The 72089-nt window shown below is 41.2% G+C and overlaps 1 protein-coding gene across 7 annotated transcripts; it reads right to left on the reverse strand.

The window, feature by feature from the left end:
* Nucleotides 1–560: 560 nt before the first annotated feature.
* NDUFAF6 (NADH:ubiquinone oxidoreductase complex assembly factor 6) lies at nt 561–31700 on the reverse strand. Of its 7 annotated transcripts, none has more exons than XM_053929878.1 (10): nt 30359–30565; nt 25022–25121; nt 22897–23019; nt 18958–19014; nt 9391–9493; nt 8248–8381; nt 7508–7609; nt 5393–5449; nt 1828–1975; nt 561–819 (listed from the first exon to the last, which is right to left on the reverse strand). In XM_053929878.1, the coding sequence occupies exons 1-9, from the start codon at nt 30553–30555 to the stop codon at nt 1847–1849; spliced, it is 1002 nt and encodes a 333-aa protein (XP_053785853.1). In that variant the 5' UTR covers nt 30556–30565; the 3' UTR covers nt 561–819; nt 1828–1846. The 7 variants fall into 7 exon arrangements, with proteins under 7 accessions (XP_053785853.1, XP_053785857.1, XP_045037408.1 ...); XM_053929882.1 differs by lacking the exon at nt 30359–30565 and adding exons at nt 22097–22215; nt 24268–24466 and having other exon boundaries at nt 561–1975; nt 25018–25121; XM_045181473.2 differs by lacking the exon at nt 30359–30565 and adding an exon at nt 31642–31700 and having other exon boundaries at nt 561–1975.
* Nucleotides 31701–72089: the final 40389 nt, after the last annotated feature.

Genomic DNA, 72089 nt, shown 5'->3' on the forward strand with positions numbered 1-72089 from the left:
ACTCCTTTAAAAATGCTCTAATAAAAAACCCCAGAGATGTGAAAAGTGAAAAAGAATGTTGGCACCATCTAAGGGAGTATCTTTCATGCCAGGAAGCGAACAGTACAGTAAGTGTCTCTGAGTAAGATCCCATCTTAATCTCTAGGAGACTGGAAACTTTAGTCCATTCAAATCTCTAAACATCAAATTTAAAATGGCTTAGAAAGTATTTTGCAGTTATTTACTTAATAGTAAACTGGCTTCAGAGCCAGCAAAGAATCCAGTAATCCAACAGAGAGTTTAAACCCTTCTTTTTAAGGTCCTTAGTCAAGAACCAAGATGATTAGCAGCTCATTGCTGCCAAATTTAACCTAGAAGACCCACAGACAATGCTAACAAAGGATACCTCTAATGAACTCTTCAACCCTGGACCATTCAGAATCCCAAGAGGAAATGTGTCCCATTTCCTTGTACTTGCCTGTTCAGATAAGCTACAAGGCTTTCTAAAGCCACAGAATTAAACAAGAGGCTATTCTTTCAGCATCAGTATAACCAAGAATATACTAACATATATAAACACATTCCAGTCATTCAATTATACATTTATTAATCTCTTGTTCTAAACCAGAGCCATTCTAGGTATTGGGGGATTCTTAACCACAAGCAGCTCTCAGTTTATTTTATTTGCAAAAAACAAACAAACACGTAGTATTTTAAGCTATCACTAACTCACAATTGTAGTACTCACTAATTCATAGCTGAAACCAAAGGCTTGAGAGAGGCAGGCTTAGGAGAGAGTGGAACAGTATCCCAGAGGTGTGAGTGCAGGAGCCAGGAGCACTGAAAAGGCGGGAACAGGAAAACTGTGGCACGATCCCGGCCTTGGGAGTCAGAGACTCATTCAGAGCCCAGATTTGCCATTACCAGTATGCAGACAATTCTGTTTTTGCAATTGGTGTGTATTTTATAATTTAAAATTTTTAATTACCAAAAATTCTTTATTTCATAGTTTTAAAGATCAAATGAGAACATTTATGGAAGTGTATGTATAGCCTAAAGCTTATCCGTGGGAAGCTCAAATAGTATACTAGTTTTTAAAAATGCAGTATCCCTTAATGAATGTTCGATACAACTTTGTTGTACATTAACACAAACTTTGTGAACGCGACCTTGTTCATGACCACGATAACGTGCAACGACAGGAGTGAAGCGGTGGCATTAGCAGAAAGTAAAAGCTCCAAATCAGCCAGACACAAACTCAAATTAGGGTTCCAGCTCTTGACAGCCAACTGTCTTACCTTAAAGAAGTTATTTTATCATGTATAAGTTTTCACAGGGTTGTAAAGATGAAATGGTAGGGATATAAAACCCTCAACGTAGTAACCGCCACTCCTCAGGTATTAACTTCACCCTCCAGGACCCCTAAACAAACTCATTTCGAAGCTGCACTGGACTCGTGAGTTCTGACTCTCCACCCGCGCAGCCAGCACTACTTGAGCCCCTCCCCGCTCCTTCTCCAGGGGTGAGGAAGGGAGGGGACATTTCTCCTCTCTGCCCCCTGCTGGTGAACAAGGCCGGCAGCCTACGCCCCAAAGCGATGCTCCCTCCTGGGGCAGCAGCTTTACAGGGATGGTACAGCAGTGTCTGGGTGGTGGTGACAATGGCTGCGTCTGTGGAAGAATCTCACCAGTGTTCTGGCACCCAAGCCCCACAGTAATTTCTTACCAGTTCTGTGAGCTACTCACACCCACCCAATAAATCAGTTTTCTCCTTAAGTACAGAGTATCTGCTGTTTGCAAACAAGAACCCTAACACATTTTTATAAAACTAATAAAAGTAAATTAATACCAGTGCCATGAAATTATTTTTAATATCTTCTTCTCCATGACCGAATATACAAAGATAATGGAAGTAATGTATCCTTCTGTTGTAAAGAAGGGTGGAATATATCAAAATCCACTTGTTGAATTTTCTTTAAATAGTCCTCCAGAGCAACCTGGAAAAAAGAGAAAAATGGTCACCAGACCATCAAATGATAAAGCCTTCAAAAGAAGCTAAAGAAAAATTACAAGTATTAAGGCTATTTTACTTTCACTGAGATGGTCTTCTACAAACTATGAATTTAAATGAGAATTTTAGAATGGATGGAGAAAATAAAAGACATGTTCTAAGAAGTTTCCAATAGGCCAGTAGGACAGGATCACAGAGCTGGTCCTAGAAATATCAGGCCAATCCTAATCATCACTTTTACTGCTCTGGCCAATTGTGAAAGATCGGAGAAACTGCCGTTTTGCAGGTTGCATTACTAGACTCTGTGGAACAAAAAGGGATGTTTCAATCAGGGAGAACGAACACCACCACAAAGTACACTGTGCCATGAGGAGGGGCTCAAGCTGTGTGTTTAAAAAATTGCACTGTGAAAAAGTTTAATGGGTCTCCATGCTCTTGCTAGAAAATGATTTGCACCCAGAGAGAAGAATCACAGGTCCCTACAAACATGACCCATGCTTCCCCCATCACATAAAACTTAAAGCTTTCACTGTGATGGGGGAGCGAGGTTGGAAAACACTGACAATGACAGGGTTCTTTATTTTAGAGTTTTCATTTTCTTTTACTAATTTATAAACTATTTTATTTCAATAACTTTCTTATTACACAGAGAAGCCACTTAGTTTTGCCCTGCACAATTCTAAAGGTGCCCCTCCCTCCTCAGTCTGTGTGCACAGCGCCCCCTAGAGCTCTGAGGTACAAACTATGTCATTCATTCTCCAGAGTATTTGGAAGAGCAAAAAGAAAACAAAGAGGATTGGATTTTCTCCCAGATGAGTGTACATACAAATTCAGTATCTACTTTTTAAACCCTAAACTTATATATATGTATAACAGGAGATGTGTGCATGAATGTGCACAGCTGCCTTGTGCTACATTAGCAAAAAATCCACAAGTTCTTTGACCAAAAAAAATAAATAAATAAACTTCACACAATGAAATATTATGCTGCAGTAAAATAAATGCACTATAGCTATAAGCAGTATGAATAAATCTTAGGAATATGCGTGTGTGTGAGAGACCTAGAAGACATAAACGGAAAATGACCCATTTTTATAAAACTCAAAAACAAAATTAAGCAACAAATTGTTTAGGAATACATAAAATGGGGAAAGTTTTTTTGAAAGAAAAACAAAGGAATAATAAATACAAAATTAAGGACAGCTATTTGGAGGAAGAAGGCAGAGGCAATGTAATTCAATGGTAACATTCTAGTTCCTGGATTGAGTGGTGAATTCATGAGAGTTCAATATGAGTGTATATTATGCTTTATAATGCATGCATGCATACACAGATATATCATATTCATGTGTAGATATCAAATATGAAACATTTCAAACGAGAATAAAAGAAACAATGAAATTTTAGTGCACTTTCTTTACATTTTGAAAACAACGCTTGTACTATTCATAATGTTCTGTAATCTGCTTTTTTATTGTCATTTAATATATTGAGATTAACTTTCCATCTCTAAGAATTCCATTATGATCATTTTAATAGTTTCATAATATCTAATCATAAGGAATAGTTAATGAAATTAAGGTACAGGCACATAATAGGATGTTATACAGCCATTAAATATTGTACTTATATTTTTAATGATGTGGTTAAATGCTTGATAAATAGGATATTGAGATATAAAGTGTGATTTCAACTATACACAAAAATTCATTAAAAAACAATGAACAGAATAAATAAGTGGTTTTTGTCTCTGCATCCCGGAATTACAGGTGGTAGTTATTTTCTTCTAATATTCTTTTTATGTTGTCCAAATCTCTATCATAAGAATGTACGCCTTTTACAACTAGAAAATTCCATTAAAATACAGATGAAATGTGACCTCAAATTAGAGCTCAACTGGACATTCGCAAATTAGGATTTGGTTCCAAGGAAAGTTTGGCTAAGGGTCAATACACTGTTCAATGTAACAAATTCATTGAAACCTCTCAAAGACATTACAATTTCTGAATATGGCATCTTAAAGCTTTATCTATGAAGAGCATACCATACCCCAGACTAGTCATTTTCACAGGGTTTTTAATAGTTTTTAAACAGCAAACCTTTTCTTTGAACAAAATAATGAATAGATGCCCCATATATAAAACAAATAAGAAGAGATGTGCCCCAGCTGGAATGAAGCCGTGGACAGTAGCGGTCTTTCGGGCATTGCTGTGTAGTCCCTCCAGTTTCCCCTGGCACAAGGCGAAAACTGAGAGCTGGGCTCCAGCCTGAGGCCTCATTGGGGCCCCAGGTCTGCATTTCTTTCTTTCTTTCTTTCTTTCTTTTTTTTTTTTTTAATTTTATTTATTTACTTTTAGAGAGAGGAGAAGGGAAGGAGAAAGAAAGGGAGAGAAACATCAATGTGTGGTTGCCTCTCACACGCCCCCTACTGGGGAACCTGGCCCACAAACCAGACATGTGCCCTGACTGGGAATCCCTTTGGTTCGCAGGCCAGCACTCAGTCCACTGAGCCACACCAGCCAGGGCCAAGGTCATTTCTAACAAGTTTCCAGGTAAGACCCATATTGCTGGTTCAGGGACCACACTGTGAGAACCACTAGTCTAAGACAGTGGTTCTCAGACCCAGCTGCACTTTACAATTACTGGTGGAGTTTTTAAAAAGTATCAATCTTTGGATCCAACCTTTTAGATTGTGATTTAATTGATTTGGGGAGGGGCCCAAATTGCTTTGGTTGGTTGGTTGGTTGGTTGTTTTTTTAAAGCTTCCCAAGTGATTCTAATGGGCAACCAGAATTAAGAACAACCCTTTGCACAGAAGTGAACAAAACAGACAAAAAGTCCTTGACCTTCATAGTTTAACTTAAAAAGTAAGTTAACAACAGGTTCTGCTCTGGCTTGTGTAGTTCAGTGGATTGAGTGCCAGCCTGGGAACCAAAGGGTCGCCGGTTTGATTGCCAGTCAGGGCACATGCTTGGGTTGCAGGCCAGGTCACCAATAGGGGGCAGGAGAGAGGCAACCACACATTGATGTTTTTTTCCCTCTCTTTAATAATAATCCTACAAGATAGTTTCTCATATGGTCCCCACTTTTCCTATGAGTATACTGAGAAACATGGCATTTAAGGACCTTAAACTCTCATGGCCAGTAAGTGGCAAAGCAGATCCAACCTGATGCAACCTGGCTGCCGTCACTACTACTGCCTCCTCCACTCACTTGCCTCTGGGAAATACAGGCATGACTATCACCAAAATGGAATGCAACTAACAAAACCCACCATAAGGAAGAGAAAAAAAAAACAAAGCCTCTCAACTAAAGAATTGCATTGGGAACCTCATAAAATAGAAAAAGAGATCAAATACATCTGCTTCATTAATTAAATGGCTTTCTCTGTTAATCTACTTACCGTCTGAAGAAAAGCAGGAAATGCTTTCACAGGAACACTTTTGTGGAAAGACCTAGCCTAAAAAGGAAGACAAAGGGAAACTGGTTTGAAATATAAATTATTTCTGGAAATAAACAGGCTCCCTCAGAAAGCGAACACAGAGCAACACCAGCAGTTGAACAACATGGCTAGGGCGTCTCCAAAAGCAAGAAAATAGCTCCCATCTCCTGAACATTACGATTAATTTCTTAAGCCTAAAGGACTCAGGAAATAGTACTGTATTAAGAATTGCATTCTTTGTTACAAATTGGCTTTGCATTTTCCAGCTGCCTTTTAACATCTTGTAACTTTGACCCTCCAGCTCTGTGGTTAGGGGTGAATGAAGAAATACTTGGGTTAACAAGTCCCAGCACCTTCCTAGCTCAGGTCATCATTACCGCCTGTTTAATGATCCTCCTAGCTGGTCTTTCTGCTGCTGTGTTCCCCAACCTCTAATTCATTCCACACGGCCAGCCAAATGAATGTTCTCAAGTCACTCTTAAGAACATTCTTATGTTTTACTCTTATTTTCTCTGACTTATGTCCCTGACAACTAAAGTCTCAACTATTTATTCATCTTGTATTTCAGAGGCCTCCACACCTTGACTCTGACCTCAGCTATCTAACACCTCCCTGCCACTCTGGATATGAAGCCCTGATGCCCCCACGCTGAAGCCATCATCCTAGACTCACCAAGTCCACTCCTATTTCCAGTCTTCGTTTCTATTGTCATATACCACCTCTGCGTCCTGACTCACTTCTTAACACTACCCTCTGTTTTACCCTCATCTACTAAAATTACTCTCTTCCAAATCATCCATGACTACTACTCATCCTGCCTCTCTTCTCTTCATCTCCCTGGAGCATGCACAATTTTACTACTCCCCCTTCATGGAATTTGCTCCTCTCTTGGTTTCGAGCACACTGACTCTTAGCTTTTCTACTTCTTTGATCATGCTTTCCTTCTTCTTCCTAACTAATGGCCTTTTCTCTTTCTACCTGGGGCACGGATTTGGGCCTCAAGATTCTGCCCCTGGTACTCTTATCCAGATGTACATTCTCCTTGGGAACACCACCTAATATTAGAGCTTTAACCACAGACTTTACGTGGATGACTCCCAAATCTCTCTCTCCATTTCCGACCTCCCATCGAAGTCACCATCCTGCATTCTTCAACAGCCCATCTCCCTACATTCTTCTAATCCTCTGGTATTCGATGATGTCCAGCAGCTAGTCTCAAATCCACTGAGCAGCTCCTAGTGCACCATTGCTTTTTTCTTACAGTCTCTGAATGGTACCATCACCATCTCTACTTGAACTCTGTGCAGCCTTCAAACTTCCCTCTTCCTGATCCTGCCGCAGTCCAAAATCAGTTATCAAACCTAGCTGATTCTACCTCTGTTGTATGTGTATGTTGTGTGTGCCTACACACACCCACATATACAAACATCTACTCTCTCCTACATCAGACACTCTTTAAATGTGGCAGAAGGAGACTGTTTACTAGTGATTATTATTAGAGTAGGCAGGATGGAAGCCAAATTACAGCATGATAAACAGTGTCAGGGCGGTGAGGACCTCGAGGTAACAACAAATACACACCACTTACTTATTCAAAAAAGCTTAATTGTGAGGGAAAAATAAACTGAAGGGTCCACAGGCTGCCTGTAACTTCAGAAGGCAGCGTCAACAAACCAGAAGCTAAAAGAAGCAAGTTATCAGAGAGGCCGACCAAAAACACCAGCTAGGATTGCTGGGGATGCAAGGTCCTGGGAAGGTAGGAGAGGCCTCGGCCTTGTGAGGGAGAAAGACACTGTCCCCCGAGAAAGAGATGGGGAGTGGTTGGATTAGGGAGGAGCCTAACTGAGCAAGCTCAGGCGTGGCTGACTCACTGACGGGTGAATACATCTGCTGAGAGGGAGAAAGGGGGATTTTTTAGAAGTAGAGAAAGGGTACAACAGTCCCTGGGGTAAATCCACTGTGATTTCAATGAGAGATGGAATTTGGACTGCCAAGTAGGTAACAGTATAACCACGCTATGTTCTACTGGGCAGAAATGATAGCTTCCTAAATGATTTGGCAAAATAGCCTACTTACATGCTTTAGGTGCAAGTGTGCCTGGCTGGCAATGTCATATATCACATCTCTTACGTTCTTATCTTGCTTCTTCCGTAGAAAATCCTCTTGTGAAACACCATGCTGTGTTGAAAAATACACATTATATAGCAATCAAAAAGCATACTTAAAACTACCTTAGCTCAGGAAAACAGATGAGAGAACAGTATGTACAGTATAATGCCTGGTTTGTTTTAAAAAATATATGCATGTGTACATGCATGTGCATGTAGGTCTGTGTCTGTGCACAGAGACACACGTACATACACACACTCTCTCCCAAAATAATATGCAACAAGGCGGTAATTAACAACCATTGTAGGTAAAAAAAAAAAATACACAAGCAACAAAACAAACATGTAAGAAGTTTAAAAGTACAGACACTAATGAATCTCATACAGAAAATAAAAGTTCTCATAAACAATGTTCTTAAGGATTACTTCCTCCTTTAAAATAAAGAACAGGCTAACCTGAACATTAGGAACAATTACTGTAATTGCTTGGACAGAAAGAAGGCATCAACATAAACCTACACCAAGTAAGGTTCTCCGGACTTTCTTATTCATAGCTCCACCAGACACCTAAAATGCCATACTGATAAAAATCCTCTCTTGATGACCAAGGAGCAAAAAGCAGTATGCATTCATTTCAAAAGAGTTACTTGAACAGGCTAAGCAAGAACCAAGAGATAGTCTTTCCCATATTCCTGAGGCAAATCTTACCAGCATACAAATGTCCATGGGAAGGAACACCCTCCTTCTGCTGCCGTGATACGGCGTGGCTCTCAAGCAAGTGACAATGCCCTGTGCTTTTCCAATGTGGCTCGCAGCATGGTCTGCGTGAAGATCCTTTATACCTAGGGTTTTAGAAATTAAACAACAGGGCTGCTCTTTTCTCTTTCAGTGCCTAACAAGTCAACAGAAGTAGAAAAGATAAACCGCCTAAACATGTAAAATTAGTTTCCATGTCTGAAAAAACAGGATCTACGGGCATCACTGGGCACAAAAACAAGCTGGCCATTTACACCAGCAGGTTTCTGAACTCCAACTTTTAGGCACAAGACTTAGTGCGGACTTCAGCACACTAAGGACACATTGGGAATTTTAATCAGCTATCATGGAAAAACATTACAAGTCTCTCATTTCTTCTCCTCAGTGCAATTTCCATACGACCTCATTTTAAGTAGATGTTAGCAAACATTCTGCTCTTTGCTCCCTCCTTTCATTGTGTTGGCAAACTTGCACCAAATGTGCAGGAAGAAACAGGCCTGGGAAATTCAGTAGGGACTTGTGCTAGTTATTCTTTGAGGGTGACATAAGATATATTACCTTCTTCAAATGGATGGCATTGTCCTTGTCCCAAATGATTTCCTCATTACAATAAGACCTCACCAACTTAGAATAAAGTCAGAGGAGAAAAAGGACCATCTACACTAGTTTGCTTTTGTTTTTAAAAGAGAAGTTTCATAAAAACTTAGAAATGCAGGTTTGTTTCTTCTATTTTTTATAACGTGGGGAAGTAGCATTGACAGGGAAGGAAGAGTACAGCTACAGGCCTTCCAAATAGTTGGGGATGCTTAAAAATGCAAAATCACAGCAATTACCAGATTATTAACTACAGTATTCCGTGAGGTAGCCAAAGTACTTTTATTCGAGCCTAAGTATTTTGATTAGTCTGCATTCCAAAGAAAGACATATATTCACCTTGTTGCTCAAAAAAATAAAAATAAGAAAAAATAAAATCCAAAACCTATTTCTTTACAAATGATGAAAAGAAAAACTTCAATGTTAAACTGGTTAGTCTGTCAAATTATGAACGAATGAAGTCTGAAAGCTGTTTTATTCATGAAAGAGAAAAAACCTTACCCAGTATTTCCAGTGTTAAATAAAGAAGAGAACTCTGTGTGTTTTCAGCATAATTTTCCAGTTCCTGGATATTACGATATGCTTTGTCATCCAAATTTTTTTCCTACAGTCAAACAAAAGGCAAAAAACCTGCTCAGTTATCAAAATCTATAAAGACAAGATTTTCTGCCCAAAGGGGCTAAATAAAAATAAAAATATTAAGTATATTATTTAGTACACAGTAAGGTTAAAATAAAATTAAGATATTAAAGGTGTACACATTCAGTCTCACAGGTCACCCCTCACAGTAACACCTCGGGATGAATCTCAGTGCACAGATCACATGGCCTCTCGGCCTTTTGGCTAAGGTCAAGTGTAGTGCACAGATCACATGAACATGGGCTGGCTTAAGGTTTCACTCCTTCGAAAGCCTGAGTTTTCGTGAACAGCTGGCTTTACTGAGCTCTGGCTTTTAAGCACTTTAGACATTATCTTCTTAACACTAGCATCCCCCAAAAGATAACAAAATAAGACATTTTTCCTTTTGCAGGTGAAGAAACTCAGTCACAGACACATTAAGTAATATGCCTAAAGTTAAGCCCATGCTCTCAATAAGGAAAAGGTGCCCAGAAAAACAAAGGAGGCTCATAACCAGCCCCCCACCCCGCAAAATGAACCACGCTCAGTAAAGTAACAGGACTGATGGACTGAACAAACTCTAGTCACTCTATTCTAGAAACAGAAAAATGTGAATCCTAGTAAAGTCTAGCCACTTTTACAATAATACATTAACACAGACTCTATCGTCAAGGTAATGCACTCCCTCCTCTCCTATCGGGAGAAACTGACACCAGCAATGATCCCAGGAGGATTGGGGGGGGGGGAATATGATTCACATACCATAAAATTTCCCCCTTTAAAATATATACAGTTCAGTGGTTTTTAGTATATTCACCAAATTGTACAACTATCACCATTATCTAATTCCAGAAGGCTCTCATCATCTCAGAGAAATCCTATATCCATGAAGCAGTCACTTCCCATTTCCCTCCCCCTCATCTCCTGACAAGGTGATTTGTTAACTACTCTGTTACCGTGGATTTGTCTGTTTTGGACATTTTATAAAAATGCAATGATATAATATATGGGTTTTTTTGTTTCTGGCATCTCTCTTTTTTTTTTTTTTTAGTTTTTTTATCCTCACCCAAGGACATGCTTATTGACTTGAGAGAGAGAGGGAGGGAGGGAGGGAGAATCATCAATGTGAGAAACACAGATCCATTGCCTCTCACATGTGTTGTGACCGGGGACTGAACCTGCAACCCAGGCATGTGTCCTGACAGGGACTCGAACCCGCTAGCCTTCAGTTTATGGGTCAATGCTCCCACCAACTGAGTCACACAAGCCAGGGCTGTCTGTTTTTTTTTCAATCAGCAAGTTATCAAGGTTCATCCATGTTGGAACTTCCGTCAGTACTTAATTCTTCTTTTTTGAAATGAATTTATTGGGGTTACATTGGTTAATAAAATTATGCAGGTTTAAAGTGTACAATTTCATAATACATCATCTGTATATTGTATTGTGTTTTCACCACCTCAAGTCACATCTCTGCCTATCGCCACTTACCTCCCCCCCTTTACCCTGGTAGTGACTACACTGTTGTCTATCAGGTTGGGTTTGTTTGTTTTTTCTTAATCCCTTCACCTTTTTCAGCCAGCCCCACTACCCCATCCCCTCTGACACCTATGAGTCCGCTTCTTTTTTGTTAGTTTATTTTGCTCATTAGACTCCACATGTAAGTGAAATTATATGTGATCTTCTTTCTGACTGGCTTATTTCCCTTAGCGTAATACTCTCAAAGTCTACCCATGCTGTTGCAAAAAGGAAGGTTTCCTTCTTTTTTACGCCTGAGTAGTGTTCTATTCTGTACATGTACTACTGCTTTGTGATCCACCATCTACTAATGGGCACTTAGTACTTCCAGTGCTATATTGACTAAGAGGTGAAAGCAGTTCCTTGTCTTGTTCCTTATCTTAAGGGAACCGCTTTTAGTTTTTGCCCATTGAATATGATGCTGGCTGTGGGTTTGTTGTCTAAGGCCTTTATTATGTAGAGGTATGTTCCCTCTTTCCTGAGAGACTTTATCATAAATGGGTGCTTGATTTTATCAAATGCTTTTTCTGCATCTATTGCTATTATCATGTGATTTTTATCCTTCATTTTGTGTGGTATATCACATTTATTAATTTACAGATATTGTACCAACCTTGCATCCCCAGAACAAATCCCACCTAATCATGGTGCATGATCTTTTTAATGTATTGCTGGATCCAATTTACTAATATTTTGTTGAGAATTCTAGCATCTGTGTTCACCAGGAATATAGGCCTATAATTTTCTTTCTTTGTAGTGTCTTTAGCTGGTTTTGAAATTAGGATAATGCTGGCCTCGTAAAATGAGCTTGGTAGTCTTCTCTCCTCTTGAATTACTGGTATGAGAAAGCTAGGTGCCAGTTCTCTGAACATTTAGTAAAACTCTCCTGTGAAGCCATCGGTCAAGGACTTTTATTTGTTGGGAGTCTTTTGATCACTGCTTCAATTTCACCAGTTACTCAGATTCTCTGATTCTTCCTGATTCAGTTTTGGAAGATGTTACGTTTTTAGGAATTTACCCATTTCATCCAGGTTACCCAATTTGTTAGCATATAGTTGTTAGCATATAGCATAGCATTTCCTTACAATCCTTTGTATTTCTTTGGTGTCAGTTGTTATTCTTCCTCTTTCGTTTCTGATTTTATTTGGGTCCTCTCTTTTTTTCCTGATGAGTCTGGTTAAAGGTTTGTCAATCTTGTTTATCTTTTCAAAGAACCAGCTCTTGGTTTCACTGACCTTTTATATTGTTTTTTTTAGGCTCTATATCGTTTATCTCTGCTTTGATCTTTATTTCCTTCCTTCTACTCACTTTGGGCTTTGTTAGTTGCTCTTTTTCTGGTTCCTTTAAGTGAAAAGTTAGGTTGTTTATTTGAGATTTTTCTTGTTTCTTGAGGTAGGCTTGTCATGCTGTAAATTTCCCTCTTAGTACTGCTTTCGCTGTGCCCCACAGATTTTGGGTTGTTGTGTTCTCACTTTCATTTTCAAGGTATCTTTTGATGTCTTCCTTGATCTCATTGTTGACTCATTCACTGTTTAGTAACATGTTATTTTGCCTCCATGTCTTTTTGTAGTTTTCACATTTTTTTTCTTGTGACTGATTTCTAGTTTCACACCATTATGGTTGGAGAATATGCTTGATATAATTTCAATCTTCTTAAATTTATTGAGACTTGTTTTGATTCCTAACATGTGGTCTATCCTAGAAAATATTCCATGTGCACTTGAAAAGAATGTATATTCTGCTGCTTTGGGATGAAATGTTCTGAAAACATTAATTAAATACATCTGACCTAGTATGTCATTTAAGGCTGCTGTTTCCTTGTTGATTTTGTCTGAAAGATCTATCCATTGATATCAAGGGGTGTTAAGAGTCCCCTGCTATGATTGTCCCATCTCTCCCTTTATGTCCACCAATATTTGCTTTAGATATTTAGGTGCTCCTATGTTGGGTACACCAATGTTACAAGGGTTATATCTTCTTGTTGGATTGCTCCCTTTATCATTATGTAGTGTCCTTCTTTGTCTCTTACTATGTAGCTTTTGTTTTAAAGTCTATTTTGTCTGATATAAACATTGCTACTCAAATTTTTTTTCATTTCCATTTGCATGAAATACCTTTTTCCATCCCTTTACTTTTAGTCTCTGTGTACCTTCCCTTCTGAGGTGGGTCCCTTGTAGACAGCATCTGTATGGGTTTTGTTTTCTTATCCACTCAGCTACTCTATGCCTCTTGATTGAAGCATTTAAACCATTTACATTTAAAGCGATTATTGATAGGTATGTATTTAGTGCCATTTTATTCTTTATAACTATGTTCCTCTTCTCCTGCTCATTCTTCTTCAAGAAGACCCTTTAACATTTCTTGTAATACTGATTTGGTGGTGATAAACGCCTTTAGCTTTTCCTTGTCTGGGAAGCTCTTTATTTCTCCTTCAAATTTAAGATAGACTTGCTGGGTAAGGCAGTCTTGTTTTTAAGTCCTTGCTTTTCATCACTTTGAATATTTCATGCCAGTCCCTTCTGGCCTGCAATATTTCTGTTGAGAAATTAGCTGACGATCTAATGGGAGCTCTCTTGTAGGTAACTATCTTTCTCTTGCTGCTTTTTAAGATTCTCTCTTTCACCTTTACCATTTTAATTATGATGTGTCTTGCTGTGGACCTCTTCGGGTTCACTTTGTTTGGGACTCTATGCTTCCTGGCATTGTGTATCTTCTATCAAGTTAGTTAATTTTTCAGTCATCATTTCTTCAAATAGGTTATCGATCCTTTGTTCTCTCTCTTCTCCTCTGGCACCCATATGATACAGAGGTTGTTATGCATCCTAAAGGTCCCTGAAACTACTGGGTTGGCCAAAAAGTCCGTATGTTTTTTTCTGAAATAAAAGGCAAATTTTTCATTTTCACCAATCACATTATTGATTTGGATATTTTCAGTATGTCGGCTATACCCCACATGGTAGAACACTGATTGTTCTCCATTAATGTCTCAATTTGATCGCTATCAACTTCAACTGGTCTACCTGACCATGGAGTGTCATCCAATGAGAAATCTACAGCATGAAACTTTGCAAACCACTTTTGACATGTTTGATCAGTCACAGCACCTTCTCCATAGACTGCAGAAATCATTTTTTGCATTTCAGTTGCTCTTTCACCTTTCTTGAAATAATAAAGCATAATACGCCAAAAATGTTGCATATTCTTCCATCTTCGATATTTAAATGGCTACACAAAAATTCACCAACTTGATAAGCTTTTTTAAAAAATACATGCTGATACAACAGCTGTCACAATACAATATAACAAAATTGTTTTGAATGAAGTTTAAAGTCAACTAAGTGCTCCTACAGCCATCGTACAGAAAAAAAACAAAGTAACTTTTTGGCCAACCCAATACCTTCATTTTTTTAAATTCTTTCTTTTGCTGTTCAGATTGGGTATTTTCTTCTAGCTTGTCTTCCAAATTACTGACTTGATCCTCTGCTTTATCCAACCTACTGTTTATTCCTTATAGTGTATTCTTCATTTCAGATACTGTGTTATTTCTGGTTATTTTGTATGGTATCTATGTCCTTTTAATGTTTACTATCTCTTTGGTTAAGTTCTCATTAATTTTATCTATTCTTCCTCTAAATTCCTTATGCATTCTTTTTTTTAAAAAAGATTTTATTTATTTTTAGAGAGGGAAAAAAGAGGGAGAGAAACATCAATGTGGGGTTGCCTCTTGCGCTCCCCCTACTGGAGACCTGGCCTACACCCAGGCATGTGCCCTGACTGAGAATCGAACCAGTGACCCTTTGCTTCTCAGTCTGGCACTCAATCCACTGAGTCACACCAGCCAGGGTTCCTTGAGCATTCTTATGGTGATTGTTTTGAACTCTGTATATGGCAAATTGCTTGTCTCCATTTAGCTCTTTTTCTAGATTTTTCCTGTTCTTTCATCTGGGGCATGTTTGTCTCCCGATTCTGGCTGCCTCTTTATGTATATTTCTATGTACTAGGTATATACATAGAAATATACATAGAAATCTATGTATACACATAGGTATATACATAGAAATCTACCTAATATAGTTTCATTAGGTAGATCTGCTATGACTCCCACTCTTACTAGGGTGGCCTTATGTAGTAGGTGTCATATGGGGCCCAGTGGCACAGTCTCCTTGACCGCCTGAATTGGGTGTTCCAGGAATGTCCCTTGTGTGGGTTATGTGGGCCCTCCTGTTGTAACTGAGTCTTGACTGCTTTTGGCCTATTCGTGTGTGGGGTCAACCTCAGGCTGGCTGATGGTGAGGACCAACTCCAACCACAATAAACAAGTTGCTGTGCTGGTGGCGACCACTCAAAGCGGTATCTGCATCAGCAGAATACCCTGTCTGCCAAGACCTTCTTGGATATTCCACTTGTCCAGCTAATTGGATCCTGCTCTGTCATCTGAAGCTTGCCACTGGGTGTGGGGCCTCTTTGGTGGTCAAAGTCGGCATTGCCTGTGACAGGCCCTAGGCATCCTGTTTGGAGCTACAAAGCAATCCAGTTTGTGGCTGCCTCTGCTGAGCCTGAATGTGCACACGAAGGATCAAGCTGCACACCAAGGCTTGCTTTTACCAGTACTGGACTGGGCAGCAGGTCAGCAAAAGTTCCTAGGAACCCTGAGGTCCACCTCCACCTGCCTCTCCCTGCCAGCTGCCTGCTAGTCTCAGTCACTGAAAGCCTCTGGTGGTACTCGAGTTGCAGGCAATAGGTTCTCAGTGACTACCAGGTAGGGGCAAGAGGTGTTCTCCAGATCTATATGGGTTCAATCTTGGTGCCAGTGCTGGATCTGAAGCCACTCAGGAAATGCCCCAGGATATATGCCAAGTCCATCTGGCACTGACTGGGCGCTCATACATATTTGTGGTGTGCCAGGGTCTTAGGGAGTCATCAGGGTGAGGCCTGCAACTTGGCAGGCCTAAACAGACCAAGATTTCGCCATGTGAATGGAAGCCTCTGCACTAGTCAGATGTGTGAGGGAAAGATTTCCATCCTAGAGCCCCGCTACTCCGTTTGTCCCAGATTCTGCCAGGAGACATCTCAGCGGGGAGGGGCCACTGGGAGTCGAGAGAAGGAAAGGTGCCATTCAGGTATGGGGGAAGTTGGGTGGTGAGGCCCCTGCCCCAGCCACACAATTCAGACTGTCCCAGATTCTGCCTAGACCTCTATACCCCATTGCTGACTCCTTAGCAGAGTAGAAGCCCCACAGTGTAGGGTGACATGGAGATCAGAGGGTGGGGCAACTGCTTTTCCCCAGGCTGATGCTGCACTGAGGAGCATGCGCCACCTAAGACAGCATCTGCAGGGCGTAGTGACTCAGCACAGGGGATCCTGGCAGTTTCCCCTGTGCTCTTCCCAGTGCCACAAACCCATCTCTCCATGCACAACTCTAGTCTGCTCTGCCCTCCCACCACCGGAGCACAGGGTGAGTGGCTGTGAAAGAGATACTGTGTGTGGACCCTTTAAGAGGGTACCTGAGTTCCTAGCAGACTCCCATACCTCCCTGGTGGACAGAAACACCTTTGCTTTTCACAGCCAGGTGTTACGTGAGCTCCTGTTCCAGGCTCTGGAGCTCTGGGCTGTGGGGTCCAGCTTAGTCTTGAGATCCCACACTTATCAAGGGGAAGCTGCCCAAATCTGAGATAAACCTCCGGAACCTCAGCCACTGCCAGTGGGAGTGGGGCCAGCCCTTTTTGCATCTCTGCACTCTTTACCAGTCTCAGTGTGGTTTCTTCTGTAAATCCTTGGTTTTAAGACTTCTCTTCTGCTAGTCTTCAGTTGGTTATTTGAGCTGATTTCTCTATATTTTAGTTGTACTTCCAGTTTGGTCCTGGGAGGAGATGGGTATAGTTTCCACCTACTCTGCCACCATCTTGGATCTCCCAGTACTTCATTCTTTTTAACTGAAAAAATTATGCATAATAGTCTATTGTATGGATATATGATATTTTATTTATTCATTCATTGACAGACTATGGGCTATTCCAACTTATGGACTATTTTTTTAAGTTCTTTTTAGTTTACTACTTTTACAGAGAGAGGGAGAGAGGGAGACACTGATCTGCTGTTCCACTTATTCATGCCTTCACTGGCTGCTTCTCGTATGTGCCCTGACCAGGGATCAAACCTGCAACCTTGGTGTATCAAGACAGCACTCTACCCAACTGAGCTATCCCGCAAGGGCCCACTTTTGGACTATTAATGAATAATACTGCTATAAACATTGTGTACAAGTTTTTTGTGAACATATGTTTCCATTTCTCTTGGGTATAAACCTAGGAGTGAAATTGCTAGGTCTATGGTAACTTTAATTTTCTGAATAACTGCCAAACTGTTTTTCCACAGCGGTTGTACCACTTTACATTCCCATCAGCAAGGTATGAAGGATTCCACTTTCTCCACATTCTCACCAACATCTTTTTTATTATAATCAACATATACCCCAATTGGTGTAGAGTGGTATTTCATTATGGTTTTGATTTGCATTTCCCTAATGAAAACATACTGAACATTGTTTTAGTTGCTTATTGGTCATTGGTATACCTAGCTTCAAGAAATGGTTACTCAAATCCTTTGCCTATTTTTAAATTGGATTATTTGTCTTTTTACTGTTGAGTTGTAAGAGGTCTTTACATATTCTAGATACTAGTCCCTTATTAAATATCCGGCAAATACTTTCTCCTAGTCTATGGACTGTCTTTTCACCTTCTCGACATTTTAAATTTTCACGAAATCCAATTATATATTTTCTTATTGCTTGTGCTTTTGTTATTTAAGAAATTACTGCCCATACTAAGGTCACAGAACTTTATACCTATGCTTTCTCTTGTTTTACAATTTTAACTCTTATATTTAAGTCTTAGACCCATTTTGAGTTAAGTTCTTACATGTGGATATAAGATAGGGGTCCAAATTCATTCTTTTGCATGTGGCAGTGCAGTTGCCCCAGCATTGGTTGAAATGGCTATTCTTTCTCCTTGAATTATCTTCACACACTTGTCAAAAATCAAATGACTATAAATGTATGGGTTTATTGTTGGACTCTCAATATTATTCTATTCATCTACATGTCTGTCCTATGCCAATACCACACAGTTTGATTACTGTAACTTTGTAGTTAAGTTTTGAAATCAAGAAATATGAGTTTCTCCAACTTTGTTCTTCTTTTTCAAGATTGGTTTGGTGATTCTGGGTCCCTTGCATTTCCATATGAACTTTAGGATAAGCTTGTCAATTTCCACTAAAAAAGGCAGCTGGTATTTTTATAGGCATTGCACTGAATCCATAAATCAATACGGGGAGACAGATCCTAGTCCTTTATTTTTAAATACCCCTCCCTACAAATGCCAAGTGTTATTTTCTGCCGAACAGAAAAGTTATTTCTGTCTTGAGTTCTCTAATTCTGTTTACATCATCAAACAGGACACACCTGAAAAATAGATTTTCTTAGTGCTAATGAACACTGTAGGTCCACTGAGCAATTTTTCTTCAGGTTAAGCCATTATCGCATTCTGGTCTATATTATTATTATAGCTTATGGTTATAAACAGATTACATCCACACAAAGGTAAGTAAACTTACACTTTCATGACAACAGTGCATGATAAACGTCAGTCCAACGAGGACACTGAGCCAACACTGTGTCAGAGATTACGCAGGTTAGTCCAGGGCATTGAGCAATTTGCAGGCTTGGTTGAAACTAGAATGGAACTCAGTTCTAAGAAGTTAATTTAGGATTCCATTTACTAGAACCATCAGACTTTCCTTATTCCCTCTACTACATGGACAGAGATCCAAGTACTGGGTGTACATAAAAGCATGTGTATGACTACTTCAATTTTGATGAAAATTAGCTTCAGGATTAAAAAAGGAAGAAAAAACTTAAGATGAGCAATTTCAACTTACTCTTTCATCAATGATTTTCATAAACCATCTTTTAGTCAGATTATGTCTTTTGACAGCCTAAAAAAAAAAAAAAAAGAGTATGACAAATTTTTAGAAAGTACTAGAAATGACTTCTGCAGACCTGAATGAATACACAACTAGGTAAGGAAACATTTGTCGTAATTCATCACCAGATAGACAGCTGTGTTAAAGAAACACCAGGGAAAAAGAAAATGTCCCTAGAAAACATTTCAAAACATTTCCAAGTAAAGGTAATATATCTAAAACTTTTCCACTAAATTAACTACTGAGCTTGTTACGTGATGTACCCTGACATCTATGCTTACTTATTACGCACAAACTTCTTTCCATTGAGTAAAGAGTCTAATTAATGAAAAGAACCACTATTCCAAAAATTAGAATAACTAAAACTCCAAAGAAAATAATCTGCCAGGCACAGTACTACTCAGCAAGCAGAGATGCTCCAGGAGGAGAGAGCACACCTGGTGCCCAGACCTTGATCTCTGGAAGTATTTTTCCCAAAGAAGCAGCGCTCCAGAGAGATGGGTGATTTCCAGAGTGGGGCAAATGAGACTCAGGATGATCCTAGAATATTTTAGTGTGCCAGAACATAGGGGCATGTCATAAGGACACAGCAGCCAGTTTAAAGGGCTCCCACTGTCCAAATCCAGGACTATTTGACACCAAAATAGGTAAGCATAATAAAATGATTCATAAACCACTGAAAAAAAAATAGCAATTCATGAGTCCATAATAATAATTAATAAACAAATAAATAAATATAGGAGAGTGAGAGCTCTTGCTTATAGTAGAGTGCCCACTGGTAAATGTGGACAGAGCATTAGAATTGGAAAATTGTCATTTTGCAATCATAATAGTAAAGACTGAATCAGACAAGAACCATCAGTGAATGCTAAGTTTCAAGAGAAATTAATGAGTAGGATATCTGCACTGTCCTAGAGTTGCCAGGGGGATTAAATCAATAATTACACAGTGGGTTATTCAGTGGGCAGACACCTTGACAGGGTGATGAAAACTAACGATGCCAACAAAGAACAAATGCACACAGTGTGCCTCCAGATGTGATGTCCTAAGAAGACGACATTGTCTATGCATATCGTGACCAAGAATGCACAACCCGAATCCAATCATGAGAAAACATCAGACGAATCCCAAATGAGGAATGTTATATAAAAAGAACAAAATTAGAGGGGCTATACCCTTCAAAAGTGCCCATGTAACAGAAGACAAGAACAGCTGCGGAAACGCCCCAGATTAGAGCAGGCTAAAAAGACACGACAAACAGTACCTGACCCCAGAACGGATCCTACACTGGAGGGAAAAACACTGCAGTGGACATTATTGGGCCAACTGACAAAATTGGGGTATGAATGGAAAATTAGATTAAAGTGTTATATCAAAGTTAAATTTACTAAAGTGAATAATGGTTCCGGTTATGTAAGAGAATGTCCCTATTCTTAGGAAATACTCACTACAATATTTAGGGATACAAGGCCATGATATATATAACTTATACTCAAAAGTGACTCAGAAAAAACACTAAAAGTATGAAAGTACATACACACCTATCTACCTGCCTAGAGAGAAAAAGAGAACACAGGCCCAAGTGGACACACGAGTGAACAGTACAAATGATTAACAAATGCAATAAAATGTTAACAATAGGTAAATCTGGGTAGAGTATAGAGGCGTTCTTATTATGCTATTTTTAATTTTGAAGCTTTTCTAAAGTTTTAAAAACACTTGTTTTCTTGCCAAATCAACACTAAGTATGATACATTCTCACAATAGTAACTAACAGTCGTAAAACATAATATCTTAGGAATATCCGTACTTCAACTAAGACTCTACAACGTCACTGACAAACGTGTAAAGGCCAGCTCGCATGCTCATCAGCACACATGGACGTGACAAGGGGTGAAAGAGTGGAGAACAGAGCCCACTTTGCTTGGCACAAACCTAACAGAAGCTAACAGGGCTGCATGACGGAGGTCCCCACGTGCCCTCAGCACTACTGCTGTTACATAGCAGGACGCCCCACAAGCCTCCCTCCCGAATCCTAGGGATCAGCTCGGGGTTCCTCAGTCTTTACAGAGTCCTGATCTTGTTTTATCCTGTACGTGTGTGAGTGGGACAGGGTACGCTTGATCCTTGTACCCACGCCATCAAACACTATCCCTGGAACATAACAGTACTCAATAAACATTTAACCACTGAAAAGTCAGACTCCTATTTAGTGAAGGCTGAAGTTATAACAGCTAGAGTTCCTTGATCACAAAATATAGTTCTTCATTTAATTCATTAAGTTCTGAGGGAAATAAAAAATCAAGGTAAAAAACAAATATTTGTCAGAAGCTGAAAACCAGCTGAAAAAGGTATTAAAACTTTGGAAATAGAAGTGAAACAGAATAAAAACCCTGGCTGTAAACATAAAATATTGGTAAACACAGAAACAGAGAAACCTGTGTGAAATGTGTAAGAAATTAGACATTCGACTGTTCTGCACCATCAGAGCACCAGAGAAAGAGCGCAGCAGGAAAAGTGCTCTCTGGACGACACGCTCTCGCCACGTCCCTACTCAGTCTTCTAAAGAGCCCGACCCTCCTCACAGACCAATGGGAAGGCTTACCGGGCAGTGGCACAATAAGCATCTGCTCCTGCGGAATGAGGACGGGTAAAGAAGATACAATGAGGGCAGGCAGCTGCTCTCAACATTACCGGCTTCTTTCAAATATTCGTATTAACCTTCAGCACTGGTCATATCAACAAACCGGCCAACATTAATCATCACGATTTAAGCAGCTACTATACAATTGTACACACTGGCACACAATGTAAACATTCTGTAATTCAGACGTCTTTTTATTTATTTTTTTAAGAAGAGCCAAAGAGATAAATTTGTGTTAAAGGAATTTCGGATCTTCCGTATTTCCGGACAAAGGTCAGAACCTTCTATGCAGGTGTTAGCATAAACCTCTATTGAAGTCAGGGGTGTGTATAAAGTAATACGCTGAACGTCTCTGGATTTTAGAGAAACGTCCTCTAAAGTGAGTCACCTAGGTTGAAGGTGTTGAAGTGGGATGAACAGAGAGAGGTAAACAGCTAGTCTAATACTCACAGCTTCCCATCCACTTTCTCTTCTCAGTCCCCGGTGGGGGGACTGGCTCTCCATCCTTACTGGGGCTCTGTGGAGTCAATCTGGGGCCCAGAAACGGGGTCTGCTCTGCTGGTGCAGACCTGAGAAGAGGGGTACCACTGTCAGGTCTGTCAGCAGCTCCTGCTACAAAAACCGCCTTTTGGCTCTCATCATTTTACAGTGGGGACACAAATCAGTGGCAAAAGGCACCTAATTCCCTTCCTCCATTCATAATTTGGCACATTTCTGAACTATGTGTGGCTATTTATGCATGAGGGATCCCCATAACTGCTTTAATGTAAAACTAATTACTACACACATCTAGCTATATACATAATACTCTGACCCACGGGTTTCTATTCTCTAGTACCTAAAATTCGTCAACAAACAGGCAGTTCTATCAAACTAGGAAGGCTGTTTTACATCTGTGTCTGGACAATATGAGAGCACGTCTCCCTTCATAGGTAGAACAGAAAATGTACCTGCCATTGCTTCAAAATGTACAGGGTTTAAACTCTGCAACCGAGTATGTGGGAAATGATTTATAACATAAAGAAACCAGATCCTTTTTTTCTTTAATAAAGAAACACACCAAAGATATGTGCAAATTACTAATGGGTGATTTAAATCCTTCTGTCCAAACTAACTAATGTGTATCTGGACATCATATGAGCCCAAGAATATTTTCAGGATAGACTGCCCATCATTATTATCCAAACTGCATGCATCGAAAAGTATGCTCAAACAGAAGTCTTAGAAATTAAAAGTAGCCATGTTTTCACCTTCCACAGCTCAATGGCCACAGGCTGATGTGGTGGGTTGTCACTGTAGATGTCATCCACAGTCTTCTTCCAGAACTGCATTCGCATCAGTCCGATTGTCTTCTCAGAAACCAGGTCCTTAATCTATAAACAAGGTTTAAAAACTTTAATAAGTGCACTGTCTACAGGCTCAAAAATCAGTATCTGTGACCACATAATCACATTAATTTAGCCCAAAGCTAAGTTTAATTCTATGCATTTGTTTCAACGTTCCCTTGAAGTTAAACTGTTGTCATTATGAGTCTCCTAAGTAAAAGCTGCCAATTATTTGATGCTTACTCAAAAATAGGAGAGATTCTAGGAAACAACTGCAAGAAAAATACAAAGAGAAGGAGGGGGAACATTTTGTTTAAAAGAAATTTAAGAACTAGATCAGCCATAACATGCGGACCTTATTCGAATCCTGGTTTAAAGAGAAAGAGAGACAACTGGGAAAATCTGAACATTTTCCCAGTTTCACATGTTTAGTGACACTAAGGTATTACTCCTAAATTTTTAACGTATGATTATGACATTTTGGTTACTTTTTTAAGAGAGTTATCTTTTGGAGCTACATACTGAAATGTTTACAGATGGAAAAGTTTACCTGAGATGAACTTCAAAGCAACCAGGAATCAGAGGGACATGAGAAGATTACGGGTGGAGGCGAGGGAGTGTTCTGGTGGCTGGAGTTGTTCTGTGTGGCTGTGGTGCTGAACACACGGCTCTACGCATCTTTCAAAACCCACAGAACTATACGCCACAGAAAGTAACCTTTACCGCACGTGCATTTTAGATACACTCATTCCTTTACTCACTGAGCAATTATTTAGAGATTATTACACAGTCACCCTCACTCACCACTAATTAAGAATGGCCCTGTCAGGTTCAGGCAAGAATCACCAATGCATTCTAAAGGTAGGGGGTAAATTTTTAAAAACTGAGATATAATTGACATATAACAGTATCTTAGTTTCAGGTGTAAAACATGACTTGATATATGAATAGATTGTGAAGTAAACATCACAATAAGTGCAGTTAACACATCATCACACATAGTTACAAACTTTTTTTCTTGTGATGAGAACTTTTTAGTGCTAGAACTAACTTTCAAACATACAATAAAGTATTCACTATCGTCGCCACGCTGAACATTGCATCCCCAGGACTTACTCATTTATAACAAAGTTTGTACCTTCTGAGCACCCATTTCACCCACCTCCCACCCCTGCCTCTTGCAACCACCAACCTGGTTTCTGTATCTATGAGTTTGGGGGCTTTTTTTGGTTTTGTCTCGTTTTAGATTCCATATGTAAGTGAGATCGTATGGTATCTGACTTCCGTCCGACTAACTTCACTTAGTATGACGCCATCAAGGTCTATCCACGTTGTTGCAAACGGCAGATTTCCTTTTCTATGACTGAGCAACATTCCAGAAAGTGTGTGTATGTGCACACACGTGCACCGCATCACATTTTCTTTACCCATTCTTCCACCGATGGACACTTAAATTGTCTCCTTCCATCAAAGGGTACTTAGGGGTGATGGGTGACTAAGAAGGACAAATTTGTAGTTACGTATAGTCATGGGGATGTAAAGCACAGCATAAGGAATGTAGTCAATGATATAATAACCATGTATGATGTCAGATGAATACTACCTTTATCAAGATGATCACTTTGTAAGTTATATAAATGTCTATCATTATGTTGTACACCTGAAACTAATATAATATTCTATGCCAACTGTAATTGAAAAATTTTTTTTAATGCTTTAAAAAACTGCTATATGCAAATGTTGGAGAGGATAAACAGTAATGTTCTGATAAACCTATTCAGTTAACAGATAAATGTGCAATATTAATTGCATAATTTTATAATATCCTTAGAAAAAGAAAAAAATTCCCCAATCATATTTCCAGAAACAGTAAGTTCATTAGCTAGTTTTATTTTTGGAATTGAATTGTTAAGCCTAAATAGAAAAAAAATCACCAGCAGAGACCTCAAACACATCTAACATAGAAATTACAACTGTACTTCTTTGTTGTTCAGCATTAAACACATTATATCAGCATTTTTGCAAATAATTAAGGTATTTTAATACCAGCCTGAGCGAGTTCCACATTGAAGGCTCTCAGTGCAAAAGCAGAGCTTCTGGATTCTGCAGGAAGCAGCAAGGAGCATAGATAGCCTTCATAATCTCGCTTCCTATAATGAATATGCAAAAAAAAAAAAAAGGCAGTTATTTTTGACTTCTAAACTGCACACCAAAAAAATACCAGAATATCTGAAAACAGTGAAGTTTCAATTCAGAATAGGCCTCAAACTTCTTATATTCTATACCTGTTTCATTACAATCACCAAAAATGTATCTACCCATAGTCCCAGATGAGTCAAAAACAAGAAATAATCAATGGCAATTTTTTCACTTACATAGTACTTATAATTTTAATTGTTTCAGAATCACTTTGTAATAATTCAAATGAGCTAACAAAGTAGAAATCAAGAAAGTATTCCAGCAAGTACTAGTATCAATCATGGTTTTTAATACATAAACAAGTAAGACACAAAGACAGAAAACAGTACAGGAGTGGGGGCGAGCTCATTGTGAATGCACCTGCACTCACAAACACTGTTCTCAGGTTTCCTGGCAGCCTCTGCTGTGAGAGTATAGAAGCAATGATACCCCTCCCACCCCAGCGCCAGTATCAGTGAACACACCTAACGCCTACATCTTGGTTTCTAAATACCTTTCTCCGCTGAAGAAAACTAGAAATCCTTGGAGGAATAACTGACTCCAGAGCTGGGACAGGGAAAATACAAAATAAGCCTGAAACATCTTGAGCAGAAAGAAATGTTCAAAGAATGAAGAAGCTTGTCAAAAGGACACACAAAAAATGACCTTACAGAGTTCTCTTTGGCCAAGTCTGGAAAAATTTGAGCATCAAAAAAATAATGATAGTAACAGATTATAACAGGATTCCATGAGCCTATATCAATATAAATGAAAGAATAAATAAATAGGAAGAGAAGGAAACACTTAACAACCAATATAACACAAACTGATAAATTTAGAAGACATGATGGTATTTTTAAAAATCATCACTTGATAACTATCAAAGTAATAAATGATTCAAGCAAAAAAAATCAGTAAATGTCTGGAAATGTTAAACAGGTGAAAGTTGGATAGAAATGGGATACTTACACAGTATCAAAGTATCTCCTCACAAAATATATATTACTTACTAATTAACATTCTTATTAAATTTACCAGGGAGAAACCTGAAAGACATCTGCTCAACCAACAAAATTTCACCCCACAGTAACTGGGTAAATCAGTGTCATGTGTTGCTGAGTAAAGCACAGCATCATTTCGATAAAGTATCTGCCAAAAATGTATAAATCATGAAGAAACATTAAGTAAACCCAAGCTGAGAGAGTCTATGAAGTAACTGGTCTGTTCTCTTTTAAAAATGTCACACTTGTGGGAGCTAGAAAAGCCTGAGAAACTGTTCCAGATCGGAGAAGACTACAGAGATGTGACAACTAAATGTAGCACATGATCCCAGATGTTTGAAAGACATACTAGACTAATCAGCAAAATGCAAAGAGATTCTGTGGATTAGATGGTAACACTGGATCAACTTTAACATCCTGCTTTTGATGGCTGTACTGTGGTTATGTGGGAGAGAATCCTTTTGTCTTAAGAAATGCACGCTAAAATATAAGGAAGGTAATGGGACATCACGTCTACATCTTATTCTCAAATGGTTCAGAATGTTAATAAGGGAGTTTGGGTGAAGAGTATATTGGAACTCTGTATACTGTTTCCATAATTTTATGTAAATTTGAAATTACTTCAAAATAAGTTTTAAAAATACAGTCCTTACTGTATTCATTCTAAGATGATTTGAGTATAAAGAACTTATCAGACTGCCTATCAACATGACTACTTTCACAGCAATATGCTGGAACCTTATTATAATGGTATTTCCTATAAAATAGTATTCACTGTGAAATGGGTACAGCCTCATTCCATGGACTTCAGGTACTGCAATACAGTCTACCCCCCCTTTTCAACTGGTTCACATTCTGTCTTGTGCCTAACAGAGAGATTAAATGCCTTCTAGCCACTGCCTTTACAATTTTCCTCAACTTCCACATAGACCAAGAAGAGATCTTTTGGCTCTACTAAAAAAATTCACTACTTTCAACTACAAAAAATGGACAGTGTGAGTAAAACAGCTCTATAGTTTATACTTTTAAATATACAGAAGTATTTTTAAGTTTATTTTGTTACAAGTCTGGGATCTTCAAGTGTTGAGAACACTTGGAAGGCAGTATGAAACACTAGGAAAGCACTGAATAGGAATCAAAAGTACAATTTTAATTTCTATCGTTCAACTTACCTACTGACATAAATGATACCTCCCATGTCTATTTCCCAACTTGCAAACTTAGGCTTGATAACCTCCTATTTCCTATCTCCTAACTATACCCAGTATGTGAAGTCCTTCATGTTTCTTACAGGGAAGGGAAATGAAAAAATGAAATGAAAACATAATAAAACTGTAATAAACTTTGGGAAATAAAATACTGTACACAGCTAAGCGTGTGCCCTGTTAATATTTTTTTAACTTTTCATTGGAAATTTTTCTAAACAATATTGCCTACTTCCTTACAGTAAAAGTAGGATATACTAATCATTCAACCATTTCTTCATCACTCAGGATCATTGTTATAAACACTCTTTATTGGTATCCAAGGATATCCTAAGTGGCTAACCAAGGTACAAGTTACCTAATAACTGTCCCTGATAGTACGAAATGCCATACTATAACCGCTTTACAAAGCAACAAGTCCACCCGCCTTTCATTCACTCATTGATTCGAACATTTACCCAGTGCCTACTATGTGCCAGGCACTGGGCTAGCCACTGAAGATAGATATGGACTTCAGTCCAGCAGGGACAGACAGACATGAGAAATCAGCGTATCTGATGTTAAGACTGCTGTGCTAATTCCACGGACCTGTGCCACCGCAGCAAAGGAAGAACTGGTTCCCTCGTGAGGATGGAGGAGGGTGGAGAACAGGTGCACTTTCACTAGCACCTCCTTAGTACAGCACCAATCCCAAGGCCTGAGGCAACAGTTCCTCAAAACCAAACCCCAAGAAGCCTATGTAAATTGGGTTTGAGATTTTCCCAGGAACCCTGGCTGGCTAACCTGAAGTTATGGCCTGGGATCTTTTCTGGTATTTGGAGGCCTTGCCTAAGATACATGTCCAAAACAACCCTGCACAAATAATTCCAGACAATTAGAAGCTAGAACTTCTCAACTCCCTTTCACATTTCATTTTTTAAGCTATTGATTGAGCACTTGTTATGTGCCAGCATTGTTATGTGCCAGCATCATCACATTTAATCCTTGTACGGAAGCTATAAGGAATAGTAGAAATGTACAAATGAGGAAAAAGCTGAATCTTAAAATAAGTAACTTTCACAAGTGAAAGAGCTAGAAATAATACATTCAGATCAGGTCTGCCTGCAAAATCCAGGTTTTTAATTAAATCACTAGAGTCAAAGGCCTCTGTTCCACTCAAATACCAACATGGACAGAGTAAGGACCTGGCCATTTGTAAATAGGTATTTGAGAAAAGGTATCATGTGATATCTATAGACTATTCACATCAGGATAGGAAAGTTGGGACAGTACTATTATTATTAAAGAAAAATTTCACTGGACAAGTGGATCATATGGTACATATGATTCATTTTTGGTAACAAATTTATCATCAAAGAATAGTAACTTTAAAATATATAAAAATAAACAACCTTATACAGTTTCTTAAAAAGATTTTCTTTATTTATTTTTAGAGAGAGGGGAAAGGGGGGAGAAAGAGAGGGAGAGAAACTGATTGGTGGCCTTTCACACGCCCCCACTGGGGACCTGGCTGGCAACCCAGGCACATGGCCTGACTGGGTGGGAATCAAACCTCTGACATTTTGATGTCAGGCTGCTGCTCAGTTCACTGAGCCACACCAGCCAGGGCCTTGTGGCAGTTTTGACTTAAAATTCTTAATGCCCTGATTTCCACTACTGCTATCTTGTTTCCCCATAAGTAATCAATAAATAAGGTGAGAAGGAACACAATTAAAAATGTGATTAAAAACAAAACACATGGGAATTTTGTTGTGTTACGCTACACTCTGCTAAAATGAATTTTTAAAAATTGGACTTACTAGCCCAATCAAATCCAAGATAGTTTAATTATTTGAACACTTCAGAAGTCCTTGAGCCCAGGCACTTTGAGTATTTTTACCACTGTTAAGAATCCAGCGCAGCGGAAGGGCAGGGGGATGCTAAGCCATTGGCCTCTGCAGTCAGTCCTGGATTCCAACCCAGGCCCCTGCCTAGATGTGTTAGGGAACCTGATTCACCCAACTTCCTTCCACAAATGATTAACAGCGATTCCATGTGCCAGGCTTTCTGGTGTTCCCAGGGCAAAGAAATTTGTCATCAAGCCCTTGACTTTGAGGCTATTCTGGTGAACCTCAGGTAAATTCCCTAGTTTTTCTAAACCTCGGTTCCCTAGTCCATTAAGTGAGATAATAACGCACTCGCACTGCCCTCGCTTTATGCCAGGCATTGTTCTAAATGCTTTCTTAAATCTTCATAGTCCAAGTGGGAGGTCTACATTTGTCCATCACAATTTGTAATAAAGATTAAGTAAATTACAGTTGGCCCTTGAACAACACGGGTTTGGGCAGTATGGGTTTCGCAGGGGGTTTTTTTCGATAAATACTGTAAATGTGTTTTCCTTATGATTTTCTTAACATTTTCTCTAGATTACTTTAGTGTAAAAATACAGTAATCAATTGTTCATGTTATTGGTAAGGTTTCCGGTCAACAGTGGGTTATTAGCAATAAAGTTTTGGGGGAGTCAAAAGTTATACTGGGATCCTCAAAGGGTTTGTGGGGCGGCGGGGGGGGGGGGGGGGGGGGGGGAGTGGGGAGGGTGGTACCAGCCCTCCTAAACCAGTAGTAGTTCAGGGTCAACTGTAGTTGTAAATTACTTTGCGTAGTGCCTGACACATGAAAAGAACTGAGTTAGGTACTGTTGTAATTAAAATTAAATACTAGTCGTCTTTTAAACTTGAAAAAGCTATGCATGCAAAATGCTGAATTGGGTAAAAATTAAGGATTGACTGAGCAAGGTGACGAAGGCGCTTTTGCCACAATTTCGTGACCCGGGTAAAAAAAGTTCCTGTTCCCTCGCTCCCAGCACAACCTCACCCGGAGCGAACCGCAGCGCACACGCGGTGGGACGCCAGAAAGGTGCGGGCCCGTTCGCCCGCCACCCGCAACTCCCGGGTCCCGCCGCGCCCGCCCGTGCCCTTCGGGGTGCTCCCCAACCTCTCGCCGGGGCAGGCCGGGCTCGCTCACCGCAGCAGTTCCACGCAGTAGCGGTCAGTGCCCGAGACGCCCGACCCGCTGGCTGCAGCCACGCTCCGCCCGGAACTCGCAGACCCCGGGAGCCGCCGCGCGCGCGCCCACAGGCCCCGGGGCGACCGGCGGCGGCACAAGCCAGGTACCCCGAGGCGTAGCGGGCCCCAGGCCGAGCCCAACGTGGGAGCCGCCATGACACCGAGGTCACGTGCCTCCAGCCGGAGCCGGCGGCCGCGGGCACGGCAGGCCACGCCCCCGGCCGAATCCCCGGCGCTTTTCTTAGCAGCGGGAAGGCGGCTCACGGACGTCGGACGTCGCTTGGAGAAGCGCCAGAGGTCGCTGTGGTTCTCCGCAATGGGGTCGCCTCCAAGCGCTCTCAACCTCTGGGTTCCGGGAAAGTTGCGGGAAAGCCGAGGGTAAATCCAACCGATCCCGCCAGCCTCTCCCCGTCCCTTCCAGGTTCTTCTGAAGATCAATTTTCCCAGATAGGAGGATACAGAATATTTAGACAGTTCACTAGCTTTGTAACTTTTAAATATTTACGCACATAGTATGTGAGTCTCCTTTGATACTCCTATCCTCAGGCCCCTCAAATTTTAGAGTTGAGTCCAGTTGCTGCACCTGACCTGGTGCAAGCCAGCAGCTGCCTACATCTGGATCCCAGCTGACACCTCCTCCACATTTGTCCAAACTGTTCATGCTGCAGCCAGACAGGTTATTTCTAAAATATACATCTGATCATGCCCCTTCCCTGTTTGACAATCTTTACTACGGGTTGGATAAAGCCCCTCCATGATATATAGCCTCTATTTACATTTCAGTCTCAACTCTGGCGATTTGCAGTTGTGACTCCAGCTTAATGTTTCTCCTTAAACCCAAGAGAGAGTACTCTGTTGTCTGGGCCTGAGAACTCCAGCCAGCTCACCCTGCTTTGGTTTTGCTCCCTGAGTCTGCCTCTCCAGCCTATGCAGGACTTCAGTGCTTCTTGCATAATGTTCTTTTCCCTCTGGGCTTCTGTTCTTTAGCTCTGGCAGACACACACTAGTGTTTTCATATCAGTTTTAACCTGCTCCATTTAGAAAAAATCACTCATCTTCATCTCCAATTCTGATCTCCTGCCCAGCTGGACTTTTCCATCTGGACATCTTGCCATTATTTCAAAATCCACCTGCCTAAAAAACAAATCAAACTAACTCCTTAATCTCTTCATTTACCTGGACAGTGTCCCCCTTCTCACAACAACGGGAAACACTTTGGAATCATCAGTACCTCTTCCTCACCTGTATGTTCGAGATGACCCACTACTGGTTCCACATGCCAGCCAGTAGCAAGAGTGAAAGGGTAAAGGGCCAGGTGCCCTTCTCTTTAAGACAGGAAGGAGTCCTTAACCATGTTTGTGCCATGGCATAGAGCAATATGTGTGTTGCTTTAAGCATTAAATAATGAGATCTAGCAGTGAGTCTAACTTCAGATTTCATAGTGGTGATGACCATAAACAATAGATTAGATATCTGTAAAACTATTATGTGATATGAAAATGTGGCATGTGGCAAATGATTATATTGGTGAGAAAAATCATAATTGCTGCTAATATTGGGTTGCCCAAAAAGTCTGCATGGTTTTTTCCATAAAATAAAAAACACATTTTTCATTTTCACCAATAACTTTATTGATTTGGATATTTTGAGTAAGTCGGCTATCTCCCGCATGGTATAACATTGATTGTTCTCAGTTAATGTCTCAATTTGATCGCTATCAACTTCAACTGGTCTACCCAATTGTGGAGCACCATCCAGAGAGAAATCTCCAGCATGAAACTTTGCAAACCACTTTTGCCACGTTTGATCAGTCACAGCACATTCTCCATACACTGCACACATCTTTTTTTGCACTTCAATTGCATTTTTACCTTTCTTGAAATAATAAAGCATAATCGGATGAAAATGTTGCATCTTTTCTCCCATCTTCAATATTAAAATGGCTACACAAAAATTCACCAATTTCGATAATTTTTAAAAAATGCATGCTAATATGACAGCTGTCACAATACAATCTAACAAAATTGTTTCAAATGAAGTTAAAGACAACTAAGTGTTACTAGAGGCATCTTATGGAAAAAAACAAACAAACTGTATGGCCAACCTAATGCTTCATGCTTTGTTGCCTATATTCATAAAGTAAATGCTACATTTTTGTTAGCAGTTAGTGAAAACACATATGTAAATTTTTTTCCCATTTAAGTTTGCAGACCCCCCTGAATTCTATCCACAGCTTCCTAGGCTTAAGAGCCTGCTGCTTTAAAGGTACAACCCAGAATTTGTACATAGCACATTGGCTAGTATCCCATTGGTCAAAACTTACTCTTCTATAAGGGAAGCTGGGAAATAGTCTTTATTCCAGGCAACCATGTGCCCAGTTAGAAATCAGGGGTCCTATTATTATTGAAAATAAGGAGAATGGATTTTGGGAAACCACTGACAAAAAAAGAATAGCTATGAAAGAATTCAACAAGGAGTCCTAATCCAGATTAGGGGGTCAGAGAAAGTATCTCTCAGGAAGTGATAGTTAAACTAAGATCTGAAATATTATTAATAGTAACTATACCTGTTATTGATTGAGTGCTTAGCAGGTTCTATGAATTCTTCTAAAATAGAATTAATTCAGTCTCACAGCAACCGTATTGTTTAGGGTGACTGCTCGGGTGTTAGCACAGAAAATCCTGCATCCCAGAAAACCCCTCAGACTGGGGCAAACTGGATGGCTGTTACCGTCTTGGTACTATTGCTGTCATCCCCATTTTACAGAAAGAGAAACCAAGGCATGAAAAATTTAAGTAATTTGCCAAAAGTTACGGAGTTAGTAATTGACAGAGGCACATTTTACACCTAGGAAGCCGGCTTCAGAATTCAGCTGCTCCACTACTGTGTAGTCTGCTAGGGCTGCCATAACGAAGTACCCCAGATGAGGTGGCTTCAACAACAGAAGCTTATTTTCTCACAGTTCTGGAGGCTGGATAACAGAGATCAAAATGGTAGCAGAACTGATTTCTTCCGAGGCCTCTCGCCTGGGCTTGTAGATGGCCACCTTCTCCCTGTGTCCTCACGTGCTCTTCCCTCCATGTGTGTCTCTGTCATAGTGGAAAAAGGCCACCCTCAATTACGCCTGTAAAGACCCTATCTCTAAATAACATTCTGAGGTACTAGAGGTTAGGATTTCAACATAGAATTGGGAGACACAACTTAGCCTATAACAACTACTGTATTCTGCTGCCAGGCAAAGAGTGAGAGTAGTATCCCACAAGAACACTACTGCACGTGCAAAAGCTGTGCATCAGTAAAGGGTTCGGCACACTCAAAGAACAGAGTGAAAACCTGTGTAGCTGGCACTTACTGAATGTGTAGGAGGGTTGGACCGCATGAGACGAGAGGTAAGCAGGGACCAAATTATGTGACATTTTGTAGGCCACGTTGAGATTTCAGGATTTTTTAAGTGCACTGGGAAGCCACTGGAGGGAGTAAAACAGTGGTTTGACATAATCCATTTAGATTTCAAAAGACCACACTGGTGTCTGTTTGGAGAATAGATGGGAAGCTGGAAGAGGCAGGTTCGGAGCTTTTGGCAGAGACTGGGATGGAGTTGGTGACTTGGACAAGTACAGGAGTGGAGACGGAGAAATGCATGTGGTTAATCAGACATGAAGTAGCACCAACCTGCTGATTCACAGAAGGGTCAGGAAAGGATGCTGCCTTCTTCTTCCACCTCTTAGAACCCTTTTTGTGCATGTGTCCACTTTCCTCCTTTAAAGGAGCCAGGCATCATCCTCAGCCCCAGAAGCACAGCTAAGCTCGGTGTTCAGTGCTTAGATTGGTCCAGGACAGTGCGTGTTCCTCTGTTTTGACCAGTGACACTTGTGGGAAAGTTGACTATGGGGTTTCTAAGAAAGTTGCCTCACTAATAAAAGGAGATTACAAGGTACAATACATCACTTATGAAATATTCTTGCCAAAAAAGTTTCACATACATCTAGTGAAGCCTCTAAATCTGAAGTTTACAAGAAATACAAAGATAAGAACAAGATGACACCATGAGGAAACATATCAAAATAATTTGAAAGAAAAACTTAGTGTTATAAGAAAACAAATTGGGGGAATAATCTAAATTAAAAGGCACTAAAGAAATATAAAACCAAATGTAATATATGAAAATTGATTGGCTTCTGGTTTGAAACAGATAAGCTAAAAACCACATTTTGGGGACAAGTGAGGAAATTTGAACTTGGGCTGCATTAAGTAATATAAGGTAATTTTGCTAAATTTTTATATTTTTAAAAATATTTTATTTATTTTTAGAGAGAGGACGAAGGGAGGAAGAAAGAGAAGGAGAGAAACATCCATGTGAAAGAAGCACTGATTGGTTGCTTCTCGTACACACTCAGACCATGCCTGGACCGGGGACCAAACCCCAACCCAGGCATGTGCCCAGACCAGAGAATTGAACCAGCAACCTTTTGCTTTGCATGATGATGCCCAACCTACTAAGCCACATTGGTCAGGGCAAATTTTGTTAATTTTTTATAAGTGTGATGATATTGTGGTTCTACAGGAGACATCTTTATTCTTAGGAAATATAAGCTGTATTGTGTAGGGTTAAAGTGTCATGATGTCTACAACTTAACTTTCAAGTGATACGGGAAAAAAGATATATATGACATATATATGATCGATATATTGATACATATATGAGACATACACATGTAACAGAGTGAAGGAGAGAGAGTAAGCAATTGTGGCATGTGGCAAAATGTTGTCAATTGTTGAACCTACATAGAGGGCATATGGTTAGTCATTGGAGCACTCTCAACTTTTCTGTATATTTAAATTTTTTTGCAAAAGAAAGATAAGAGGGGCACAGAGGCACAAGGAAGATGCATACCTCTTCTTGCTCTAGAGGTTGTCATTTCTGAGTGTGACGCCTGTCACTGCAACAGCCATCTTGCATCCGTGAGGGAGACGAGCCTAAGAATCAAGCTGAAATGCTGACAGGGCTCTGGGTCCCTGCTGACATGAGTGAGTAGATGCCTTTGGAGCTGGATTATTTCACATAACAAAAAATTCCTCAGAATTTTTTTTATGTGAAATAATCTATATTTCTTACTTTTTAAGCCCTTTTGCATTGAGCCATTATTTCAAGTAGAGACGGGGAAAGACTGAAAACAGAGTAGTCAGGGAAGCAGCAGGGAGGTCAGGAGACAAAGGTGGTACAGGTATGAATCAGAATCATTTACAACTTTGCTCTCTACTGCTTAAAATACTATAACGTGAATGTTCCCATGCCGTTAAGACTTACTTATATAAACATTTTATTTAATAATTTTGAATAGGTAATATATTCCTGTGGTAAATTAAAAATGGCCACATTTTTTTGCAGCTGCTCTCATCAAGAGGTAGACTCTATTTACCACCTCTTGAATCTGAACTGACTTTGACACTTGCTGGGACCAATAGAAGATAACTGCAGTGACACTGAGCGTGTTCCAGAGCGTAAGCCTCAGAAAACTCGCAGCTTCTGCCCTTCCCTCTTCAACAATTCTGAGTCTGCCATATAAAGAAATGGCCACACCTGCTAGAAGAAGAGGTTCACATGGAGGAGAACCAGGCAAGAGCCAAGACAAATGCCACACATGTGAATGAAGCCAACTTGGACCTGTGGGCCCACCAGATCTCCCAGCTGAATGTGACAGAGGCCAGGTAAATGAGCAAAAGAACCATCCAGCCAACCCACGGAACTAAGAGAAATCATAAATTATTGTTGTTATAAGTCATCAACTTTGGGGTGGTTTGTTACACAGCAATTGATTACTAATGCAATTTCCATGGTGCAACAAAATTGAAACATAAGAATATACAAGTGAGGACTCTAAGAGATACTTGGGTACCCATGTTCATAGCGGCATTGTTCAAAATAGACAAGGGGTAGAAGCAACCCACATGTGCACTGACTGACGAAGGGATAAACAGTGTGGCATGCACATAAAGGGAATATTATTCAGCCTTAAAAAAGGAATTCTGACACGTTACAACATGGATGAACCTTGAGGACATTACGTTCAGTGAAATAAGCCAGTCATAAAAAGATACATATTATAGGACTCCTGTTATATAAGGTAGGCCTGGAGTAATCGAATCCCTAGATAGAGAAGTTAGAATGGTGGTTGCCAGGGTCTGGGAGGAGGGTGGAATAAGGAGTTATGTTTCATGGGTAGAGTTTAAGTTTCTCAAAATGAAAAGAATTCTGGAGCGGATGGTGGTGGTGGTTGCACAACGATGTGAATGTACTTAATGCCCCAGAACTTGTCTCATGTCGGGGTAAAAGTGTAAGGGCCGCTGTAGCCAAAAGGTATCTTTGGACCAAAGAATAGTGCAAGCAACTCCATGGCACATAACCATTCAGCACAGGGCAAGCTACTTCCTAAACGAGTATTATCCACCCCAGACCCCTGTTGCTGTACTTTTTTGATAGTATAACTCAGGTACTAATGATTGACAAGACAAAGTGACAGAGAATGCAGTAGCACCAGGGGCCATACCTGCCGATGGTCTTGTGACGTTGTTTATAATCGCTACGATCACCAGTTTGATGTTTATCTCAGTTGCATGCCATTGCTAACAAAATTACTTATGACTATATTTTAAGGAACAGACATAATCATCAACTAGAAGGCTTTGATATGCTTGCTGAGGACAGTGAGGTGAGTCAAAGATCACAGCGTGAAACAAAAATGAAATGAAATCTGGGACATGGACATAGAGTCGGTTTTGATCACAGAACTGTACACTTAGGAGTGGTTAAGATGGTAAGTTTTATGTGTATTTTACCACAGTTAGAGATACAAGTGAAAAATGTTCTTCTACCCATTCCTCATCTGCCCACCCCCTCACTCTGCCACAAACTCTAGGTAACCACTATCATTAGTTAGTATGTGTCTGTGGTGGTTTTAAAATATGTCCACAAACTCCATGATACTCCTTCCTTCAAGAGATTGATTTTCATTCCCTTCCCCATGATCGTGAACTGGATTCACCTCTAACTAATAGAGTCCAGCAGAAGTCGTGATACTCCACTTCTCAGATTAGTTATAAGGTCTGCTCCCGCCATCGTGGGATATCTAGCTCTCTCTCTCCACCCACATCTATCGCTCTCTCTACCCAGCCCCAACCACTTGCTCTGTGGGAAGCCAGCTGCCACATCATCTGAGCAGCCCTATGGAGAGGCCCACATGGCAAGGAACGGAAGCCTCCTGCTATTGGTTGTGTGGGTGAGCTTCGAAGTGGACGTTCTAGCCCTTTAGTATGACTGCAGCCCTAGCTGACAACTTCACTGCAACGTCACAAGGCACCTTCAGCCAGAGCCACCCAGCAAAGCCACTTCCAGATTCCTGACCCTCAAAAACCACATGAGATAATAAGTATTGTTTGTTTTAATCCATTAAGGTTTGGAGTAATTTGTGATGTGGCCTTCACTAACTAATACAGTATCCTTTTCTTCCTTTATGTACATATATGCAAATACAAATATAAGTTCTATTCTCTCCCCACCTTGTTATGCAAAAGATAGTATATTGTCCACGTTATCCTGCACTTTGGTTTTCCTTCCTGGTAATTTCTCTTATAAATATTTCCATTTAAGTTCATAGTGAGTTTCACCATTCTTTCTTTTTTAATATAGCTATATACTAGTTAATTTAACCAGTCTTATATTGGTAGGCATTGAGTTTTATTCCGTCATTTGCTCTGACAACAAGTGCTTAAATTGTTGGCTTTGTACATTATTTTTTGCATGCAAATGCATAAATAAATCCCCAGAATAGAATTTATATGTCAAGGGGTACATAAATTTATAATTTTGATAGATGCTACTAAGTTCCTTCATGAGGTTTGTGGCGTTTTGCACTCCTACTAGCTATTATGAGACAATTCAGTTCTGTGCAGTCTTGCCAAAAGGATTTACCAAGTTTTGGGATTTTTGTCAATTGGATAAGTAAAAATGGTATTCCAGTATAGTTTTAATTTGCATTTCTCTTATTAATGAGCATCATTTCATAGTCTTAGAATCATCTTATATACTTTGCTGTAAACTGTCTTTTCATAGCTTTGCCCATTTTTCTATAGGTTGCACAACTTCCATTTTAATTTTTAGGAGCTCTGTATACATGAGGGAAATTAGCCCTTTGAGCTATAGGTCATAACTTTTTTTCCAATTTGTTTTTGCTTTGACTTTTCTTGTTGAATCTTGCCATGTACAATAGAAATTTTGTAATATATTTTTATATAGTCAAACTTATCAATTACATTTACAGCTTTTGGAATTTGAGCCATCATTAGAAAGGCTGTCACGTTTTATTTTTTTGTTTTCTTTTACATTTTTTAATGTATTTATTGATTATGCTATTACAGTTGTCCCATTTTACCCCCTTCACTCCATTCCATCCTGCTCACCCCCTCCCTCCCACATTCTCCCCCTATAGTTCATGTCCATGGATCATACTTATAAGTTCTTTGGCTTCATATTTTAAAATTTTTTTAAAAATTATTCTACTTGATTTGCTCCTAGTACTTCCGTGTTCTTCTATAGTTCTATAGTTTCAATTTTTACATTTTTCTTTGAGGACATAAATGTTACAAAGTCATGGATCCAGCTTTTTTCTTTATATTTATCTAACGTCTTACCATCATTTACTTATTAGTCGATCTTTTCCCTTTGACTTGAGATGCTTCCTTTTTCACCAGATAAACTCATGTATGTATTTTTTATCTACACTGTTCCATCTGTCTCTCAGTGACATAGTGCCACATTTTTTTAAGTATTATGAGTTTAAAAACATGTTTTCATATATATATGGTAGTACTAGGCCTTTCTTCTTGTTCTTTTCCCCTCCCACTCCCAGAGTTTTCCTGGCCAACCTTGTTTATTTTTTCATTTGACTTTTAGGATCAGTTTTTCTATTAAAAAATTTGAAAATATTTTCATTAGAATTATAGTAAATTTATACCTAACTTATGGAAATACATATTTGTATTATATTAAGCCTTCATAAACATTTTTGATATTATAAATCATCTTATTGATAGATATGACACTATCAGTTTAACAGTGCCCTAGTTATTCATTCTCATACTGTCTCCAAGTTTTGCCTTTATAAATAATTCTTTTTTTTAATATTTTATTTATTTTTACAGAAAGGGGAAGGGAGGGAGAAAGACAGGGAAAGAAATATCAATTGGTTGCCTCTCAAATGTGCTCTGAATGAAGACTGGGACCACAACCCAGACATGTGCCCTGACCGGGAATTGAACCAATAACCCTTCACTTTGAGGAACTCACCCAACCAACTGAGCCACACCGGGCAGGGCCTTTTATAAATAATTCTTAGTTGAACCATTATAGTTGAAATCTTTGTTCATAACTGTGATTATTGCCTTATGATAAATTCCTGGAAATAAAGTCAAAGGTTAAAGACTGTAAACTTTTTAAATATCTGGCATTGCCAAAATTCTTATGTACTCCCACAAACTGTGGGTGAAAAGTAACAGATTTATCAAATTTTTAAAAATGTTTTGCTACTTGAATAGGCAAAAAGTGATTTTCTCACTTTTAATTTTTGTTTATTTGATTACTAGTGAGATCTTTTTTGTTAAAAACCTAGTAGTTTGTTTCAAAGTACAGATTACAGATTTTTTTCCTTTCCCATTTTATGGATGTGTAATACTTTTGATGGTCTTTTTCTTTTTAATCTATGTGAGGTTTTATATATTAAGGCTATCAAATGTTATTAAGTCTGTCATATTTGTATTAAATATTCCAGTTTGTTTTTTACTTTTGCTTGTTTATAACATTGTATCATTTTTAATTTTAAAATATGCACATACTCACTGAACACATTAAATAATACAAAAACATAGATTGTAAACAGTAAAAGTTCTCTCACCTGTCATTCATACTGCTAAGAAATATATACAGTTATTTTATTTTACATTTAAAATTTTAAGCTCTTATGTTGTCAAATTTATAGTTATAAATTTCTTCCATTTATTAATGCTTAGAAAGGCCTCCTTCACCCAGAAGTCAGAGGTGGAGGGGAGCCAGAGAGAGTATGTAGAAACCAGTATGTGGGCTATTGAAGTTGCCTCTGCAAGAGTTGTTGTGGCTTGGCCTGGGGTGGGGGAAGAAGAGACAAAAAGGAGGCTGGATCAATAGACAATTTGGAGGTGACTTGCTGATGGATTGATAGTGTGGTGGGAGGAAGGTAAGGAAAAAAGAAAGAAGTGATGGTTCTCAGATCATGGCACAGGCAACTGGTGGAATGATGCTATCTTTCTCACGTTCTGGCGCTGAAGAATGTGAAGTCTTTATAGGGTGACCGAGGATATTTTGGTGTGGGATACTGCTCCAATGATCAACATGCAATCCCACTTTGGCGGGATCCTTAAATACAAGCTGACTCAGCCCTCAACTTTCTCTGGCTGCCCTTGGTCTTAATTCTTTGACCTGACGTGTTTTAACGTGCCTGCCTACTTTGTAGGAATGTTCTTTTCATGTTTACAAAGTGTTCTTGGGTTTGTCTCACGTTCTCTTTAATGACTTCTTCCTGGTACTGATGTGGGCCAGGGCTTTCCATCCCCCAGTCAGTGGGAACTCAGCAGGAGGGTTTCAGGCACTGGAAGATCACAAACAAGGGCAGGGAGGTACTCCTCAGTACTTTCTGTGGTTATCAGATTGTTGCAATGAGGGCCCTCAGGCAGTTTCTGAGGGCTGGTGCTGGGTAACTCACCACCACCTTTTCTTGTCAACACAGGGTCATCAAAGGAGAACCTGGTTTATGAGCGTGTGGCCGGAATGGCTAGTGTGGAACTAGTCAGTAAAAACGCAATCAGCGGGTTTGTTGTTGTTGTTGATGTCGGTGCTGTGCAGAACAGCAGTGCTCAGTGAAGCTTGGAGTCCTCCACGCACTCTATAAACAGCTTCGTCATTACCTCCAGCTCCCCCACCCCACGTGATCAGGCTAAAGCCCCAGTAGGACAGTTCTCCCTGTCTGATTTCCTGCCAAAAGGACACTCACTGAGTTGTTTTTCTGAGCGGCAGTGGCTTGTGAGGAGCTATGCTATTATGCACATGCTCCCTTCTGATTTTGGCAACCAGTAGGACAGGCCAACAAGGGAAAAGGTTCACTAGAGTTAGGAATGTATTCTGTGGTCTTAGAACAGCTTTTCTGGGCAAAACTTACTGAACCTTCCAGGAAAATAAGCAGTCTAGGTCTTTCAAACATTACATTCTGATTCGCAAGTCTGTTGCATAACCAGAAGTCACACCTATAGCACATTATATATGTTTGTCACTAAGGATATTTTCATCTGGCAAACAATATACTGTGGGATTATGCTGCTCTCACTTCCTGGAATGTCCTGTGTGCTGTATCTTCAAGGAGATGATTTGGCCACGCTCCCAAATCCCTGGCCTTTGACCAGACACCTACTGCCTCCACAGACGCCGAAGAGAGCTACACAGGGGACAGTCCTGGCAAGTGGACACTGTTTACCACATTCCTCATACAAACCCCTCTGCTGAGCTCGTCTGGATGGCTTCAAAAGTAAAGAGAGACATAGAAAGACAAACCCAGTATAAAAGGTGGGACCCAAGACGAGATCAAAGTGGTGAAGCTTCAACCCAAGGCTTTCCCATGGTTGGGGGTATGGGAAGAGACTCTTGAGCTTGTCCTTGTCATCAAAAATACCAACGCCCTTTTCCCACTTAATTTCTAGTCACCTTATGAACCCCAATTCAAATGCCTCATCCCTTCTGGATTTTCCTTGACCACAGCCCCATCCAAGAAAAATCAGTAGTCCTTCATTTGTTCTCCTATAGTAATCTGTGTGTTTCTCTTTGATCACTTTATGAGGTCTTACTGTGGTAGTCAGTTTACACGGCCCTGTTCCCAAACTCCAAAGGTAGAGTCTATATTACTCCTCTTTTTATTGCCGGTTCCTGGCCGAGTGCCCAGCATTGGAGACTGTTCGCTATATTGTTCTGAAAGCCATGTTTTTTGGCACTAGAAACAAGACACCTGGTTGTACAGTTTACGCACTATGCAAATATGCCTGGCCAGGCAGACGAGTGGGGCTGGTGTGGGCTGGTTTGGGGCTGTCTCGGAGGAAGGGGGGCCTTTCTCTTCCCAGAGAGGCATGAGCTTGCAAGGTTGCGTGAGTCCAGAAGGGGCACCTCCTAATTAGCAACAAGATGCTATATAGGCTTTCAATCTTCCTGATTGGAAGAGCAAACCAGACCCAGCAGAATGTCAGACTGTGAAGAAATTCAAGCTTCTAAGGAATAGTTACCCCTGTGAAAAGTTTCCACTACACATCTAATAGTCAAGCTGTAGAATTGCCTGATTTTAGAGAACTTATTGTCAGTGAGTAAGAGGAACTTCATTGTGTCACGCTTTTCAACACAGTGTACTTATCCTCCATTGCTTCTTTTAAAAATATACTCAATTATATATTTTCACATCTAAACTTAGTTATCTGTTGATTTTTTGAATATTTAACACTACCCATGTGCTTCTATGGACTAAGCACTAGAAACTAATAAAATTGTCCAGTGCCAAATACCTATTAAGTGGCAGGTTTTTCTTTTGCTAAAAGGGTGTCTGCCACACAATTCTATGAGAAACAAGAAGAGGCAAAGTGGTCACTCTGTGAGTGCAATTGCAGTTTTGTTCATTTTGCTCCTTAGCTTTCACTGTGGTCTTTTTCTTAATTCATTTTAAATAAATGAAAAAATGATTTTATTTGTTTATCTTTAGAGAGAGGGAAAGGGAGGGAAAAAGAGAGGGAGAGAAACATCAATGTGTGGTTGTCTCTCGTGCACCCCCCTACTGGGAACCTGGCCCACACCCCAGACATGTGCCCTGACTGGGAATCAAACCAGCGACCCTTTGGTTTACAGGCCTGTGCTCAGTCCACTGAGCCACACCAGCCAGGGCTCACTGTGGCCTTACATTCCCAATTTTTCAATGCAGAAGCTATCATTTCTTTAGTTTTTTTTCTTTGTATGTTCCCTACCACCTACTGAAAAAAGACCATCAACCCTTCTGGGACTATCACTGCTAAATGTTCTGTAGACTTGCACAAAACCTTATGTATGAAGAAGGAAAATTGATGGTGGCTCCTACACAAGATGCAGCAAGACCTGTCATAGCTGTCACGTGGTTATGGTGGGTAGCCTCTGCACAAATTGTTCTGAATGAGAATTAAAGAACCAAAGCTTGAAAATAGTTTGCTTTTATACGTACATATCAGAGATGATTCCAGGTTATCCCTATGCTAATGCATGGGAGAAAAAAGGGTGGAGTTATAGTATTATACCAGAAACTGCAAGTATCTTATCTAAGCCACAGCCCCTAGTTCAAGTGCCCCGCAGGCCATAGCATATCTGTGAGCATCACCCCTTTAGCCACTGTGTGTGTGTTGTAGGAGGAAATGGTTAGGAGGCCAAGGGCTTACATTATTTCCTTCTCTTTCTTTTCTTTTGTCTTCATCTCCTCCTGTTCCTTCTCTTCTTTCCTCTTTTAAAGCCTACATTGGGGTGCCATATACAGCTGTTTGAAAATCAGTTCAATGTATTGTACTTAATGTACATCTTCACACATGTGTTTTTATTCAGATGTCTGCCATGGACACTCCTTTCCCCACTCCCACTTGCCTTGTTCCCAGGTGTTTTCTTATCTGCCCCCACACAACCAGATTGAGAGCACCTCGAGGAAAGAAAACAAGTCTCATTCATACTTGTTTTTATCCCCTGGCTTTATAGTATAGTATGTAGTTGCTAAGTATATCTTTCTTACATGAAAGTTAATGAATGAAGGCATTAATGAATGAACAAAAAGAAGGTTAATGAGAGGTGAAAATGGAAGGATATACTGTGCTCATGGATGGGAAAAATTAGCATTGTTGATATGTCCATACTACCCAAAGCAATCTACAGATTCAATGCAATCCCTATCAAAATACCAATGGCACTTTCACAGAACTAGAACAAATAGTCCTAAAATTTATATGGAACCACAAAAGACCCCAAATAGCCAAAGCAATATTGAGAAAGAGAAACAAAATTGGAGGTATCGCTCTATCTGATGTCAAACTATACTACAAGGCTATAGTAATCAGAAAAGCATGGTAGTGTCACAAGAGATACATAGGTCAATGGAACAGAATAGAAAGCCCAGAAATAAGCCCACATCTACAAGGCCAATTAATCTATGACAGAAGAGGCAAGAACATACTATGGCAGGGATGTCAAACTCATTTTCACCAGGGGCCACATCAGCCTCACAGTTGCCTTCAAAGGGCTGAAATAATTTTAGGACTGTATAAATGTAACTATTCCTTAACTGTTAAGGAGTTGAAATTACATTTGGCCCTTTGAAGGCAACCACAAGGCTGATGTGGCTTCCAGTGAAAATGAGTTTGATACCCCTGTACTATGGGATAAGGACAGTGTCTTCAATAAATGGTGGGAAAACTAGAAAGACATACACACACACATACACACACACACACACACACAAAGAAACTGGACCACTTTCTTATACCATATACAAAAATAAACTCAAAATGGATTAAGGACTTAAATGTAAAACTTGAAACCATAAAACTCCTAGAAGAGAACATAGGCAGTAAACTCTTTGACATCACTCTTAGTAATATTTTTTTGGGGATGATATGTCGCCTTAGGCAAAGTAAATAAAAGAAAAAGTAAACAAATGGAACTACATCAAAGTAAAAAGTTTTTTGCGCAGCTAAGGAAACAACAAAATGAAAAGACAACCTACTAAATGGGACCAGATATTTGCCATTGATGCATCCAATAAGGGGATGATGTCCAAAATATTTAAGGAACACAAACAACTCAACACCAAAAAAAATAAAAAATGGGTAGAGAACCTGAATAGACATTTCTCTAAACAGGACATACAGATGGCCAATAGACGTATGAAAAGTTGTTCAACATCACTAAGCATCAGGGAAATGTGAATTAAACCACAATGAGGTAGCACCTCACATCACTCATTCTGACTGTCATCAATAAATCAACAAACATGTGTTGGTGAGGATCGGGGGGAAAAGAGAACACTGTTGATGGGAATGCAGACTGATGCAGCTACTACAGCAAATAGTATGAAGGTTCCTCACAAAATTAAAAATAGAACTATCCGTATGACCCAGCAATTCCACTTCTGAGTATTTATCCAGAGAAATCCAAAACACTAATTTGAAAAGACATATGCACTCCTGTGTTCACTGCTGCATTATTTACAAAAGCCAAGATATGGAAACAACTTAAGTGTCCATTGACAGAAAAATGGTAAGAAGTGATACATATATGTAATGGAATATTACTCAGCCAAAAAAAGAGTGAAATCTTATCATATGTGACAACATGGATGGACCTAGAAAAGTCAGATAGAGAAAGATGAATACCGTATGATTTCCCTTTGGAATCTACAAAACAAAATAAATGAACAAACAAAATGGAAACAAACTCACGGATACAGCGAACAAATTGATGGTTGCCAGATGGGGGAGGGCTTGTGGGAATGGGTGAACAAAGGGGAAGGGACTGAGAAGTACGAATTGCCAGATATAAACTCAGTCATGGGAACGTAAAGTACAGCACAGGGAACAGAGTCATTAATACTGTAGTAACAGTGGTGTTAGATGGGCGCTAGACTTCGCAGGGTGACCACTTTGTAAGTTATAGACATGTCTAATCACTAAGTTGTACACAAACGAATGTACTATTGTTTGTCAACTGTAATTGAAGTTTTTTTTAAATTTTAAAAGAGTTCATTGAGAAGCACCAAATGCCTACATACACTTTTGACAACAGTCCCTCTGTATATTAAATACGCCAAATTAGCCTCTTCTGAGTGCTCCATTTGTTTCCTGTTGGGACTCTGACTGATGGAGGGCCTGGACCACAATGTCCAAGTTTTAACTCCTCACCAGCAGTGCGCACACAGCTCTCTGTCCTTCACTTAGCAAATGCTGGAATAGAACTTCAGAGACTTATCTTCAAATTTTGTACCAGCCTTTTAAAAAGTCTCCTTTCCCTTCCTGAAGTTGTAGAAACAAAAATGTTAAACCACTACAAAATACTTGAAAACATATTGTCAGCATGAAATAATTACAGCCATCCTTTAATAAATTCTACCTTTTAACCACTTTTGGTTACTTTGTGATCTTCATATATTAATATGTTAATAAATGTAAATTATAATTAGAGGGGAAAATTTAAACAGTTAATCTACCATGTAATGATGAAAAGGGAATGTGTATGACTTAGTTAATTTGAAATATTGTGGAATGCACCAGTGGAAGTGGTGTTTGGGATAATGTTTCTGGGCCTGGCCAGGGATGTCTGGTGATGTCCAAAACTCTCTGAGGCCTTCACACACACCAGTCCCTCTGTCTGGAATACTCTCCATCCCTCTCCCACTGTTCAGCTGGTTAATTCCTATTTATCCCTCAGCATTCTGCTTTAATGCCACAGCCTCAGATAAAGCCCTGATTCCCACCCCTCTGGGAGAACTCAGTTCTTTTCCTTCTTCGCACTTACCACAATGTAAAGTAGACACTGATTTGTGTGTTCACTGTCCAGTGTCCACCTCAGTCATGAGAACAGGAACCAGGTTTGTGTGGTGCCCTCACACATTTGCAATTCCTAACGCAGTGCCTATCATTATTAGGGGCCTAATCCACAGTCATGAAGTAATAAACGCACAAAGTTCTTAGAAAGGAAGAACCATTTCATTTATAAATTGCAACTGCATTTATACTGCTGTATCAAAGGTGAATAAATGTGGTTGCCTTAATTTTAAGCATATGCCTAAATTAGGGATATTGGATATTGTTCCCTAATATAAAATAAATGTATTTACATATCTACTGTAGATTTGTATTGTATGATTAATATTTTGTTCCAGGAAGACAAAAGCCCAGCCAAGACCTTGCCATAGTCTTAAAAAATAAGTCCCTTCTTAAAGTTACAGATGCCTAGCTTTGTAATTAGATAAACTGGGAGATGCCTATACGACTCCCTTTCTGCCTTCCTTAGAGTACAGAACCAAAGACTGCCACATAAGGCCTCCCCAGGGTTGTGTGGAACACAGCTCCAGGAGGTCCCATTCATACAGACTGTAACATGAACCAGAGTTCCAGAGCTCTACAACATGGCGGCCCTGGCATACACAGCTCATTTGGTAAATTCTCCTCATCCACCTGGGTAATCCAGCCTTGCTGTGCACCACAGAAGCAGAAATAGGATCCAGCCCGGTCAGCCAGATACCTATCTCTAGAGATCACTATTGATTACTGTCAGCCTAGGCACATGACCCGAGAAAAGCAACCATCACCCTTTAGGGGAATTCTGTGGGTGGTAGGAGAGAAAGAATCTCTTCCCTGAGATTTCTAATAAGCATGAAAGAAGCATGGAAGTGTAAAGCTGCTAGGGGTTCTTTGGCCACACAACAATAAAAGCCTGCCTGCAAATAAAGTCAACATAAAGGAAAGCAGAACTGAAAGGAGAAAAGGAGATATTCTTGATGGTATGATCCCCATGTTACCCCCAGCTCTGCCTAGACTACTCTTGGGCTTTGGGGTTATGTGAGCTAACAAGTTCCCTCCCTTGTTTAGGAGAGTTTCTGTTGGATCTCTGCCCCTTCACCCTCAAGAGTCCTGGCTAATACAGATACATAAACAAAACTATAAATCAGGAACTTGGAACTTGTTTTCTGACTAATGGAAAACTGAAGACTCTACTTAGGACAATGATGATGTCATTTCTCTGCCCACAGCCCTCCAGTGGCTTCTCATCTCACCCCAACAAAAAGCTAACTGATCACATATGGCCAGTAGGTCCCTACAGTGTCCAGCTTTATCCCCTTCCACTTTCCCCCATTTGCTCACTATGTATTGGGAACCCTGACCTTGGTGATCCTCACACTTGCCAAGCATACTCCTACCAGCAGGTGTTTGCACTTGCTGTTCCCTCTGTCTGATACATGCTTTTCCAGGTTACCTGCTTGACTTTGTTTTCTGTCCATATGTGAACTTCCTTCATCGCCCCATCTAAAATCTTACTTTCCCTCTCTGTATTGTTTCCTAGGGCTGCCTTAACAAATACCACAGGCGGGTGGCTTACACAACAGAAATTTGTTGGCTCACAGTTCTAGAGGCTAGAAGTCTGCGATCAAGGTGCTGGCAGAGTTGATTTCAAGGCTGTGAGGGAGAGTATGTTCCATGCTTCTCCCCAGCTTCTGGTTAATTTCCTGGACATCTTTGGTGTTCCTTGGCTTGTAGAAGCATCACCTAGATCTCTGCCTTCATTTTTACATGGCATTGTCCCTGTGTCCCAATTTCCTCTTTTTTATAAAGATACCAGTCATATTGTACTAGGGCCCACCCTAATGACTTCATATAGATTGATCATCTGCCAAGATCCTACTTCCAAATAAAGTAACATTCACAGGTACTGAGACTTCCAACATCTTTTGAGGGACAGAGTTCAACCCAGAGTAACACTCCTCTTATGCATCCTTATTTTTCTTTGCAGTGTGTACCATCATCGGACATATAAACTTATGTTTTTGCCAACTTACTTTCTCTCCCCAGTTAGGATGTAAGTTCCATGAACATATGGATATAATGTTCAAATATGTGTTAAATGAGTCAAATGCTAAACAGGGAACCAGGCTCTCCTATTTTAATACACTAAAGTCTGAAACTTCTTTTTTGCGCAGTCAGCTATTTGAAGAAACTCAGGTTTCTCAGATGGCTTGAATGTGTATATTCAGAGTCTCAAGACTCACTGGAGATCTGTCCAAAATCTCCGCATCACTACCAAATACCATTCCTCTGAAAACAGGAGGGTGGGTAGAAACACTCGGAGGAAAAATGGAATTTGGGAGTGGCAGGTTGAGAAGGGGACGTGTGAGAAGTGGTAAAAGTTGAGTGAGGTTAAGAGTGGTCAGGCTCTGGCAAAATCTGTAAGTAGTGATCTTGTTGCCTGACTTCATGATAAAAATATGCCAGTGGCCTTCAGTGGAGTTACATTGTGCTCATTACCCATTAAAAGCATTTTTAATGTGAAAACAAATTGTGCCTGCTGCAGATATTAGAAGTTACCCCTCTGGCATTTATTGGATATATTATCTATGTATAACTTTATTAAGTTGTATTATTACTATCTGTCTTTCATCCAATGCCAGGGAATATGAGCTGAAGGACAGGGTCCTGTGTCGTTGCTGGCCCACAGGCAGTCGAAAGACGAGTGGTAGATTAAAAGGAAATATTTGCAGCATACACACATAAAAAGGAATTAAGATCCCTTATTTTACCTAAAGCTTTTATAAATCAATAAGACAAATGACCCAGTGGATCAAAGTAAGTACAGATGCCACATAAACATACAAAAAGTTGCTCCATTTGGCCCAATAGCCAGGGGAAAGCAATTTAAAATAATAACAAAATCAAATTCTTCTCCATCTGCTTGGCAAATGTTAAAAAGATTGATAACTTGCAGGTTGGTGAGAGTGTGAAGAGTCAGACACTCTCATACTTTTGGATGTGGGACAGTATGTGAAACTATATGTTCAAATTCAAAATATACTGACTTTTTGACCCAAAAGTCCCATATTTAAGAATCTATCCTAAAAGAAAAAGGCAGCCCTCAAAACAGTAGATATCAGTGAGTCTCCAGAATGACTATAGGAAAGACATGGGTGCCCATTTTGTTTTAAACAAGTCAAGAATATGATATTTTACAGAGTGAGAAGAACCTAGATTTTTCCTGGGGAAAGGGAGATGTTGAGGGTCAGGGAAATGTGTGAGATTTGAGGGGTTTCAGAATGAAATGGGGGGCTCACCTAGAAACCTGATGAAAGTGGGGCTAGCACGGGGTCCCTGGAGGTTCTCTGATGCCCCAAACCATTTGTCGCACAGAGAGAGCAGCATGGGTGGCTGAGCATCCCGCTGGCTTACAGCTCCCCAGGGATGAGCTGGAGTCCCACCATTTCCCAGGCAGCTCACAGCAATGACCGAGGCAGGCGGTAGCCAAGCCTAGATATTTCCTCCAAGCTGTGCCTCACCTCTGTCACCTCTGACAGGACTGGATGGCTCCCCCTGCCCATACCAGCTTCCTTCCCTTTTGCCCTCACAGCTTTTATTTCCCCAGAAAGAAACCTTTCCCACCTCTTCCTCAGCACCTGCTTTACAGAGCGTAAGAGTGGCACAGCTAAAGACCCCTCCTTTGCAACTACTCAAGTTTCACACTAGTGGGATTTTTTTAAATACTCTAAAAGGAACTATTTCTCATTTTAATTTCAAGTTTGGGAGTGAAAGCCAAGTAATTGCCATTTTGTTCTCTGCCACACAGTCACTATCTAACTTTCGCTGATGCCTGGCCTTGTCTGAGTAACCAATCACAAATTCCCTCCGGAATGTATTTTCTCTTTTGTTATCAAAGAGAAATAAAAGAAATTCGGTGTAGGGGAGACCTGCAAATATTGCTATAAAACTTTCTAAATGTTATGAGCAATAATCGTCATTTTAGAATAAGAAAAGTTCTTCAAGTTTATTCTAACTTGAGCCCTCCGTTCTGCATCAGACTGCTTGGCCTTAGAAGCCTAGAAAATTGTAACCTAGATGTCCGGTTACAAAAGCAAACAGACAACAAAAAACAGCTCTGACACTGTCTTAGTGAGACCAGTTAATGTTCCAAATAATTATAACCTGTGTTTGTGTTATTCAGAATTAATGTAGTACCAGGTGGTAACACCCACCTGGACAAAGTAGCACTTAAGTTATTAGGGGAGAAGATAAAGTTCAATATTTAGGATCTAATATCTTTTTTCACTTGTATATAATTTTGTTTTCATTGTTTTCAAGTTACCAACTGAAATTTTTAAAAGGACAGTTCAGTTTTCTTTTTCAGAAAAACATCATACGAGGCCACATGGCCTTTCCGTCTATGTGCAGGGGAATTTACAGGCATATTAATTCAGTGCAGTGTATTTTGGGGAGAAGAGGCATCCTGTGTTTTGTGAAGAAGAAAAAAAAAGTCTTCCAAATGTGTAACTTTTAAAAGAAACATTAATGAATAGTTATCACTTGCTTACTAAGTTTTTAAATATATTAAGGGGAAGACTGACATTCAAAATTGTTTTTCTGTGTTTAATAGGGGATAAATTTGTCAATTCCTTTTATTCTCTAAACACTCCTTTCTCTGCCCTCTTTTTCGATCTCTGCTGAAATTACATCTCCACTTGGCTCTTTCTCCTTTACAAAAAAGAGAAGCTCAACTTAGGACTTAGGCTGCCTAAATGTTCTTCACTGATCCACCAGGCTGGCCTGGAGCAGATGAGGTTAGCGAGAGATTGCTCAGCCTTACAAGAAGACCCCAGTCCCTACATCTTTTTCTGTTGCTGTTTTGAGGACCTCTGCTGCACCACCCACCCTCTCTCTCCTGTGACCCACTGACCTAGCAGTTCCCACAGCAAGATGACTGATGATCCAAGTCCAACTATATCTAGTTTCATCAACACCATGGAACAGCCAAGTTGTCTACACAAAAGGGCAGTTTCAGCTACAAACTACAGGCAGATGGCTGAGCATCTCTTTTGCGCTACTAAAACTGAGACAGGGTGTTTTCAAATCTAAGGCATTTTGTTACCGAACCAAAGTGGGGGTTTGGCTACCAGCCCCCACCAGTAGACAAAATCCAGAGGCACAGGTTGGTGAGAAAGGAAAAAGGCCTTTATTCAAATGCTGCACAATCTGGGAGAATGGCGGACTCTTGTCTCAAAAGCCCATCCCTTCTGGAAAACCAGAGGAAAGCCCAGCCACCCTCAGCCAGACCAAAACCGAAGGCAGTGTCTAGAGTTCCTTCTCCCATTTAAAATACCACCCTTTGGGAACCACAAGCAGCTGCTGCGCAATGATCCAGGTAGCTTGGCTTGTTTCCCATTGCTGCCTGGCTTCAGGCTCCCTCCTCAGAGCCCACGTGTGGGGCTGGCACCATCATCAGCCACGTGGCTTCCAGGGCCAGAAGGTCCCGCAAGCACACCAGCCAGTACAATCACAAAGTGGGCAAGGAAGTGTCCCTTCCTTCCCCTGGGTTTATATTAATTCCTATGAGGGACAGACCAGGTGCTTTTCTTAGCCCAAACTTCTGAACACTCCGGGAAGAGTCCAGCCCCCCAACCAATCCCTTCTTTTCCTTGGGCTAGATTGGCAGGTTTCTTTGATACAGCACGTCCCCTGCTGCCATCTTGCCCTCTATGGCACATGTGCCTGTCTTCCCCTGGTCCCACCCCCAATCAGGTACCAGAGCAGGGGAGGAGGGCACCCCCCTCCATCCAATTGTCTCACTAGCCTTATGCATGCTCAGTGTAATGCTTCCTTATGTCGCCATCGTGCCCGGGGACAGGGGATATGCCACTAGGCTATAGGTGTCAATTTGAGTGAATGACATGTACTTATGCATGTGTACATATATATGTTATATGTTGGCTAACAGTGATAGTGTCTGTTCACAAGCATGGAGTGGAGTTCAGGATATTTCTACAGCTATATATATATGTGTGTGTGTATAAATGTATATATGTGTAGTAGTATATCCTATAACATAAATTTAAAAATTGCTTTCCCATTTAAATCTGAAAATAAACAGTTTAAGTGGGAGTTGCCCCAAAATATTAATAAGCATCTTTAGCAATAGATCAGGATAAATTGAGTTCCTTTATAAGGAGCAAATGATTGAAAAAAAGACAGATCCAACTGACACCTATAACAATTAGTTTAGGAAAATCCAGGCTTCAGCAGTTGGGGGAGAAACTGGCCTTCGAATCTGCCCTTTGTTGTACTTAAGCCGAGCAAGGATTATTCAGAGATTTTGTTTATACAACACGAATGGATAAGACTTGATGATGATTGTCTTTAATTCATTATGTATTACTAAATAATATACTTCCTCAATTATTAACTAAATATTCTTGGCCTGTGGTGAGGGAGAGGAGGAAGTAAGAGAGCCATCTGGGCCCAGCCCCTATTTATGAAGGGCCTTGAATTTAGGCTTTTGACATGACCTCGCAAGGAGGTTACACAAAGATATTCTAATGGGATTGAAAGAAAGCACCCTGATCCAAATTTAAAATTGAGATCCATGACAAAACGGTATCACCTTTAGCATATGCTGGACTTTAAAATTAAATCTTTTAATTATCTTCTGACTAGCACAACTGTTTTGTATTGTAATTTTCTTGTGTTAAAGGCATCAATTTTGAAATGTAAACTTTCAAAACAATTTTTAAATCTAATTTTAGGGTTAAAAGACATATATTTCAGAATATATTAGACATATATTTTGAAAACCCCAAAAGTAATAGAGGTAGCCTGTATCTCTCTCAGCCTTAAAGAAGCCCTGAAATTATTTGTTTAGGATGCAAATATTTCCATGAGGTGGCAGGAATATTTTCATATAAGGAACTGTAGACTAAGAAATCTGGAAGAAAGGAAATCTTAGGAAAGAAATAGTTGTATGTTTCAAATGAAAAGTCCACACATTCCTTTTTCCCCCATGCATACTGGATTTTGTGCACTTGCGGGAGTGTTACTATTCCAAAATGTTAATGCATATTTGTAATATACAATATTTGCACCTTTAAAGTATGTTTTCTCAATCTGAAATCACTTACCTGCCTTGGTAATCCGATAGAAATAGAATGTGTGTGAAGTTGTAAAATTCAACCAGAGTAAACTACATGAAGAATAAAAGTTCTTAGGCACCCAAGGCCTCCAGTGACGTGGTCACTGGCAAGCAGTCTCCACAGTGTTGTGGCTGAGAGAGACAAATTCTCATGGTCTACCAAGTCCTGTAGAGGAAAAGGGATGGCAAGGCCACTCTTTCAAGGGGAGAGTACCTTGGAGTGCCTCGGCCCGTCTCTCAAGAGGAGAGCACGCCAACCCTTGCCTTAACAGGCTTTTATTCGCGTAATTTGCATAGGAATACAGGGCATATATGGGAAGCTCATCAATCATTGTCAGGCTGTAATCATCAGATAATATTCAAAAAACTCTGAGGGCTTATTCTGAGTCAGGGTCAGGTAGCTAAAGGACCATAAAACTTTGGGGAAACAAACTCATTTCATGCTTGGACCCTTATCATTTAAATTGAGGGTATTAGCAAAGCAGGTTTCACAGGATTCTATGCATTCTTTCTCAGGCCTGATCGCCCTGGGGAACCCACCCTTTCCAGCACAGGGCTGCACCCACCTCCACATTGTTTCAGGCTTAGGTCAAGCAGAGGAAGTAAGGCAGCCAAGAGATTAGGAGACTTCTGGCAGACAGAATGAGGACTCAGGCAATGTCAAAGCTGAGGGGCAAGGGTCCATCACCCCCTTTCTCCATAGCCCCCCAAGTCCTTCCCTGAGGGCCCAGTTATGCTCATGCCCGTCTTAGGTCGTCCCTCCCTTGAGGAATCTTACCCGTCGTTGGCTAACCAGTCATGCACTTGGGGCCAGGCAGGATGAAATAAAGTGGGCAGAGGTGGCGCCTCTACCAGGGAAATAAGCTTTGTCTCTTTAGTGGCTTAGGGTCCCAAAGTCTCTCACTCAGCCTTAGCCACAGGGGGTTACAGCTTCTGAAACCAGGCAGGGCAGTTCCCAACACTCCAGCACAGAGACATTTTAAAGGAGAAAGGAGGGACAATGAAAACAATAGGGAAGTGAACTCTCGTGACTTAGAAGGGAAGGTTAATTCTGTGTAGCAGGTTAACAGAGGTCATTATTTGAATTATAAATATCTTGAAAGGGAGCTTCTTCCTCTTGTTTGCCCAGTTCACATAACTGCATTGTCCCCTGGGCACGCATTCATAGTTATCCCAGCAAATCCTACACAGAATGTTGGAGACAACTATGTTGGTTCCTCTTAACAGACTGAAATATGAAGCCAGCTGTGCAGTTGGGGTGGGGAAATTATATCTTCGAGACCAATAGGAATTGGCATTTGGAGAACGACGGGGGAGAAAAGGCTTCAATTGGCACCAAATGTGAAAAGAGGGTTTGAGTCTGAATTCCATCTCTGCTCTGGGGTTTAAGTTTTCCTGATGGTCTTAACTCAAGTGCTTAAAATAAAAGCACAAGAAGGAGGAAGCCTCCTGTCAGCAGCCCCACCCTAAGGACTACGGAGTTCTAAAAGCTAAAATACGACCTACTGAGTAATGATGGCACCAGTTGTAACTTCCTAGGATTCCACAAAGACAGGTGCAAGGAGATTTAAAAACCCACAGTAGTGTTCTGGTAAGGAGTGTAACGGACACAGGAGAGTAATGGCTTGTTTCATGGTGACAAGAAATATACCTCAAAGAAAAATCCTGCGAATGGTCCCTGATGTCTTTTGGTTTCTGAATCACATCTCAAGATGTCTAGCTTGGTAAGGATCCCTCTCGGGGTGGGTGTACGCTCTGCGAATGCAATCTCAAGTACTCCTCCTGGCAGCACACTGTACAGATAAGGCAACTGACCTCCGAGAGAGACGTCAAGTCATTTGCCTGAGATTGGGTCAGAAAGTTGGGCTTTCGATCCACCTGACCCTAAAACTTCTGCCATTTCTACAGTGTCATTCCTTGTCATTCTCACTGTTATTTTAACTATGGCTTGCAACTTAACCTGACTTCCCCTTTCTTGAAGGGGAATCACTGAGGCTTGAACTTGAGAATACCGTTGACCCTTCCAATTAATAATTCCACTAATATTTATTGAGCACCTACTAAGAGCTAGGCATTGGGGTTAAAAAATGAATGAAATGCAATGCCTGCTCTTAGAGAGCATGCAGTTCATACATGGAATCAGTTACTGAACTTGTAGGAGTCACTTATCGCGCATCTATCCTCATCTGTTTTGTATCTCCCCCCACTCAGGCCTTCACTGCTGCCTGCTTGGACGACATTCTCACAACTGGTCTTTGTGTGTTACTAGCCAGGGTCAGAGAACTACTCACAGAGCTTTGGGCAAGATAACAATTTTTAAAAGTAATGGGGGAACATCCAGAAACAGGCAACAGCGGGAAGCCGTAACCACGCCTAGGGCCTAAGAGTTCCAGAGCTGCTGTCCCTCAGGAGCCACAGTAATTGAGGGAAGCAGCTAGAGAACCCCTCTCTTTCTGCCCTCTGACCTACTGGGGCTGCCCTCTGCAAAGCTGAGAAGCCAGCCGGGCCAACATCAGCCATCCCCTGTAGAAAAATAGGGAATGGATCACGTAGGGGCAAATGTAGAGTAACCAACTCTCTATCCTACTCATTCACTCAACAAACATGTACTAAGTAGGTAGTACCCAACAGGCACGGCAGCTACAATCACGAGCAGAATGCATGATTCCTTCCCTGAGCTTACAGTTTGGGGGAGGCTGCTGAGAAAAAACGCTCATGAGGCTAATTCCAATGGCAGTAGGAACTGTAAAGAAAAGGAATTCAGTTCAGTAAGAGACTGTAATGAAGGAAACGTGATCAACTCTGAGAACCAGGGTAGGCTTCCCCGGGAAAGGGGCAGGAGCTGAGGGGAAAGGAGATTAGAGAGGAAAGAAAACTGGAGAGAGCATTTAAGCAGAGGGCACCATAGGTCAAAGTGCCCGCCTGGCAGGAGGGAGCAAGGCTCATCTGAGGGACAAAGAGAAGCACAACGTAGATGGCTAGGAGGGGGGCCAGGGCAGATCATGGGAGGCTCTGTGGGCCAGGTTAGGGATTTTTGTTCATATCCTAACAGCAAGTGGGAAGCCACCAGAGCTTTAATTCAGGGAAGGAATGAGGATGGGAGTGGACACAGTCAGGTATCAGAACTGTTTTGGAAGATCAGTCCGACTACCATACGCAGCCTGAATTGGGGCGGGGGGTGGGGGGAGAGACCAGCTCCAGGCTGTGCAGAAGTCCAGGTGACAGAGAATGAGAGCATAACCTATGAAGGCCACAATGGAGATGGAGGGCGGGAAAGGTCAAGAGTGATTCAGGAGCCATAACGGGACTTGGCAGTGCACTGGACGTGGGGGTGGAGTGAAGTGCAGGAAGGACCCCTAGGTTTCTGGCTTGAACAGATGATTAAGGCATTCACTGAGCTAGGAAAACACAGTAGGTCAGGTGTGGGGATTGTTACGGGTTGAATTGTGTCCCCTAGAGAAAGATGTGTCAAAGCCCCAACCCCACTACCTCAAATATGACCTTATATGGAAATAGGGTCTTTACAGAAGTAACCAAGTTAAAATGAGGTCATTAGGGTGGGCTCTGATCCAAAATGATTGATATCCTTTTAAAGGGGGGCATTTGGACACAGAGACACACTCAAAGGGAGGACCGTGTGAAGGCACAGGGAGATCACAATGGACAAGTCAAGGGAAGCCGGAGGACACCAGAGGCGAAGAGAGAGGCATGGAACAGAGACTTCCTCATCACCTTAGAAGGAATGGACCCTGCCGGCGCCTTGATTTTGTCCTTCTAAACTCCAAAACCGAGACAATACATTTCTGTGGTTTAAAGCACTCGGTTTGTGCTACCTTGTGATAGAAGCCCCAGCAAACAAATACAGGGGTGAAAACCAGAAATCGGACCCTGTACAAACTGAGTTTAAGGGTCTATTTGAGAAACAGCACAGCAAAGTGCTTAGGAGCGTAGACTGTGAAGCCATCTACCCAGGCTCCACCACTCATCAGCTGGGGGAGCACACGCACGTTCACAGGAGTCTTTTAGCCTCAGTCTCCTCATCCACAACTGAGAATATTACCTTTCTCATGGAGTTGTTAGGAGGAGCAAAAGAGCTGATTGTAAAGTGCTTACAACAGTGCCTGCCTCATAGGAAGCGCTGTAGAAGAGTCTACTTAAACATAGACAAATACATAAAGTAACCGACTATTGAACGGAGTTGGATGGAAGAGTCTGGAATTCAGAAGAGAGCTCTGCATTCTAAAACTGGGAGTCGATGGCACGTAACAGGTGCTGGGGGAAGACAACAGTGGCCCAGAGAAAGATGTGGGCGAGAAGAGGACAGGGCTCCTGGCCTGTTGTTTACACCGTCACCATGTAATGGCTGTGCAGAGAAAGGTGAATCGTCAAAGGAGATAGCAAAAATGGCTAGAGAAAACCACGAGGCACCATCTCACACCTACTAGGATAATAACTGTTGGTCACCAACTTGTGTTCTCCCCAAAATTCATGCATGGGAGCCCTAAATCCTAATGTGACTTCTTGGAGACAGGACCTTGAAGGGGGGTAATCAAAGTTAGATAAAGTAATAAGGGTGGGCCCTAACCCAAGAATACTGATGTCTTCATAAGAAGAGGAAGAGACACCAGAGATCTCTCCCCCCACGCCCCCCAGTCCCCACCCCTCCATGCACAGAGAAAGGGCCCCGTGAGGATATGGCAAGAAGGTGCAGTCTGCAAGCCAGGAAGGGAGGCCTAATCAGAAGCCAACCCTGCTGGCATCTGAGTCTCGGACTTCATCTCAGTCTCCAGAACTGTGAGAAAATACATTTCTATTGTTGAAGCCACGCGGTCTGTGTTATTCTGTTATGGCAGCCCCAGCAAACTAATACAGTGGCTATAATTAAAAAAATGGAAGATAGTAAGTGTTGGTGAGGGTGTGGAAAAATTGGAACTCACCCTAAAGCAAGAGGAAGAGAAGAAGAGGTGAGGATGGTGGACACTTGAGGAGATTCAGTTCTCTCTGTGAAGTGGAAGGCGAGCTCCGCCAGCTGGATGTAGCAGAGGAGTGAGGGGGGCACAGAGGTTTAAAGGAGTGGAAAGGATTTGAAATAATCATGTGGAAAACTCAACAGAGGAGCGAAGGTGGAATGTCAGGCCTGTTGAGGGGTTGTTGAAAGTTGACCATCTGGACTTTATCTTGCACCACTTTGCCCTGGTGTGTGACTTTCTGCAACACTGCTTAGCTCCTTAAGCCAGATACGGAGAAGGCACAGAAAGAGGGCCTCCCCTGGATTAGCAGTTTCCCAGATGGTAGAAAATTGGAGATGCGGGAGACTTTGAAACTGAAGAGGCAGAGGCCACAGGAAGGTTCAAGGGTGCCCAGGCTTCTGGAGGTGGGGCAGGTGTGGCTGGCAGGGTCAGGGGCTAGTGAGTAAACAGCATCACTGTGTGCCACACACATTTGTCAGGGAGGCTTTATTAAGGTACAATTCCAGTCATGTCTCTCCCTTTGACCTCACCAACCTGACACAGGCTGAGCTTGTATTGAAAGCCTTCCCCGGTAAGGCCCAGAGACAGTGCTTGGACGTATCTCCCAAACCTTCTCCATCGTCTTCTGCTCCTTCTGTTCCTCTTGGTGTACCTACCTGGTGTGAAAGCAAATGGAACAGCAAGTATATCCACAGCCTTCTCACCTTTGTGCCATTGCTTGTATTCTGCTCCCTCTGAAATGCCCTCTGCAGGGCACAAATCACTCCTTTACCAGTGTTCTTATGGTACTTAACGCCCATTTCCATTCCTTCCCTTGTCACATTTTGTTGTAATTTTTTGTTTATTTTTATAGAGGGTATCTGTATTATTCATCTGCCCAGCATCCCTTCCCCCATGGTCCCTCCCATCCTTTGGTAACGGGTTCCCCCTGAAGTTAGAGAATTGCCCTCGCTGTGGATCTTGCTCGTGTGGCTCCTGACTGTGGCTCCAGGACTGCCTGGCTATAATTATGGGCACATGACCCAAATCCAGCCAATCTGTGTCTCTTCTCGGCATCCCATATATGGAAAGTAAAAAGATCTCTCTTGCTTCAGGACTACTGACTGAGGTGATGTAAGCCAGAAGTCGTCTGTGTCCGGTTTCCACACCACGACTCTAACCACGACCACATAGGGGAAGCCCGATTGCCATGCGGAAAGAAGAGGAGACTGAAGCAGGAATCCCATTATTTGACCTCTGAGATCTACTGATGCCTGATGCCACTTAGTTTCCCGCACCTTGCAACTGTACAAGCCATTTAAATGACTCTTTTTTGCATGAGTTGGTCTTGTTTACTCGTCCCTGAGAGGGTTCTTGATGAATGCACGTTATCTCCTCTGCTAGACTCTAAGTCCTCAACTGGACGTAGGGACTTTGCATCCCAGCATCGAGCACCATGGGTGCTCAGTAACGTGAAATAAATGTTGAAATCCTAAGAGTCACTCCAGGTCCAATTTCATTTACTTCTATAAAAATTTTACCGAACCGCCAAACCAATTAGGATTCTTCACAGAACCCAAAAGCACTTTCCTGTGACTTCCTGGTGGCACTTTGTAGATTCTGCTTCTCATTTTAGTTGTTTATGCTCTTGGCCATCTCTCCCTTCCAGATAATAAGTTCGTTGGTTGCAGGGCTTACGTCCATGCAGTACGTGCTCGACAAAAGTTAACTGTTCTAAATTGCATTCCTATGTGCCAGTTGTGCAGAGGGCAAAATGGGTGAAGGCTGAGTTTTTGGTCTTGAGGTGTTTGCTGCACCAGTTCAACAAATAATGTTGCAAATTGCCTTGGCCTGAATAGAAAATGAATAAAGGAGAAAGAAAGTAACATATATCCCTTTTGGAGAAACAAAGCTCTAGACTGAGAGCAAAAGATATTTTTATCAGGAAGTGTCAAAAGAATGTGGAACAAGCTCAGAATTGTTTTATAAATAGATCAGGAACCAAATATACTGGAAATATAAAACCCCTCACAAGTAATGTCAAAACAACATTTGCCTGAACATAATTTAGCAACTGTAGGAGTCACTAAATCCTCTTTCCATTTTCTTTACAACTAAATAAGGGCGAGTTAATTTGATCCCCTGTGTGTCTAACCCTGGTAAACACAAAGACTATAAAATGCCGGGCTTCTCCAGGGAACGCTCAATGCAGCTACTTCCGCTCTATGTTAAACATGGTGGAAGAACTTTGTTCAGTGCTGAGCCCCCCCCAGCCACCCACACAGAAACTTGCCACGTGCAGATATTCTGGGAATGTCTGTTGAATGAATGGTGAACGACTCAAAGCAAATCTCCCTGAAGGTGAGATCACATCCGGCTCCTTCACATTATTTCCTCTTCAGCCCCCTTCGCAAGTTTGAGTCCAGCCCTGGACAGCCAAATCGAAGCAAACGTTTATGCAAGAATCCAGGAATCTTAGTTTAATCTCTAGCAGTCCTGGGGGCATTAGGCAAAAGCGTCCAGGGAAAGATGCCCAAATTGATTATGTCATCTCAGCAGTAATTGCCTTGCTCAGTGTCCTCAGTCACCTGAAAGTTTTCCCATTGCAGTTCAGACAGGGAGAGACCAGAGGGCTGGCTGCTCAGTCCGATGTCATCACAAAGCGGCATTACCAAGGTGAGGCTCCAAAAGGCTTAGAACTTCAACTTTAATGGATCAGAAACTTGATTAGACCCACTCTCTCCAGATAGGTATGTTGCATCAGGGTTTTCCAGAGAGAGAGAACCAATAGGACATGCAGAGAAAGGCAAGAGGGCATTTATTCTGGGAAGTGGCTCAGGAGGTTATGGAAGCTGAGAAGTCCCACTGTCTGCAAGATGGAGAACCAGGAAAGCTGTTGCTGTCATTCTGAGTGCAAAAGCCTGAGAATGGGGGAGGGGAAGTGATGCTTAAGTCTCCATCTGAGTCAGAAAGCACAAGAACAAGAGAATCCTCAATATCTGAGGTCAGGAAAAGATAAATGTTGAAGGAGCAAATTCACTCCTCCTCTGCCTTTTTATTCTAGTCAGGCCCTCAGCTGATTGCATGATGCCCACCGCATGGATGAAGGCATCCTTTCTTTACTCTGCCTACTGATTCCAGTGCTAATCTCTTCCAGAGACACTTTCAGACACACCCAGAACTATGTTTTGCTTTGTTTTTTCAACCAGCTATGTGGGTATCCTTTATCCCAGGCAAGTTGCTACATAAAACCAACCATCACAGTAGGGGTGATCAGGCTCTGGGAGACTGCACTGCACTCCCCTTAAAAACACTTCCCAAGGGGTCAGAGATTCAGCCAACCTGAAAGTCAGTCCTTTTATGCTAGTGAAATAAATACAGAAACTTTATGCACAGCAAGGTAAGGAGGTATTTTTTGTGTGCTTATAAGAAGAGGGGATTAGTATGTTATACTTTTGCATAGTTTATTTTACAATAAGTATTATTTTTATATTAAAATATGCATTTTTAAATTATTGCATCAAAGCATGCATCTGTGTGATCAGCCTTTGGTTCCGTGAAGGTACAGACCACGTTTTGTATTGCCCGGCCACTGCGCCTCCAGCATGCAGTACAGCGTCTGCGCTATTGTAGGTGCTGAACAAACACCCAGGGAAGCTTGTTTTGTCAATCTATCCTAAATTAAAAAGTGGTCACCTTCATGTTAGTCAGGAAAAGGCCAACGGATGACGTGCAGACTCACAGAACTTCAGACACTGTATGGTCCATAATTTCCCAACTTACAGATAGTGGCTATTAGAGCTTTGTGAAATCAATGTAGTGAGTCACGACTGGCTCTTTAAAAAGTAGAATTCAGGGGGAAAAAAAAACCCAGTGTACATTTAATAAGGATATTGTTTCATGAAATTTTGTTTCCGTTTTGCATACACTGGGGTGATGTAAAATGTATTTCTTAACTCTAGGTTGTGGTTAAAAAAAAAAAAAATTGAGAGCCACTAATCTTGTCTAACACACACAAACCCCGGCTCTCCAGCCAGAAAACAAACTGCTTTCGGTTCCCCAGAACACCTTGCCATTTTCTGCTGTAGAGGACTTGGCACTTCCTGTTCCCTTTACCTAAAATGTACTTGCCCTCCTTGTCTACCGGGGGGGGGGTGGGAGACTAGCTTCCACTTCAAGATGCTGCTTGAGTACCTTACCCACAAGCCCTCTGTGACCCTTCTGAGCAAAGCCAGCCTCCCTCCTGCTTGCTTCCACCTTCCCTTCCGCCAGATTCACCGCAGTGCTGTGCACTGGGCCCTGGGCACTTCCACAGGTGGCTGCCTCTTCTACTGGTGTGGCTCCTGAGAGCAAGGACTTTGTGGTCCTCCATCTTGGCGTTGCCAGGCCTCACTTGATGCCTGGAGCACTCAGTGTGTGACTTTTAAATAATTACAAAGGAAAGCCTTTATGATGAAGAAGGCAGCTCTTTCTGTGATGAAGTAGAACAGCATCCAAATCTGAGCATTCAAATTTTTCAGCAGTAAGTGAAAAAAGGCAAGGTGCAGTGCCTTCTGCATCACACGCTGCCATCGTGTGCACGTGTGTGTGTATTTGGCCACAGGGAGTAGCTTTGGAAGAATTCAAAGGAGACTGTTAACTACGGTTGTTACTTGGGACATGCATAGAAGGGAGACTAATATTTCACTATCTGCCTCTTGTTTTTTGTGCTATGTGCATGGGCCACCTATCACTAAAATTAATTAGTAAATATTTCTCCAAAATATTTTATAGGCAATGAATGTAAGAAAGACGAGATTTATGGCTTACAAATATCCCATCATGTGTCACTAGAAAGACATAGATAGTTGTTTTCTATGGACTGATTTTTTTTTAAAGAGCCTTTATTGTCTATGAAACTTAAAGGTAAACATAGACTTTTTCTGATTTATAGCAAAAAGGAGAAGTGGCCTCTTCCTCTAACCAGGAGAGTAGCCTGGGTGTAAGGAGATGGGGGTGGATGGAGCTGCAGTTTCTAAGAAATAAGCAAACCTCCAGTCTTTATGGAAAACCACAGATCATTAGGAAGGCCTGACTAATGAACACTTGGCAGTTGTCAAAGAAAGCAATTGTAACAAAGGATAAGCTAATTTTGTAACCGTTTGGAGAACAAGGCTCTTCCTCTGACAGTCCTCTGGCTGGGCTCTCCAAATACTTCACTTCGTTAAAACATTCTTTTATATAAGCCTAATTGTCGGAATTAAAAGCGCTGCTTATTACAGACCTGGGTTTCTATAGCAATGGTAAAATAAAAGCCAAAGTGTCTGAAGCGCTGAGTAAAATAATATACACTAATAATAGGTAGCCCTGTGAATCCTTTAATAAAACAACTCATTGGGAGTCAGCTACTCTACATGTTGTAACAAGAATGGATGAGGAGCTCTGCAAACTTAAAAAAAAACAGCAAAATGTCTCCTATTAAAGTCACTGAAATGATTCTAAGTCAAAAAATATTCGTGGCTACTTAGGGATATCATCAGGATGTTCTAGGTATATCTGTCAGTAGAAGAAAGGATCATTTTCTCTTTTACAGTATATGCTCAAAATCTGTCTCTTTAATTCTCTCTCTCTTTCTCTCTCTCAAGTGCCTACCGAAATGCTGGCGGGTGACCTTGGCCCTGGGCCAGGACCTGCCCTGTGGCTGCCTCTGACAGCACAGAGGGGCTCGCTCCCTTTGGCTGCATCTGCCGTGTTGCTCTCGTTGGAATGGAGGATGAACTCCAAACCAGCAGCCAGACCTAAGATGGGCCCTTTCTGATTCATGTATTCAAAAACAAGTTCTTTTCTGAAATAAGTTCTTTTTTTGACGTATTGTAAAGCAAATGGCATAATCCTTTGTATTAGTTTGCTAAGGCTGCTGTAACAAAGTATCACACAGACTTGGTGGCTTAAATACCAGAAACTTATTTTCTCACAGTTCTGGAGGCCAAAAGTCAAAGATAACGGCGTTGGCAGGGTTGGTTTTGTTACTGGTGGAACACCTTCTGTTACCAGTGAAAGTGGGCCTCTTGTGGTATTTAAAGGAAAAGAATTTCCTGAGACCCACGTGGGAGGATGTGACTGTGTGGTACGTTTATTGATGATGTAAAATTAAGGGGGTTCCCCTCCTGGCTTCCCAATGTCCAATCTCCATTCTTCTCGCCCTGGAAAAAGTTCAACCTTTTCTTTAGTACAGCCAGGATGAAAGCCACTGCCCAGAGTTTATGCTCCATATTAAAGTCCAGGCCAGCCCAGCATCTGGCTGGCTTAGCGTGTGTTTCCAGCAGCAGTCCATTTCAGGCTCCCTCCGAGCCTGTGCGGGGAGTTGCACGACCATGGGCCGTGTGGCTGTTGGGACTACATGGCCATTGAGAGAGAACACACAAGTGCAAGTGCGGGTCACCCAGGCAAGAGAGAGCTTAGAGCTCTTGCAGCCACATCATCTGCTGCGGGCCAGGAGCTGCCAGGCCCACGTCGTAGCATGCTCCCCGGTGACAGAGCCCATGAACAAACCGGTGAACGCATCACCAGTGGGCAAAAGAGGGTGAGCTTCTTTCTTCCTCTGGGGTTATATTAGCCTGGGTGTGGGACGGACCAGGTGCTTTCTCAAAATGACCAATCAACTTCCCACATTGTCACTTGCTCCCAACCAATCCCTTCTTTCCCCAGGCTAGACTGACAGGCCTCTCTGATCCAGCCCGTCCCCCAGGTGCCTGCATTCCCCTGCTCCCACCTGGTCACCTGGTACTAGAGGGGAGAGGGGGGGTGTAAATCCTCTTGGCAGAGAAATGCTGGAATCCCCAGAGGTGTGAAGCTGTAGCTTCCTGGCTAGCAAGCAGGCTTCTGCTTCCCAGTTTATTAAACTCAACGTCTAGTTCCCTTTGCTCCCCTTTTCTAGCTAAATACCAGCAGTAACAGTTTCTTCTGAAGCCTCTCTCTTTGGCTGTTGATAGCCATTGTGGAGGAGGAAGAAACTTTCCTCTACCTTCACATTTCTTTCTGCTGGTCTAATAATCAAATAGACCTGCAACAGACTAATAAGCGAAAATAGCCAAATTAAATCACATACATATGTGTGAAAACCTTGCCTACAGGAGAGACCCCCACATGCACGAGAGGTCTGGAGACAAAGGGAAAATGGGCACACAGATGCTCTGACTAGGGACTGAGGTAGTGCATGCATCACAGGGCCTCCCAAGGTCATTGCAGAGAGAGCACAAGTTCAGTAATTAGTAATTTTCCCTGCCCTAAAACTGTTATACCTTGTAATCTCTTATTAAGGGTGAGGCCCCTAGTTCAAGTTCTAGGTAGGTAAGGGAGGGGCAGAAGTTCCTCTTGAGCCTGCAACTAAAGTTACCTTTTTTTTTTTCCACTGGATTTTCTCAGTTCTAAAGTTACTTTTAACTCAGAAAAATCCGCATACCACAGAGGTACATCTTGGGGTGACCTGTTCTGAACCCCCACATCATTTTCTCCCTGAGTCTTCACATTATCCCACTCTTATTATAAAGCCACAAATCTCGTTGGCCTAGAACCCACCCTAATGACCTCATTTTAACTTAATTACCTCTTTAAAGACCCTGTCTCCTACCTGTAAATTGGAAGGATGGGGCACAACTCAGCTCTTTTACAATACCGCTTTGTTGTCCTTCCCATCACGGGGAGCCCCACCCACTGTAACTGGTGTCTTCAGGCGAAGATGGGGTTAGGATACAGACAGACAAGGAGGCAGACCACCCCTGAAGGTGACTGTCTACAAGCCAATGAGAGGGAAAGGGCCTAAGAAGAAACCAATCTTGCCAACACCCTACCCTGATCTTGGACTTAACCACCTCCAGAATTGTGAGAAAAATCTTTCTGTTAAACCACTCGTCTGTGGTATTTTGTTATGGCTGCCCACGCAGACTAAGACACTAGGGAGAGGGGAGAGATTGTTGCAGCTACTTTTTTCCACAACCTGCCACACCCCCAAGACCTTAAGCCCCTTGCGGTTTGGGGTTCTGTTGTTCTTGTGCATCATGAGCACTCAAAAAATATTGCCTGGTATTAGTCCTGTTTTTCAAGGCAAGAGAAGAAAGAGAAGCCAGAGATGATGGTGAAGGTCAGAGAAATGACAAGAGAACCAGACGAATGTTTACGTCATGGCATCACCCTCAGCGTTGGCAGCGAAATTGGACTTTGGTTCTTGAGTTCGGCAAAGAAATATTTCAGAGCCAAGAACCCAATTATAAGAGAAAGCTTATTTAGAAAATTACAGAGGTAGTAGAACGAACCAGCTGGGCTGCAAAGGGTCAGGAAACATGTTACAGGAGCAAAAGAAGGGCCTTCGGGGCTTAGGAGAGGGAAAGGCAAAGGTGAGGGGGAGGGGAAGGTTCCCGTGTGCTCCCAGAAGGGAGCGCCCACGCTGGGTCCTTTGTCTTACCAATTTGAAAGGCTGGGAGTTTAGGGGAGGACTTGGGGAGGATCTCAATAGTATAGTCATCAGCTTTCTGCTGATGTACCAAAAAGAGATTTATTCCTCTGATTTCATCAGTCCCTGGGTTTGTGTGTGACAGATGGCACTCACTGAATTTTTGTTATCTATCTCCCTGAGTAGGGTGATTTAAGCTATTTACTCTCTGGTTGGGGAGGACAAGTTTAACATTTGTTCTAAAGTGTCCTTGGTTAGGAAAGATAGGACTTGGATTTACTAGATGGCTGTAAACTGCTTGGCCGTTGAACTATCTGTTTCAGTTTCCCTCTTCCACTTGCACTGCCTCACTAGCCTGTCTCAATGGAAGCCAAGGGCAGAGAGAATCGTGGGAAAGAGGTCTTTGAAGATCTCCAGTCTCAAGGAGGTTGGGGACTGAGAAGGGGATTTGACAGCCCAACAGTTCACCTTGTGGGAAGGGCTGGGATTAGTTGCAGGGAAGAAACCAGTGCTGGTCAAGACCTTGACATTCTTACCATATATTTCTACTGCCTGAAATATTTTACCTTAAGAATGTATCCATATGTAAAAGTTTTGTTAACAGTAATGTTTAAAGGAAGTCAAAATCCTCTCTGGGCCCTCCACCCCTATCTTTTGGAAGTACCTGCTTTTAGGGGGTGGGGGGCTAGGGCCCATTCTCATACATTGCTGGGAGTACAAAATGGCACAACCCCATCAGAGGGCAATTTGGGGGGGAAAAACTATCAAAATTAAAAACACGGTAAATTATACCTCAATCAAGTTGTTTAAAAAATGTTACAAATGCATAACCCCTTTTAGATACACTCACACATGCAAAAATGACCCTATATACAAGGATATTTACGGCAACTGTAATTGTTAGAGAAAAAATCTGGAAATAATCCAAGTATCTCATAATAAGGGGTGGTTAAATAAACTGTGCTACCGCCACACAATGGGATCTTGTGCTGCTGTTAAAAGAAAGAATGAGGAAGCTGTCCTTGGACTGATAGGGAAAGATTTCCAAGACAGATTAAGTGAAAAAAAAAAAGTTCCAGAGCGGTTGTATGCCCTGTTTATATAAACAAGGAGGCAATAGAATACACTTATACACGTAAGTATAATGTCTGTACAATATATTTTTAATTTGCTTATATTTGTATAAAGAAACTTTGGAGGGATAAGCAGCAAATATAATTGGTTATCTGGAGAGAATGGTGTAGATAGGGTGTGATTATTTTTTCATTTATATAGAGCGCCATTAAATTCTGCAGCAGATCCGAGGCAAGTATTCTTTTCCCCATTTTACATATGAAGACTAGAAAGACTAAGTCACTTAGTTGCCCAGTTTACCAACTTCCACAGCTGGTAAATAGGGAGCCTGACCCGGGCTAGCTCTGCCTAACTCCAGCGTTTACGCCGTAACTTCACTTACACTGTCCTCTGAATAAACGTGGGCCCTGGTCTTCACATTCATGACCTGAAATAAATAATGTCAAAGACAGAATCATCAAAACTCATAGCCAAATATATTTTTAATGAGTTTATACAAATACAGGGGGCTAGAGACTGGGAGATATTTTTTATTGTTTGGGCTGGTTTTACTGGCAGTTTGTGTTTGTTTATTTGTTCCTTTGTTGACTTCCTGGAGTTTTTAGATGTCTGTTTTGGAAGAAATATGTGGAGGAGGGGATGGAAAGATGATCTACTTCATATGGTACATACAGTTCCCTTAGGCAAGTAATTTTTTTAGTCGGGATTTTGAAGTTTAGAGTTTTTGCTGTTTAGCTCCAAGTCATGTTGTCCAAGAAAGTGACTAGAGATACAGGAAGGGAAGTAAAAGGTGAACCAAAGTCCCTTCCTGGACAAGGCTTCTGCTCTTACTGCTGCCAAGTCCCCCAGATGGGAAGGACCTACTGTCTGAGCATAGGCAGAAAAGTCTGGAGGCCATCCATCTGCAAGAAGGCTTTGACACCCAGTCAACTTCCTGATCTCTTCTTAACTGATTGTGTTTTTCCCTGTCATGTGGAAATCTCTTTTAAGCCAGACTGATTTTCTAAATGGAAATATCCAGGCTTTGGACGAAGCAGCTCTTGCTGTGAGCAGTACAGACCCTAAGGTCCATCAGTCACATATGCATGGTCGTTACTTATGTGTCCCTCAGAGAGGTTCCAATGAGAGCTCAGTGGACGGCAAAGATTTTTACTAAAAAGTTGCGTGAGAGAGGGGAGTCTCAAGAACCCACAGTAGAAAGTAGAGAGTCCTCTCCTTGGATTATTCCCAGCCCTCATTTCAGCAGCAGTGGCACTGGTTCTCCATGATGCCAGCTTGGGCCAAACTCTCAAGTCCTTTCCCAGATGGAAAAATAGGGGGTAGTTGCTTCTTCCTGAGGTTGGTGACTCCTGTCCCCATCACAGAGACTTACAGTGCCAGGACCACACAAAATTATTGTCCTCATTTCAAACTACCTTATGAATGCTTTGCCTCTGTGTTGCAGCAAAGCTGACCTCCCAGCTTGTCCCACAGGCCCGCAGTGCTCCCAGCAGGACCAGATCAGGCCCTATGATGCTTCTGCTCTCTAAACCAAGCCTATCCTTGGCCCACCACAACTTACAGACATGAAGCGCATCTTAGCTGTGACACTGATAAAGTCGTGATAGAGCCAAACCTTCCCTCTTTGCACATTTTTTAAAATTGATTTTATTTTTTTCATTACCGTTTAGTGCCCTCTCTCTTTGCACTCTTAAGGAGGATAAAGAACCGTTGTGATTTGCAACACTGAAAGAGAATGAGCACTCTCTTGGTGGTGGAATAAGTATAACACCAAAATCCCCCACTCACTATTAGCATAAAAGCAAGACCTGACCGTGTTGGCTGGTAAAATGGTTAATTGGCTGGGCGAAGGTGTCTCCATCATTTTCATCGGTTGGCCCTCAGCTAATTAGTTTCACCACTTATCCATTCATTATTCATTCTCACCTATGGAGGCAGACATTGGATTCAGCACTGAGATTACAAAAGAGAAAAAGACAGAAACAATCTGTGAGCTCAAGAAGCTGACGACAGTGCAGCTATTTTCCCCTCCCCTCGTCATTCTCATGTACTTTAAAAATCTCCGTTATCGGACCTGCACGCACACAGCTCTGCCTCTCTGGCCTATATAAATGCCAGTCTTCACTGGAGAGCTCTCAGTATATCAGCTTTCAACTTAAGGAAGTAATGAAATCTTAAAAATAATTATCACTATATGGTTTGAAATACTTCTATTACTTGAAAACAACTTTTTTGAAAGTCACAGCATATCTGAGCCGGGAAGGAATTACTTCTTTTTTATTTATTTTTTCAATGACAGTTTTATTGATATATAATTCACTCACAGTACAACTTACCATTTAAAGTGTGGCCGTCAATGGTTTTTAGTATACTCACAGAGGTGTGAATATAGCCACACCACAAGCAACTTTAGAACATTTTCATCACTCCAGAAAGAAACCCCACCCATACCCGTTAGCTAACACATCAATCTACTTTGTTCTTATAGATTTAGCTGGTCTGTGCTTTGCACATAAATGGAACCGTGTAACACACAGTCTGTTGTGCCGGGCTTCTTTCACTTAGCGCACTCTCTTATGGCCCGTCAGTGCTGTGCAAGCGTCAGCACTTCACCCCTTCTTATGGCTGAATAATATTCTGTCATGTGGCTAGTTCAGATCTTAATTACCCATTTGTTAGTAGGTGGTATATTTCATTTTATATGGGAGGAAACTAAAGCAATAAATGGCTGAGTTGAGAGCATTTAAGGCCAGGTTTCAAGTGCTCATTCCATTAAATCCATTAGGTCCCATAACTTAAAAGGACATGTTCACTTCTACTTTTGAAACACATACCTAAGAAAAATTCTGCAATAGGAATGAAGCTAAGAAATACAACATAGCTTCTAAGACTGCCTCCTAGGGGGTCTAGGCAGTCTCCTCATTATTTGCTATTGTTATTTAAGAGTTCTTCCCATTTTCTACAGAAAAAAAGAATTTTGAGGGTGAAACAAGTGAATTTAAAAAAATGGTTCTGGCCCTGGCTGGTGTGGTTCAGTGAATTGAGTACCAGCCTATGAACCAAAAGGTTACTGGTTCAATTCCCGATCAGAGTAAATGCCTGTGTTGTGGGTTTGGTCCCCAGTTGAGAGCATGTGAGAGGCAACTGATTGATGTTTCTCTCACACATAGATGTTTCTCTCCCCCTCTTTTTCCCCTCTCTTTCCCTCTCTCTAAAAATATAACTAAATCAAATCTTTTTTTAAAAAAAGAGTAGAAAACTTGTATTTTTCAGCAGCTGGCAGGAGCACCCTTAATAAGCTCTACTGACATTTCTGTTTTCTTCATCCCACACAGTATTAAGACAAAACCAATCAAGATTCCTTTGTGCCATGTAGTTTTATTCTTCCATTTACTGCTGGCAAAAAAAAGTGCCAGTGTAGTGTGGAACATCTAGCAGCTCATGGGTGTGTTAAAGTTCT

The sequence above is a fragment of the Desmodus rotundus genome, chromosome 8 (genome assembly GCF_022682495.2).
Source record: "Desmodus rotundus isolate HL8 chromosome 8, HLdesRot8A.1, whole genome shotgun sequence".
NCBI classification, from domain to species: domain Eukaryota; kingdom Metazoa; phylum Chordata; class Mammalia; order Chiroptera; family Phyllostomidae; genus Desmodus; species Desmodus rotundus.

Excerpts from the sequence above, each read along its gene's own strand:
- NDUFAF6 (XM_053929878.1), bottom strand. The coding sequence starts at position 30,555 with ATGGCGGCTCCCACGTTGGGCTCGGCCTGGGGCCCGCTACGCCTCGGG. Across the intron at positions 25,122-30,358 it reads TACTGCGTGGAACTGCTGCG|GAAGCGAGATTATGAAGGCT; the intron begins GTGAGCGAGCCC and ends TATTCATTATAG. Across the intron at positions 23,020-25,021 it reads TCAATGTGGAACTCGCTCAG|ATTAAGGACCTGGTTTCTGA; the intron begins GCTGGTATTAAA and ends CCTTGTTTATAG.